The following is a 72,089-nucleotide window of genomic DNA, read 5'->3' on the forward strand; positions in this document are numbered from 1 at the left end:
TCAACCACAAATCTCGCGCTCAAATATTAAAAATGTTTCCTTTTTTTTATTTTAAAAATCTTCCTTAAACCAATAATTTTTTTTATGATAATCTATAAAAAGTTCGATACATACATAATACATAATTCGTTTATTTTCATCGTAATTTTTCATGATACATACAATCAATTCTAAATGCTAAAATAATGAGTTTAGTTTTCACCTTTCTTCATTCAGTTATTCTTGATAAGCCTTGGCAAATTTTGAGTTTGACGGTTCATATTGATAATAATTCAAGGAAAAACTTTAAAAAAAACCCTGTAATTTTACAAATTAAAGACTACTACTACTACTAACTAGACTTAAAAATTATCGCATTCACAAAAGTAGGGCCCTTATGAAAGGGAATGTAGAACTTGCACATCTCTGATTATAGTTTGATCTGAGTCTATCACAAAATTGGTCTAAAGTTTCCATATTACTGAGTCTGTGAAGATCGTTGGTTCCGTGCCAATGAGGTAGATTATAAATAATTTTGAGGCATTTATTCTGAAACACTTGTAATTTCTTTCGATGACATAAAGCACAATTTGACCACACAGGAGAGGCATACATCAAAGTTGATCGGAATGCAGCTTTATATAATAGTTTTTTATTATTGAGGTTCAATTTGGATTTACGATTAACGAAGGAATAGAGGATCTTGAAAAGTTTCTCAGACTTTTCTAATGTGTATTGTACATGTTTTTGAAATGTTAGTTTTTTATCCAGGATCATACCCAAATATTTTACATCATCTTGCCAGGGAATATCATTTCCATTAATTTTCAAATAGCTAGATGGCAACTTATTTTGACTCCTACATCTTGTGAAATAAATTGCTTCACACTTGTCCTCATTGATTTTAATTTTCCATCGTTTGCAATAATTTGCGTAGTCAACCAGGCTGTTATTTAAATTTGTGGTCACTTCAGTAGGGTCTGATGATGAGGAGCTAATAGCTACGTCATCTGCAAATTGATATCGGTTGCATCCACCTAAGCCTGGAATATCGTTGGTAAAAATATTGTACAACACTGGGGATAAAACGCTCCCTTGTGGGACACCAGCGTGTATCGTGTAGGAATCAGATAGACTACCGCCTACGGAAACAGAAAAATCTCTATTCTTGAGAAAGGACCTAATAAGATTAATGAGAAATGGAGGAAAACTACGAATGATCATTTTGTACAGAAGACCTTTATGCCAAACCGTGTCGAACGCTTTTTCGTTATCCAATAGTACTAATCCAGTAGATCTTTTAGAATCACGGTTGTTCTTGATAATATGAACCAATCGATCTAATTGATTTACAGTGGAATGTTCAGATCTAAAACCAAACTGAAAGTTTGGTATAATTTCATTATCTGAAATATGTTTATTTAACCGAGCAAGCAAAACCTTTTCGAAAATCTTGCTTATGCTACTCAGCAAACTGATAGGGCGATAGTTTTTAGAATTTGTGTGATCTTTATTTGGTTTCGGAATCGCTATCACCTTAGCATGTTTCCATGCTAAGGGAAAATAATTCAGACTAATACACGAGTTGAAGATGAAAGTTAGGAACACTAAGGCCTTCTTAGACAATCGTTTTAAACATCTATTGTTTATGTTGTCCATGCCAGGTGATTTACTGTTCTTCATCTTTTTAATCCAAGATGAAATCTCTTTTGGTTTAGTCAGAAAGCGTGGTTCCGGTCGTACAGCAACGTTATTTGCCAAAAAATTATCGACGGTTGAAACAACTTCTCGTTCAATGGAACTGACATCGCTGAAAGTTGTCAAATGTGCATTGGCAAAGTGACGTGCTATTTCTTCACATTTCTCTTGATCAGTTAGTAGAATTTTGTCATCTTTTTTAAGCGGTGGAATGGAAGTATGTTTGTTTTTGATAAGTTTTGTGAACTTCCATAATTTTGTACGGTTGTTGCTGTCCCTGTTCATATCTAAAAGATTCTTAGACCATGCGTCGTTCCTTAATTTCACGATACTCTGTTTTACCAAAGTGTTAGTATAATCATATTGAGCTTTAAGATACGCGTCTCTTCTGTTACGTTGCCATTGCCTTCTTCTGGTGTTTCTAAGTCTGATTAACATTAAAATGTTATCGGGTATAACTAGTTTGTATTTTCCTGGAACTACACGAGGAACGTAACGTGCATGAGCTTGTTCAATTAATTCTGTGAAATAATCAATCATGTTGTCTACCTCAAAGGACTCTGTAACGGAGCTTAAATCAAGTTGCTGTAGGTCAATTTTAGCATCTAAAAATCTCTTGAAACCTTGCCAATTTGCTTTTGAGTAATCGGGAATTGATCTAGGGTGGACCATTTCAACGTTCGAAGAATCTATTTGAAACTGGACCGGAAGATGATCAGATGATAAATCATTCGATATCTGTGGGCAAGACATGGAGTGATATCCATTTGTTAGGACTAAGTCAAGCGTAGAACATCTTCGATTGTGATCGCTAGGAATGTGGGTTGAGGAAGGTGGATGCTGGATTACGAAAGACCCTATCTGAAGCTCTTCAAAAAGCATTTTTCCTGCTTTATTGGCTCTACTACAGTTCCACAATCTGTGTCTGGCATTTAGATCACCGCAAATGAAAAAACTATTTCTGATTCTCGTGAGTATTTTTATATCGTCAATAAACGACCTATCATCTCGGTTTGCTCCTGGATTGTAAACAGATACTAGTGTTATTGGACCAGATGAAGTGATAACATTGACTCCTATGGCTTCTATAACTTTCAAATCAAAGGCAGGGAGAAGAGTGTGACGTATTCCAATTTTAACTATAATTGCTACTCCGCCTTTACGACGGCCCGTCCTGTCTAAGCGATAAATTTTATAATCAGAGTGCGTTAGTTTCAAATCAGGCTTAAGAAAAGATTCACATATGCATGAAACATCGATTTCATTAGAAGAAAGAAATCTGAAGAAGTCGTGACTTTTTTGAAGAATGCCGTTGGCATTCCAGTATGAAACTTTGATCGAGTTGATTGCATTATCCATAATTTGGAAAACAGTAGTGAGCAGTTATTTCTAAAATTACTTTTACTTGTTGTTGCTTAGTTTTGCAAGCACTAAGTTTTGAAAACACTTCGTTGACGATTTCCACTATTTGGTCAGCAGAAAAAAGGTCATCATCGGGCACGTACCTTGGTGTTGAACTTACTGGGGGGACACGGGGGGATACCTGGTAATCTCGTTGCAGGACGCTGGAGAATGAAGGACCACGATTCTCCGTGGAATCGTTAGCGAGACGACCACCACTTCCCCGTAACCGGGGGAAAGCCGAGTTTTGCATTTGGAATGGCACATGTCGGCTCCTCTGCGACTTGTGCTGATGTAACTGGCGATTTCTGGCTTCGATGTATTCCTTACGTTTCACACAGTCCTTGAAATTAGCTGTGTGATGTTGGTCACAATTAGCGCATTTCAGCTGATCGTCTGGCAATCTCACGTTTCTGTCCTCTCGATCCGCAGTCAAAGGGCAGTCGGATGTTTTGTGTGAGTTTCCACATTTCACACACCTCGGTTGTCGAAAGCATGTTGAAGAACCATGGCCAAACCACTGGCAGTTTCGGCATTGAGCTGGAGCTTTTGTCTTGTTCGAATAGTAATTCCATTGCACAATACAATGGAATACTGCCTTTATTTTTCGCAGATCGTTTAGCTGAACGTTCCCCTTGCGAAAATAGAGAAGGTAGAGAGCGTGGTCTTCGTTTTGCTGCTTTTTTAGTGTCATTTTCAGAATCTTGGATGGAGTCACTTCAACTTCTTTGAGTGCAACCATTACATCGGAAATTTTCATTTCCGGCAAACCAGACAATACGATCTTGGTGAGCTTGTCCTCTTCGAGCGTGAAGGTGAAGAAGTTTATTTTTTGTTCTTTCAAAAAAGAGATCATTTTTTTGTAGTCTTCAACTATGTACAGGTAGATGTTAACTCCGGTTGATGTTCTTTTGACGTTAAACATTGATACACCTGCTTTCGAAGCTATACCTTGAGCAGCAGGTATGTTGCTTTCGGTAAGAGTAACCAGGGGAATTTTCTCTTTCATTTTCCTGGAGTTTAGACTGTTGATAGTTGGTGGGTCATCATCGGGATTACTGTCGCTTAACGTTTCAAAGCGATTTGAGGTTATTACTCCATCGTCAATTTTGCGGTTATAAAACTTCGGTGAATGATCCGAATCCATGGTTTCGCTGTAGGAGTCGGAACTGTTCTTTCCAATCATGGAACGACGCAGCTTTTGAAAGGGGCCATTAGCCGCTTCGTTGGGAGTATTAGGATTGGACTTAGTCCGTTTTTGACCGGCTGCAACCACAACCGATTCGATCGCGCGAGAACAAAGATCTCCAAAAACAATAGATGTAACACACTATTTAGAAGTCGACTGTACACGACGAAACTCCGAAGCGTAATGATAAAAAGTTCGAAAAATGATTCGAAATAGCAGCTGTAAAGCTTAGTTTGAATGCTCAATGTTAACAAATTTGCATATGTTTCTATGCTTTCCATATTTAAAACAAAACTGGAAATTCCTGCTTTTCTTTTCTATCTGTTCCTTTTAGATCATTCATAAAATTACCCTTTACCCAACCTGAAAATTGTAAGATATTGAACACATAAAACATAACACCAGATAAAAAAATCTGTATTTTCAAATAAATGTCAGATTATGTAAAAAATCAACCATGATGAAAAATTGTTGGAAAAATTATAATGATTGTTATTTTTTATTCATCTTATTTTTCATTTCTTTTCTTCATTTGCAAAGGCAGGATCGATTTAAAAAAAAATTGGAATTTGGAAAACAATTATCACGATTAGAAATGTGAATTCTCGATTAAGAAAAACATTTTTAACTTCTAATATATTTATTACTAGCTGACCCGTTGTGCTTTGCTACACCTTCCGGAAATAAATGTAATTTGTAAAAATTTATTAAAATTTAGATTTTAGAGAGCATTGTTTTAAATCAAACCTCATCATACTTCAGAACCAACAACTTTGAAATGAGAGCTGCAGCTGCAGTTCTGAATAGCAATTTAAAGATGGTGTATATTATTTACTGATCTCTAAACTCGTTTTTCAAGATCTGAAATTTGTACTCTGTACCCAAAAAAAACCTTTTTAAATATCGTCCCTTCTTTGAAAAGCTCTTTATCTTAAATTTACATGGGAGCTCTCCCATCTTTTTCAATTTTGTCCCCCACTGCTTGAAGAAGGTAGGCAAATTTAACCGGCTCGATACCCAAACAGCACTTATCATGGTAATGAAAAATATATGAAATTAGTTATGTATTGAATACAGTGCAAATTTCTTTTTTTTAAATAAATTTACTACGGTAAACATATAAATATTTAAAAAAATATCAGTTGCATCACTAAATAAGTTCTCAGCGTTTTTTTATTTTTTCTTCGAAAGTCAAATTTTCAAAAATTTAGTTAAAAACAAATTTCTAAGTTTACATTTGTCCCGCATATTGGGGCAAGTGTCGATGCAAAGCTTATTTACAGATGCGTCAGAGTAATGGCTTTAAAATGGATTTAATACGAATTCCTGTTTTTTGTTTTATCAAGTTTCACTGATACCTTCGCAGTATTCCTGCAATAAAAATTTATGTTTGTTACTCCACTTTTAACGAATGCTGTTCAAAGGGAATGACCTTCATTTACAAAGACATTTAAGAATTTTCAATATCCGCTGCAGTTTCAACATTCGGAATACCCCTTCTGGTCTTTACAACATATTGAATCATTTTGAAGATGAATTTCTTAAAAGTTCGACGTTTGCCCTTGCCCCACCGTGTAAGTTGACAGAGAGGAATATTGTTTTTATCACTTTAAGGGTAAACTAACAATTTCTTTTAAAAATTTTGCGTCCAGTTGAATATCGGTTCTAAAGTCTCGCTTTTCAAAACGAAGCGGATTAAAAGTCTCTTTTATGCAGCCATGTAACACAAAAACACTTTTCATGTTAAGTACGTACTTGAATTGGTATTAAGCAAAAAGTACAATGGTTTTTTCAGAATTATTTAAAATAAAAAGCTCCCATTTTTATTTCTAAATTCGTTTCAGTTGTGTATTTGGGCCGAAGTAACAATTTCTAGAAGAAAACCTAATTTTTAATTTTTTTTTTAACAGAAAAAGTTGAACGTTTGAACATGTTCTAATGTTCCTTGAATGAAAAGTCGAATGCTACCTACATTAATACGAACTAAATATGGAAGTATTTTAGCAAATCTTTCAATTGGTTTTGATTCGATTAATAAAATACCAATCCGTGTCACATATAGGCGTCATTTATTACCACGTGCTGTGTACAAATCAAATAAGCAAGAAAAAAACACATCTAGGTTGCATATCGCCCCACGTGTTTGAGAAACAGGCGCCTTATTGTTAAATTTTCCAGCAATCAATGAACAGTGTGCTTTGGTTACCATCCTCTTGCGACGACGTTTGCTCGCCCATGGAGACGAAAAACACCCTTAAAGAAAATATGCTTGGTTGAGAAATACGCGCCAAAATATTCCTACTGATCAGTATGCTATGCCTGGGTTACTATCCTTTTGCGACGTTGGCCGCGACGACGCCTCGACCATAGAGACGAAAAACAAACCGCCCAAAGGAAAAAAAAATCTCAAGAAAATGGATGTCATGACTTTAATTTGTTTCGAAAAACTACAAATTTTGTATGGAAGCCTCTCCTTCCTTAAGTCGGATGGAGTTTTGACTATTACAGAAACCATCCCCGGCCTCAAAAACCCTCAGATGCCAGTTTTGACGATGATCAGTTCAGTAGTTTCCGAGTCTATAGGGAACAGACAGACAGACAAACATTCATTTTTATATATATAGATTTCACCTTCGACTATGTCGCACAGATGTGTACTTATTAACTAATCCTTAATCTAAATGAACACTTGCTTAAATTAAAGTCGAAAAGGTGGTAAACATTATTAAAATGGCGACATGAATTTTCCAGAGGGTTATTAAGGCCATATTGTGTACGATGAGTTGGTAGTCTTAGGAAATAGTAATGGCGTAATGTTCTAGATGGCGCACTGATCTGTAGTTTCTCGAGCAACTCCCTGCTATCTATGTTGCTCAACAGAAGATCATAAATGAACAAACGTTGTAGAAGAATTCTCCTTTCAGCGAGTGTCGGCAGTCCAATGAGCCTGCACCGCTGCTCGTATGGCGGTAAGTTGACTGGATCGTTCCAACGTAGCGTTCGAAGTGCGTAACGTAAAAAGCTTTTCTGGACTCGCTCGATGCGATTAGCATGGACGTCATGGTAGGGGGCCCAGACTTGAACACAGTATTCTAACACGGTCCGGACAAGAGAATTGTACAGCGTTTTCAAACAGTAGATATTCGTAAAATCTTTCGTATTACGACGTATCAATCCTAGAGTAGCGAACGCCTTTGCTGTGATCGCTCCAATGTGCGTTGTGAACTTCAGCTTACAGTCAAAAACGACTCCCAAATCCTTTATCTCGCTCTTCCGTTGAAGCGTAGTTTGATCCATTCTATAGTCGAATAAGATTGGATTCCGTGCTCTAGTAAATGACACAGTATTGCATTTCCCTGCATTTGCTTGCATACCGTTTGTGTTGCACCATTTCAACAAAGTGTCGATATCTTTTTGAAGAACATAACAGTCTAACGGACATGTTATCGTTCTGAATATTTTCAGGTCGTCAGCGTATAGCAGTCAAAGACTTCAATAGTTGATATTTGAATTTTATTTGATAAAAAGGTGAAAAAATTTGAAATTTTATTGAAGACTGCCAGTGATCAAAGTCAAAGATAAAACCCTTTTCTGTATCAAAATTCGTTCAGAAATTCTTATAAAAGGCCAAAAAAGATGTGAATTTTTAAAATAATAACTCTACACATATAATTATAACACAACGTGTTCAATTTTACTGACAAATTCCAGATTACGAAATGATCAATAAGAAACTGATAAAATGAAAATAATGAAATCCAAATTTTGTTGTAAATATTCAATGCACAAAGATAATACAAATTTAAGTAAAATTGTGTATTAAAATTTAACTTTAAAGTTGCTACTTCAAATCATGATCGATTTAAAACACATTATTTAATGTAGTGAAAATTAGAGAAACTTTTATAAATTTTCTATCTGAGGTTTTAAAGTAAAAAATATCAAGATCTGAATATTTTGTCTCTACCAATTGGAATATTGGATCGAATTGGAATATTGAGAAGAAGAAAAAGATTAGTTTGTAAAAAATTTAGAAGAATTTGTTTTATTAAACTCGTCCAATTATTTTAAAAAGATTTTTAAAAAGATTTGATTGAATGATATTATGGGGTATAGATTTAAGCGTCCATGACTCGAATCTTTTGTCAAATTTCGTCAATTACCTTGCGTTTTGGTGATATGAAGTTTATAAGTTTTAAAATCTATCAGTTTGAAGCGAAATCAATCATCGATAACTGATAAAGTAACAAATCTACGGTAACAGAAGAAAATCTAATTCTGAAATTGTTTATTATGCTCATTTCATTCAATTAAGGAATAATATTCCAAAGATGATGATGCATGATCTAAAAAGTCAAATTCTACAGTTTACAAAACTTTGGAAAGATTCATTACAAGTATTTCTGACATAACTGAATAAAGTTTGAAAAAAAAAAAATTTGATACATTTAACAAAATTTGTTCAAACCTGCGAAACATTTATATTTGTGCTTTCAAAATATTGTATATTAAATTTGGTTTAAAATTTCATTAAAGATGATGAAGAGTACACAAATTGAAAACCTTTATAACTTTTTCACAGAATTTAAAATTACTTGAAGTCTTGAAGAAAGTTGAAAATTGATATTAATTATTAATAATTAATGATTTTGTATTAAAATTTTGTCAAATTTTGTCATTTCTTAAATAATTTGGAAATATTTGCAAAAATTATTCAAAAAACAAAAGCTGATAGCAAAACTGCATCTTTAGATCCAGGGCACATAATTAAGTCAGAATTAGCTTTTAAATTCTTTGCAACTCGAAGGATATTAATTTCGTGGCATTGTGTAATTTTCTAAAACGTCATTGAATATGATGTTGAGCACTTAGAAGAACAAAAAACACAAAATAAAATTGATACTGAAATTAGTTTCTATTCCATAACAGCACAATTTTTTGCAAATCATAATTTTTAATAAATAAGTAGAGAACAATAAGAGAACACTACATGGCTTCCTTACTTGTGGATGCATAAAATTAATATTCGATGAATTAATTTTGAAGTTACAATGTTTCAAATTCTGAAGTTGTTTAGATACACTTCTGAATAAAAACCTGTTTTGAAGACGAGGCAGGGATTTTGTATGTCAAGTTTAGAGTTTCGATGCTAAAGGTTGATTGAATTGCAAATAGAAATTAACATTTAAAAAGTAGTTTCAATTCGTGAACAGCATATATGTATTAAATGTCTCAAGCCTAGGGTGATTCAAAATTAATTTCCGGCGAGGCGAGAAAATTTTCTGACTTCCTTGCTTACATTTTTTGAAAACCTTTTAAGATAACTTGGGAAAAGTCTTCATGGGGGAGGGGGTTGGGAGGGGGGTTAAACCCCTAAAATCCCCCCGTTCGCACGGCCGCGCTATCAAAGTTCTTGTTTAGATTTAGGAGCATCATTTTGAATAATTAATTCAAAACATTAATCAGAGTGAATAATACTAGTAAAACTTATAAGTTTTTTGAGTTTGTCTGATGAACATACAAGAATAAGAAAATGGTTTTATTTATGAATCGACTGTTCAGACTGATTTTTAAAAGTTTTTCACAGCTATCAGTATTGGAGTTTTGACATAAAAACGACAGTCGTTTTTTTTTTTTTAAATCTGGATTGGAGCCATTGACAATTCTTGAAAATAAATAGCTATCGAAATCAGTTTGCTTATTTGTTGTGCATTTTTGGTATTGTTATTATTTCCAGCTGTATTTAAATTTCAAAACCAATCCCCTCCCTTGACCGTATTCTTCGCATGAGTTTGCTAATTTTATGTGATTTTTTCTTAGGAATCTTATGCGTCAAAACAGATACTGTTTTCACTTCAATTCCCAAAAATATTAGATGATTGCAGAAAAGCTTGTTCGGACTTGAAAATTTTCATCCATATTAAACATAGGGTAAATATATCCGGCCTTAGCCCCTAGGGCATGCTGGACCAGATCTCCCATGATTGAAGCTTTCCTGTAATGTCTTTTGCTGTCCTTCGACAAATATGATTGCTTACTAGTCTGAAATGCAGTAAAATTGGTCCTAGATTTGAAACTGTAGATAATTTCAGATAAATACGATCAAACTGTTGATTAATATGCTCCTTATTATAGCCCCCACTCTGAATTGTGGCCTTTTCTGCGTTCTCTTAATTGGCCGTTTCAAGAAAAAACTAGCCTCAAAAACGCAACAACGGGTCTTTCTGTGTGGTTTTATTTTAAGAAATCGTTCAAAAGATACTTGAGCGACAGCACGTATTTAAAATAAAAGTTATGTCTTTTTCATCCATCATTCATCTACAGTTTTCAATTTTTTTTAGAAAATTGCATGTTCCGACCTGAAAATTTAACACTAATACGATTAATTTTGTGAAGTTTTCGCAGGAATCAAATAAAAGCTCTTTTAGCCATCGCAAGCTTCGGAAAATGATGTTACGTCTTGACTATTCAAAAAAAATGTAGGAAAACTAGAAAAAACAACCATTTATCCATTTCCCGATGCGCTCCTGCTTACAGCCTTTATTCGATTCCTTGGAAAAAATCGCACAAGATTCATTTCATTTGGTTGAAAATTTTCAAGTCCGAACATGCTATTTTCGGAATTAATTGAAACATGTAGAGAAATATAGGGTAAAATAGCAATAACTTCATTTTACGGTACGTGCGGTGACTTAAACAGCCTTCATTAGATTTCTTCCAAAAAAAAAAATACACAAAAGATCATTTTTCATTCTCACATTTTCAAATCCGAATACGCTTTTTTTTAAATATTTGAAAAAAAGGGGAACTGAGAGGAAGACAACCATCACTTTATTTTCGTACGGTGGCTCATATTGCCTTCAATCGATTCCTCGGAAAAAAAATCACACAAGAAAGGTCCAATTGGGTTCAAAATGTTCATCTCAGAACCTTCTTTTTTAATAATTGATTGATTAATATAGGGGAATCGAGGGTCATCACCCTTTTTTCCATATTCTGTCAAACGAACTTTATGAGCTTAAGAGTTCATTAGGCCAAAACAAATTTGAAATCCTTTTTTCATAAAGAGTTGAAAAGATGTAAAAATGATGAAAAAAATATAAATTGTTTTAAATTCGACAAACGCTTGCAAACAACCCACATTGGACGTATTCAAAAATGAAGTCATTTTGAATCAGAATTTAAAAAAAAAAACAATTTACAAAGCCCATTTTCCACAAATTGTTTTTCGCTCTGAATTATGTCAAATTTTATTCAATATCCCCTTTTCGTTTTTCGATTTGATTGATAGGGAGGGAGATGACAAAAGAAGAATTTATTATTTGTTTCGACCTAATAGATTTTAGAGTAAAACCAGAATTTTTACTTATCAATTATACCTTAAATGTTTAGTTTTGAATTCAGGGTATAGAAAATAAATTGATAAAATGAAATTAACAATGTTATTCAATAGAAATTAAAAACAACTAGAAAATAAAACATGGGACTAAAATTAAGGCAAACATAAATTTAATTTCAATTTCTTTTTTCCGTGGAACAAATGTGACGTTCGAATGAGTCAATTCTGGGTCATTTTTAAATTGCTCAAACTTAGGGGTCTACAACGCTTTGGTTTGATCCAAAGTTCATTCATAGTTTTATGCTGAATTTTTATTTTTATGTTACATGAGTAAATTTTCAATTTACTTGACATCACTGCTGATCCTTGACGAGGTATTGCTTGCATAGTACTCATGCTTATCTCGCTAGGCATCAGCAGTGATGCCAGTTGAATTGATTACTTTATGATGCCGAAAGACATACCCCTATTCTACTGCTTATTATTTTTTTTGCCTTATAAGATACGAAGTTGTTTAACTGCAAATTTTCAAATCTATTACCAGACACTGTTCAACAGAAGAGGCTAGTGATGTTTTTTTTGAATAAAAAATTTTTCAACTTCCCATAAAAACAAAAAAGTTCAAATTGACTCATGTAAATATAACTTAAAAATTCATGGCTGAGTTTTTAATTAAATCGAAGCTTTCTAGGCACCAGGGTTTAAGAAATTCAAAAATAACCTTAAATTGATTCAGTTTCATGTTACGTGTCCAATTTACCTTCCTCAAAAATAAACAAATCCATTGTGTTCAGATCAAAGCATTAAAATGTTTGAAATTTTGTGCTCTCTTAAAAAGATGCTTTTAATTTTTTTTTCTTTTGAATCGTTTATCTGCAAAAAAACAACATAAAAAAAATTTAAAGGTTGAAATTGAATGCCGAATATGAGATAAATTTTGATTTGTTGCTGGTTTCAGTAAAACAACCCAATTCTATCTTATCAAAATAACAAAAGCTGTTTGAAAACAAAATTAAGGTAAAAAGATCAAAGGATAATAAATGTGAATGTATACAAAATGAACTGATTCATAATCAACAGCTGAAAAAAAGTATATAAACACTCAGTTGAAAAAACTAAAAACTGATAAAACATTACAGTAGATACCTAACAAATATCCAAAGGTTTCTAGCTAGTTTTGAAACGAGTCAGTTTTAAGGTCACTGGGTGCCCAAAAAACAAACTAAGATCATCTTTTTTCATACGAAGTTTGGTAACCTTTTCTCATCTTCTCCAATTTTTTTTTTTGATTTTGGATTGTTTGCACATTTTTGTTTGTTTCTTTTTGTTTCACTTTTACGTCTTCTTGTGTTTGGTTGCGAGAGTTTTCAATGTACAATTTTCAACTGGTCTCTCCTACCAGTTGTCGGTTTTTGGATTCCTTATTTTAAGAGTTTGTTTTGTTTTTTTTTGTTGCTTTTGGTTTTTTCTCATTTGTTTTACTAGTTTGTTTGTTTGCTTGCTTGCTTGCTATAAAAATTCTACCATTGATTTTATTTTTCGTTTGTGTACCGACTTTTTGTTTGTTGTATAGCTAAAAACTACCGTTTCTACTTACTCAGATCCTCCGCTTGGCTTGACTGAATCAGGATGTGCTCATTTCCGATTTCGGGTTTTGGACTTGGGTAAGTATTTTTTTTACATTCCGGTGCTGCAGCGATAGTGTTCTTCTATTTACTTTTCTTTTCGTGTTTGACGATGAAATATTTACAGTTTTCGAACAAATAATTAAGTGTTTTAAAAAATATGGTGTGACGAATTGCCAATCAGTTACTTAGTATTGCATCATCGTTGTTGAAAAATAAAACCGAAGTAAATTGAGCATGTCATTAAAGTTTTGCTTACAGGTTTCTCTATTTTTTGGCACGGATATGATTTTTGGTATATCAAGGACGAAGTTGAGCAAATTTCAAGGTATCTAGCTGAGATTTAATTTAGGGGATGCATCCAAGGTTGAATTTATGTTTAACCGAAGCTAAAATAAATCAAAAAGGAATGAACTAATTGTATTAAAACACTTTTCTTTGCAATTATTGTTAAACGTGAAATTAGGATAAAATTGTGCATCAGGATTGAAAAATAATGATTTTTAAAAGCGTATAAAGTAAGTTTTATAAAAACTTAATAAATTGTAAACATTTTTAGGTTCATATACATTAGAGTGGTATGAAGATTTTTAAAAGCCAAAATTTCACTGCACCCACCACCTTATATTGATCTCTTTATCAAAATAACTAACTGTGCAAAATTTCAAGTTAATTGCACAAAACGGTGGAGACTCTAAACGCTTTGATATTGGAAAACTTTTGAAATAAAGGTAAAAAAAAATATTCAAAAATTAAAAATATTTCTGGCAACACTAAAAAAATTTTCACAGCTGTTTTAAGTGAAGACTTTAAACCTAGGATAAACTTTTTAGAAGACAACACGCCTAGTTTTGAACTAAACGAAAAAAGTAACAGAATTAATTAAAAAGGGTTGATCAATTACATTTTTTAGGCAGTCATTTTTATCTCCTTTCCGGAAACAAAATTTAAAACTCCTTAAATTTAATTCTCGTTTGAAAAAAAAATTCATTCAACCCCATGATGAACTTTATAGACAAATATGTAAATTTTTTCAAACAATCATCGTTTTAAAACGTTAATAAGTTCGTTGAGTTATTTTTTTTGTAAATATTTGAAATGTTTTAATGATATGGCCTCAAATCGTAGGTTGAAACTATCTTTTAAATTTTTGTTCGCTTCAATTGAGACTTAAACGTGAGCCTTTATCTTCAAGAATCAACTTGAAGCTGGAATTCTTTCATTTAAACATATTTAACATAAACATACATAATTCTTCAACATCAACTCAAACTTCTTGTTGACTTTGAAAGGAAAAATTGTATGAAATTCATTTAGTTAATCTTAAGCTCGAACAAAATTTCTAATTCATAATAAATTACATCTTTGAATATTATGATGGCAGCCAGATGGGTCATGTCGAATTTCGCAAACTGACCATTAATGTTTTTAGATTGGCCCAAAACCTAACCAGAACAATATTTTAGCTCAATCGTACTTGAGTAATGGTCCTTCGAAGCGCTCAAAGTTTTGGGTTTTTTTTACCCTCAGAACTCACCAAAGAGGAAACCTGAGGAAATCGGGAGAATCGAAAACTGGAATTGGATAGCAAATGACTTAAAATCCATAAATCGTCTAAATCTAGTGTGAACTTGTACAATTTTGTTGTTGAGAATTGTCTAGAATGTCAAAAATCTAGTGAGGGGGCTCCGAAAAATATCCGCAAAATTAAAAATTTTAATTTTGAAGCCAAATGACTTAGGAACGCATGAAAAGTTTAGGTTATGTTTAATCGCGAAAAAAAATTGGCCTAAAATCGAGTTTTAGGGACTATTTTTCTTCGTAAAAACAAAAAAGACTCAGACAGTCGATGTTTAGCTAATTTTTTTCGAGATAATACCAGATCTCGCTGCTCCATGAAATTCTTACTCATTTGGCATCAAAATTAAAATTTCGATTTTCCGGATTTTCTTTATTCCCCCCTTAAAATTTTTTTGAATTTTTGAACAAAACAAACTTCGAAATAACACCAGATTTCGACGTTTTTATGCAGTAATTTTCCACTAAAATTAAAATGTCGATTTCCTGATTTTATTTGGTCCCGCCTTTGGTGAATTTTGAAGTTCATAAAACCGAAACTTAGAGCGTTTTGAGAGAATCCTAAATAAAGTTCGATTGTGCTAAAAAAAATTTTTTTGGTCAGTGTTGTGTGCCAATCTACAAACGGTATTTGATCGGTTTTCAAAATTTTATCATGAAATTAGTCCCATACATCTATTGCCATACTAATGACAATATTTACTGTATTCTTCAAAGTTCAATATTTTTGGAGATTTCTCAAAAATAAAATTATTCTCAAAACATAAAAAAAGAAAATCAAAAAGTTAGAGTTAAAGTTAGAGTTAGCGCCTTAGTTCAACACGCTTTGATTGAAAATAATTATATTTAAATTATGGGTAGTAGCTTTAAATTTATCCTTAATTTAATTCTTCATATGAAAATTTTTCATTGAAAGGAATTTTGAAGCAAAAACAGTTTTCTGACGTTTAAAATTTGTACTCAATATTTACCTTTTAAATTAGGACCTACAGTTGAAACAAAATCAATCATTTTAAGAAGAACGTAAACAATTTTAAAATAATCTCTAAAAATTTTGAATCTTGAATTCAAAACCACTTAGATGTGAAGAAAACCTCTATTAATCCAAAACCAGAAATTGATTTTTCCTTTTAATATGGATGATTTGTAAAGATTTTTTTTTCAACTTGGCTTTTTTTTAATAAATAAAATATTCCATTAAGGTTTTAGTTTAAAAAAAATACTGTTTTATAAAAAGTGATTGGTTCATACCAAATTTCATAGGTTATGTGGTTTAAATTCGATTTGAGGAACTTTTTTTGCTGTTTTTTCCGTATATTATCGTGTATTATTAAATATTGAATTTTGACTGTTTTCGTTTAAGTTTAAGTTTAGTAAAAATAGGTTTTTTAAAATTTATATTCAAAAGGAAAAAAACTTTAAAAAATTAAGAACTTTGTTTTGCGGTAATGTTATCTTGTTTTATTTCTCATCACATTTTTTTTTATTTTATATTCAAGGGAAAAAAATCTTAAAAAATTGAGAACTTTGTTTTGTTGTTCTCATTAGTTCTCATAGTTTGAACAGATTTTTCATATCTTGTGTTAATTTTAAGAAAGTTTTCTACCTCCAAATCCAAGATGAATGATTGAACTGTCAATTAAAATCCCGTGAAACAAAAAACCAAAAATTTGAAAAATCTTTATTTATTCCAGAGGTGAGAAACCATTTAGTCAGGAGGCCAATTTGAACATAAAGATTCTTTGGAAGGCCTTACATAAGGTTTAAATTATTTATCACTCAAAAAACTGTCAGCCAGAATATAAAAACTGGCTGGGCTCTTGCAAAAAAAATCCTTTTGGCAAAGAGCAAATAGTTTATTTGTCGATGTTCATAGATAAATATTAATACTTACGTATACAAAAAAATGCCTCTTCCATTCCTTTTTTCTATCTCAGTCTAAGCTCAGAAAAAATATTTTTGATAAATCACAATCTTAGCATTAAATTGTGAATCAATTACCTCTGCTTAAAACCAAGAAAACAATATTACAGAACAACGAATTAAAATTTAAAATAAAAATTACATACCATAATAAATATAATATGAAATTAAAAATTCAACTTCACAATTGAATTGATACTTTAATTGAGAAAAGGAACTCCCATTAAAATGTTTTGATCTCCATTTTTCTCGAACGACCCATTAGCATGTATAATAAAAAAAAACTCAAAGTTAAAAGAAATTTGAAAAACAAATTCAGGACAAGAAAACAACATAATAATTTCAAATGTCGAGTAAGAATTCCGAAATTTTATCAAAATGCCAAAGCTTTTCATTGACTGATTACTGACAACAATTTAAAGTCTTGAAAATAAAAAAATGGTATGATTGGGGCTTCAAAACATAAATTAGGAAAATATCAAACCTAGTGTTGAATCTTTATATTTTTAATCGATTTTGATATTGATATTTGAGACATTTGAAGAAACCATGAATAGAAAAAAAAGAAAGTTAACATTCAACGTTTTTGTATTTTTTTTTCGAAAAGTTAGGATTTAAGAAGTATATTTCTACAGAAATGCATCACTTTATTCTGTGAATATTTTTTAGATGCATGAATGGAAATTGATGTTATTCTTAGTGAAACCACCTAGTAACGTGTTGTGTTCGTGTGCAAAGTTTAGTGACAATCTGTCAAGTGGTTTTCGAGAAAGTCCCTGTGGGAGATCCAAAAACAGCTTGAAATCAACTATTGGACCAAAGTTTATATGTTTAATAGCTTAAAAGTATAAGGACTCGTTTAGGATACAACAGGGAGCGAAAATTTGAATCAAAATGAAGATGATTAATTCCATGAAGTTAATGAATATTCGAGGCTTAATTCAGTGCAATCTAAAAATTTCAATGCAGTAAGAGTCAAAAAAGCTATTTTTTTGACTCGTTTATCAAGCTGACTAAAAAAGAGGCTTGACTTATTTTTTAAAAGGTAGAAAGGCTGCCCAACGGCAAAACAGCAAAAAATACGGCGGTCAAATCGTGCGCAAAATAGTTGGATCAAAAATGGGGAGATATTTTGTAAAATATTCGTTATGGACAATTTAAACAATTCTCTTGCGGCCACCTGGCCGGTTTCCAGCCAGAAATTTTTCATTGATAAGTCTAGACTAAATTTTCCGACAATAAACAAGGAGAAGAATTTAAAAAAAAAGATGTCTTGTACTTGAGGAGGCTGATGAACTGTGGAAACTGCACAGAATTTTATTGCTGCAGCCCGTGGCTCAGAGGATAGCCTTCAATTCTTCTTAGCCAACGGGCATGAGATCGAATCCCGGTCACGGCATACATAGTACATTTTCTGTGGGTTGGGGGTTTAAGCTTCTACATATTCTCGATAGATGTACGCTTAGAGTTAAGAAAAAGGAACAAGCCGCCGACCGTGGTCTAGAGAATAGCGTTTAAGTCTCCTAAGCCAGAAGTCATGAGATCGAATCTCAGTCATGGCATACATTGTACTCTTTCTGTGGTATGGTGGAGTTAGCATAAGTAAGATGATAGCCAATATTTTTTGTTCCGCCTGAGCAAAATACCTTAAAATCCTATTCACGTTTGAGACTCCAGCAACCCTTCCCCATGGTCAGATCTATCTGAAATTTAGCATGTGGCCTTCGGGTAAACTAAGAATTAATTTTGACTTAGAGTGAGTGAGATTTTTTATATTTAATTCTTCCTATACTATGATTAGTACAGCGCAATTCGTTAAATTATTCAAAAATGCGAAAATTACTGTTATGTTAAAGTTACCATAACTTCTTCAATTTTCAACGGATTTTTATAAATAACCACTTGAAATCTTCGTTTTGAATTGACATTTAAGGCCAAAAGAAAATCAGTTGTTTTAAATGTTTCCAAAGAGTCTTAAACATTCGCTGGAACAAAATTTTCTCTAAACAAGCTTTTTTATAATTTTTTTTATCATAAAGTCACTAATATCAACAATACTCTTGATTATACGTAAAAATGAAGTTCAGATGATCTATAGCAAATTTGTTCACTTTAAATGTTCAGAAAAAGATTTCAAATTTATGTTACGCAATCCGAGATATTTGAATCTGAAATCAAGTACTTTTTTATTTTTTTTTTTTTTTTCAAAATTTGATATTAAGAGCATAGCTCAAAAACTGTTCTGCTGAGATTTTTTTGAATTTCATTTTCGGATACAGCGCCCGATTTCACATTGAAAATATAGGTCAGTCAATGAAGTTCACGATTTTTTTTTTAGATTTTGTATACTAGTACATATGTGACACATATACGAATATTATTATTCTGCTAAACATGCTTTTTCCAAAATTTCAGATTAAGCCGAAAAACCTTAATTTAATCTTTCAGTTTGTGGAAAAATCGACAAATCCTAGAATCGTAGATACAATAATTATTTCCAAAATTAAAAAAAAAAACAGGCAAAACAGTATTTTACATATTTTAATGTCTTTAGGAGGAATCTTTTCTAATGACAAAACCGAATGAGTGTTAACAAACGTTAAACATCATTGTTTTTTCTTAGAAAATACTTTTTCTGGAAAACAGCACTCTTATTTAAAAAAATTGAGTTGAGTTAATCTATCATATATTGTATTAGAAAAACGCTCTAAGGCCATTTGCAAAGTTTGCTCATACCTGCTTTAAAAATTTTTGGAAATTTTATCGAAATCGGAATAAACTTTTAAAACCTGTTGAAAAAAAAAACAGAAATTACAGTGAATCCTGTTATTTTTTTGTTTCGACTGGCATTGGCAACTGATTCAAATTATCTTGTTTTAGATTGAGAATAAGTCTTCTGAAATTTGATAAATTCGGTTTTAAATGCTTGATCTCTCTGATTCATGTTTCTAAATCCTCTTTGCTATGTTAATTTCTCGTCTTGATTTAGTAAACGAATCCGCCATAATTTGCTTCCGAAATTTTGATCCACTTTGTACATCTTCCTAATGATGACGCTTATCCGAAACAGAAGCAGCAGATTCGTTAGCTGAAAACTGAAAACTGTGGAAGTCTATCTGTTGCAATATCAAACAAATTTATGAAGTTGAGCATCAGCAGCACAAAACAAGAGAAGGAAAAAAAATTTAAAAAATAGCTCTAAAAAATGATCCAGGAAAGAAACCAGAAACCACCCGAACAAATACCACTTGGATGCATCCGGGCACAATCCGAAACAGAACTTCGGAGGAGAAAAATAACAGCAATTTGAGGGAAGAATTGCTGCAAGACCAGCTTTTTTTCCTGGCAGCAGAAGCTGCCAGAATGCAACAACCTGGAAAGGAGCAGAGAAAAAAATTGTTTATTTCAGCTAAACTGAACTCAACTGGTACCGTTCTTTTTTGTGAGCGTGTGTGTCTTTTTTTTTGTATGTATGTACTTTAGGTCCGTCTTCTCCTTTTTATCTTTCTAGAGCTATACTATACAGGAACGTCGACTGGCTACTAACTAGTGAATAGTCCGGTGCCGCCAGTTGCCAAGCGTCCGTGGACCGAAGGAGACGCCGCCACCACCCCCACTTCCGGTCGTCTCGACGCCACCTCTTGTGACCATCTCACCGGAGGACAGATCTCCCAGAGCCAGACCTGCCCGACCCGGCCGAATCCGTCCCACTCACTCGATGTGCATGATCTTCTTGAACGCCTTCCGGAACTCCGGATTGAAGATGGTGTAGATGACCGGATTGACGAAGCTGTTCATGTACCCGAGCCAGGTCGTCAGGATGAAGGCCGTCACGCCCGGCTGGCAGGTCATGTCCAGCTTGGTGCACATCGCGTCCATGATGTTGCAGGTGAAGAATGGCACCCAGCAGATCAGGAAGACACCTGTTAGAGAAAGGAAGAAAAAATGGGGAGAAAAAATGGACACGGTTTATTGATGTACACTCGGTTGTTCATGAAACGAGAACACAGCTCAGTCAGTAGTGGAGAAGTTGTTTGCTGCAGGAATTTTTTGCTCCCATTTCAGGTGGCAGTTGGAAAACAAAAAATCACACACCTGTTGACAGGATACACAACACAGCGCTAACTGAGTACGGTTTCCCCACTGGGGGCAGCAGATTGCTGGGAGCTTAAGTTGAAGCTGTATTGGAAGCTATCCTTGGCCAGAGCAGAGCAGAGAGCCACAACCAGGAGCTGTTTGGTATTAAAATATAAGTGTGTCGGTTGTGTTATTTTTACAAAAAGGAAATGAATAGCTGATTTGATAAAAAATACAGTTTTCTCGAACATGTCAGGTTCATCTCTTTTAAAAAATAATCAAGTCAAGGAATGAAGTCGAAAAATGTAACTTTTTCTTTTATCAATAAACGTTGACTGTACTGATGAAAATTTGGAAATTTTCAACAAATAAGAAGGCACAAAAAACAAAACAAGGCGACAAATCTTTAATGTGGTTATCGAGATAGATTGCCCTCTTGATTCCTCTTTGAAGACAAAATAAAATATTGGCCAAGGATGTGGAAAATTGAGGAAAGTCCCACAATTAGGTTCCGAAAAAGCTGAAATCATCTCGAGTAAATGATCTTGAGCGGAACCAAATGGCTCAATACTACACAAAACGTAGCAGTTGATCAAGCGGTCTAGATATGGGTTAAATCCAAACGATTTTTTTAACTCAGCGGATAGCTTCTTGGTGTTGGCTTTGTAATGATGATTTGTTGAACTTTTTAGAGTAAATTTTAACAACTCTAGAGCTGTTTTACTGATAAAAGAATTCTGATCTTGAGGGGAACCATTTTGTACTATCAACATGTCTAAAAGCTCTCAATCCTTTTTTTTTTGTGTAGTTGTCAATACTTCAAATCAATGCCATCTTAAAATATTTTCAGGTTTAAAAAAATATGTTTTTACGTAACAAAAATTTCACCTTTCAAAGTTTTCGCAAAATGCCGTTAAAATATATTTCTTTAGTCAAGAAAGATAGCCAATTTGGACTTTGATTCGCTGTATCTTATTTTGAAAAATCAATTCTCGATTTTTGCTCGTGCACGTATCGTGCACGAATCATATTGCCCAGAACGACTTTTGAAGGTAATCGGAAAGTAGTAGTACAAAGTAGTAGTCAGTAGTAGTAGTAGTCAGTAGGAAGTCAGTAGTACAAAAAAATATGTTTTAAATTAAAGATATCAGGCTACCAATTGAATCGTTATTTAAAATAAAATAGCTGACCCGGTGTGCTTTGCTGCCCTTTATAGAATTGCAGAAAATTGTGGTGAAAATTATTCAAACTTTTGTTTATTTGTAGGTATGTTATCTTTTATTGAAGTTTCAACATCACGAACAACCTCCGTTTAATGAGATAATCTTTAAATTCGAATAGTGATGGCGATGAAGATTGATTCTTATTCTTAAATTATGACTTAACCTTTATTATGTCCACAAGTTCTTGAAAAAAATTATAACAAAGCTTTCCTTCTCTTCTCGTCTTCCATCAGAAAGAAAGAATCAAAAAACATTTCTTTCAGCAAAATTCAATTCACATCAATTTACTTTTGGTGCAAAAGTCAGATTTTTTATAATTTTTTTGAACACTTTTTTGATTGATTTGAAACTGCTTGAATTCGAAAAATATTTGAAAAATCGAGCACCTTCACAACTTTGAAGCGCGTTTTCTCGAAACTGTCATTTAGGCACTTGCACCCCTCTGATCCCAAGCGCCTCAATTCATCTAATAAATTTAAGCCAAAAATAACAAAGCTTGTACGAAAAGATTCTGTGAAAGTGTTTTTTCAACATTTCTACAAGATTTATATACATATAATCATTGACTAGATCTAAGAAAAATTAAATAGTTCCGCTCAAGATAAAATTTTGACTTGTTCCACTTAAGTTCATTAACTTTATATATTTGAATATGATCGGTGAATTAGTACAAGGAAACATAGCAGACTCATCGAAGAGTTAGAAGTGGAGTGAAATCGTAAGTAATCAGCTTCTTGATGGCATGTACTGTGAGGAATTCATTCTAATGAAAACCAATCGTTTGAACCCGAAAAGTGGCCCAGAATGTAATTTTATTTTGTCTGATTAATCCAGCAGATGCTCAAATTCCGATGGAAGGAAATCCTATCAACTTTTCAAAACTATATAGGTAGTTAAGATATTTATTTTGGAATATTTAGGAAAATAAGAAGTTACTAATTTTACTAAAACCCAAAAGTAAATCTTACAAAAAGAAAGTTCTGTTTTTTTGTTGAGAACAGATTCTAATTTAAATCACAATATAAAAATTGGGATTCCGGATTCTGAAAACGAAATAATATTTTGAGAAAGTTTCATCAATTTATTTAGTTAAATACATTATGATATAAGGAGTTCGTCCTCTGCCTCCGTCGATAGCAGATGTGTTTTCTATCTCGTTATTGTGACAAAAGGCACATGATTGATTTATTCTTCAAGTGGTGTTAAATTACCAAAGTGCTCGCGATGAGCCCATCGCCCGGGGATTTCCCCGATATAACTGTTCCGGAATGGTTAGACCGAGAGAACATATGTGGCCGTTTATACTATTTAACCCTGAAAGCTAAAGACGGATACGAGCTTCCAAAAAATCCCTTCGTGATATCGCGATTTATTGCGGACCATGTTGGGACTATCGAAGGAGGTTTTATAGAGCGCAAAAATAATTGGTACGTGTTAAAAATTAGAAACAAAGATCAAGTGAGGTTGCTCGCTAAGATAACTCAACTCAGTGGCATTCCTATTGTTGTTCCCCGTCATCCCCAACTAAACCAACGGAAGTTCGTCGTTACGTGTAGAGATGTGGACAGTATGTCGGATGAAGTACTTCTAACAGAGTTGAACCCGCAAAAAATTATAGATGTCAGGCATATCACGAAAAAAACGACTTCAGGAATTGTAGGCACATCGACTCTTGTGCTTACCATCAACAGCACTACTATTCCAGAGTTTATAAATTTTGTTTTTTTAAGAGTTCGCACCCGTCCGTACTATTCACAACCCCTTCTTTGTCGGCAATGTTTAAAGTACGGTCATCCCAAAATAAAATGCCAGCAGCAGACACGTACGTGTAAAAATTGCTCAAAATCACACGAAAGCGAAGAAGAAAATTGTACCTTACCTAGCTTTTGCCACAATTGCTCAGGAAAGCACGGACCCATCGATAGATGCTGCCCTTTGTGGATAGCTGAAACAGCGGCGATAAAAATCAGCACGGATCAAAATTTACCAATAGCCACAGCCCGAAGAATGGTTCAAGCAAACAACAGCAGCACGAGCTACGCGAACGTAGCTAAACAGAACGCAACACAGCCGACCGACCAAAAACGAAAAGAAATTCTACCGACGCACCATCTGAAACAACAGCAGCAGCAGCAACAACAAGAACAACAACAACACCAAGAAAACCAACAGCAGACTAGCCAACAAAAACGCACGAGATTGGAAAACATGACACCACCTCAACGACCTTCAGCTGAAGCTTCAAAGCCGAATCAAAATGTGGACCTCGAATCGCCCCCCAGGAAACGAAACCCCATCGCTCAGACCCCACCTCCCGCGCCTTCAAACCGTGAAGGAGCAAGTGATGTTGAGGTATTTACTGAGCCCAATTGTATTCCCCCAAGAGGAACTCGATCATCACGAAGTCGATCACGCATCGACACAAATAAGTGATCTTTTCTTCCTCCCCTTTCCCACTTCCTTTTTCCTTACTTTGTACCCTAATTTTAATTAATGTTAATTGGACTCCTCGGCACAAAAATACTTTAAGAAGTAACGGCCTTAATAAATAGTTTTACTAAATAAAAAAAAAATATTTTGATATGATATGATATGTTTCGTCTGTTTTCAAAGAATATTTTAGAATAATTTTTTTTGATGATCTTCAAAACCATGGAGCTATTTGAATGAGTTCAAGTGATTTCTGTAAATTTATTTTTCAACAAGAGAAGCACTATATAATTTTTTACTCTTGCATATTTATCTAAAGCTAGCAAATAAAGGATTAACAAGAATCTATTTTTATGGCAGTATTTTTTGACAGGTTCGTAAAATTGATACACTGAGGAACATCACTTTATTATTTCTTATATTACAAAATATATATTTAAAGGAAATTGAAATCCATTATTCGAATCTTGTGTAAGACTTTAAGACTTTTTGATCACCTCTTAGACTTTAATGAGATGTTTCCGTTCCAAAGATATAACGTAAAAAAATCATTACAAAATCAATAGCCCCCCAGAATTGTTTTAGGCACCACTGGAGACCATTGTTGAGTTCTCAATGTTCAAGGAATTGACTTACTCAACAACTTTGTTGTTGTTCCTAACATTAGCTTTCCAGATTGCCCGGTTTCATCCGGATATTTAACAGAAAATTTGAAAGAAGTCTGGTTTGGGCAGACATTTATAAGGTATCATTAGGCTTTTTTTTAATTTTAAATTAGTTATTTTCTCCAAATTCAGATTGTTTGAAAAAAAAAACAATATTTTTTTGATTTTGAAAAAATGGTGGGGAATCGTGGGCCACTCAATCCAAATTGACCAAATAACATGCCAAGTTTAATAAGTTAACCAAAAACTTTAATTTCATATTTCATTTCGTTATTTCAAAGCAATTTCATATGACAAAATAAAACAGAGAGTTGTGTATGATCGATAAGATTAAAAAATCTGATTAGCGAACGTTTTGACAAAATTCCTTGTAAAGGTTGGATAAAATATTTTTTTATGACCCTTCATTTCGCATAAGAAATTTTATTTTAAGTTCTAAATGTGTATAATAACATAAAAATATGGTTGGCCCAAGATATCCTACAAAATGTAGCCCACGATTCCCATCAAGCTATTATTTGCAAATTGGTTGCGTTTGTGTGACTCATTGATGTTTCATCAAAAATAGCTTTTCCACGTGTAAGAACATAACAAAACTGAGATCATAAGCGTATGAGCATATTTTTGTTATGAACTTTAGGTTCCCCATCGATGCAATAAGCGAGTGCTTGTTTAGTAACGTAAGTGAATTTTTTAAAACTTTTTTTAAGCTTGATAAATAAACGAAGCATATGATGCGTATTTAAGTTACCAACATATAGAAAAATATGCTTGAGCAAAGCGACGACGATGACATTTGGATTGAGATTTTCATCTCAACACACATCTGAGATATTCAGAGTGGCCCACGTTACCTCACTCTCCTCTAGGAAAATAGCAGAAATTTCTTGAAACTTGTTTCAGAACGACAATGAATTCCAAATGCATATTAATTGTGTTGTAAAGCCTCGAATTGATTATGCAATGATGTTTGTTAGTCCTTGAAAAATTGTTTTATTCATGTTTACCTAATTCATAATTGAACGCTGTGTCATCTTAAAACTCAAACGTGCAAAAATAAAAAAAAATCAGCTCTTGAAAGATCTAGCTGGTAGTAATTAAGTGTTCAACTGATTTTCATGATTTTTATCCCACCTGTTTATCATATAAAATTTTTTCGTAGAACAATTTACATCAATGAATGATTGTTAACTTTTTTTAATGTCTTTATTATAGATATTTAAAAAAAAGTGAACAATCTTTCATTTATGTTAATTGTTCTACGAATAAATTTTATATGGTTAACTTGATTTACTTCAGTTCTAGTGAATGATTGTGGTATGGTTTGAATAAATGTTTTAGATAACTATTTTTAAACTGTGACCCAAAAATCCAAAAAGCCGTGCCTAAAATATCCAAATTTGAGTCCAACTACCGTAAGATGAAAAGATGGGAATAGATATAGACCAAGAAAAATGATTATGATCACATGGGAGAACTATTCCCTTCATTCCGATAGACATCGACACTCAACCAGTATAATATTCATACGCCAGGTTGGTCTCCTGTAGTAGAATGTTAATACATGGGCCCCGGAGAGGCGCAAGATGTGGGTTCAAGTCTCACCGGGAGACAAGGCGAATTTTTTTCGCATGTTTTTCAACATCAATTTTCCCATATCTAGTCCCTGAAATTTCATCTAAGTTGGATTCATTTCTCTACAAAAAAAAGTTTTAGATAACTTTTTGTTATAAGAAGCTTAAACTGAACTGACTTGAAAATTTAATGGTAGGTTTTGAATTCATTCTATAGTTTGGGAAAATGCATCATTTTTGACGCTTCAATTGGATATATTATAAAGAAATATTTCTCAAAATGTTGTTTTTCAAGCGTTTCTTTTTTTTTTGTTTGAAAACTTTCATTTATGTCCAAACTTTTTTGCATATTGGCTGGATTCTTGGTTGAAAAATTTAATATTTATAATCAAATGCCCAGATTATGCAGGTTAAAGGTTGCCAGGATAAAGCCAGCAATCACTCGGTCCGGATACGTGTGGTAAAAATTCTAGAAACCTGTTTATTCCAGAGCTTGTTTCTTAAAGAAGCAGTTTAAAAATTTAAAGCACTTTTTTCCGTTGAACACTGTACCAAATTTTGTATTTTTGAGTAAAACAAGTTGTCTACATTGCGTATGTTTGGATTTTTTTATTTAAAGCTGTTCATTTTAAACATCCTCATCATCATTCCAATACACTGTAGAACTAGTATTTTAAAAGAGACCAAGTATGTTCTATGATAATCATAATCAAATTAACGATAAAAAAACTTAAATTGAAGTTTAAAGAATCGGTTCATTGAGAAATAAAACACAGCGAAGCAAAGCAAAAGTTTTATGTTTTATTTAAAATGAGATAGCGATCAAAACTTTTATTGGACTGAAACATATTTATATATAGTCGGATCGTGGAAATTTTGAAAATTAAAAAATCAATCAGACTCTTAAGATGTTAAAACTTATGAACAATTCAAAAATAAAATCTCGAAATAAATAAAATAAGAGCAAGGTTTGGCGTCATTTTATGATTTTATGAAAGTAATTCAACTACGATGGAATTTTCTGAATATAAAAAAACTGGTCTTTTTTCTTTCTTTCCATAACCGTCCTGTTTTCATCGGCTGTTTACAACTAAGGTCCTCAGAGTCGTAGCAATGCAAAAAATGATCGATTTTGAGTCAATAATGGCTAAAGTTCCGTTTTAGTTTTAAATGTTTGATAATGAGTTTTAATAATGCAATAATGAAGATTCGAATAAAGTTGCCTTTCAAGAGCCCGTCTTGTTTATTTCACCCTCATCCGTCCCAGAAATTTCTACCCGTTAAAGTTTCTGGAGTGTCACTTCGACACTCCTGTCTAAAATCGTTTTATCTCTCTTGTTTCTCAACCGATTTGAATAAATATAATAGATTAGGTAACCTCGTAATGTTACAGAAATATATTTTCCACACAATATTCAGCTACAATTATTTCATTCTAGTAAAAAGATTCCGAAAAATTATGCGTCGGAAAAGACTGTAGAGCTACGAAATGCTAAAAAAAATCACCTTACCTCCAAGAAAGCTGATGTTAGAAGCTGAACATTACGCATAAGGATTTTGTTTTTAGAAGTTTAGGAGTTTTTTAGAAGTAAAAATGTAAAAAGGTGATCTAAAAACGTACTTTTCAATAAAAGAACCGACAAAACTGTTGAAGTCATTCTTACCAGAATAACTGGAATAAAAGAAAAATTTGACTTAAATTGGCAAATTTTGGCATCTTTGCGAAATACAAAACAAAGATTTTTGACGAATTTTTAAACGAAGCTGTTTTAAGAGATTTTTGTCAATCTGCAATTTCTCAGATTTTCTTACACCTTTATTAAACTTTGTACTGGCTTCTGAAGCCTGTTAAAATGAAAGGCTTTTTATATTCACCTAAAAGTAAATTTTATACTGATTTTAACAGAAATATGATTTTCTTTTATATCCTCTTTTTGAAAATAAATGGTTAAACTAAAACAATTTTGACGGTTCATTGATTGAAAGTTTTTTACACCACCTATTTAAGTTTTTTGTGGACATGATCTTAAAAAAATTCAAAAAAATTTTTTGTGTACTTAAAATTTTAGCTTTCTTGGGCACTTAATGACATTTTTTAAGCATCTCATAACTGATCTACAGTTTTTTTTGGATTCTTTTTTAAGTCTTTGAATAACGGAAAACTGTAGTGATGTAGGTGTATGTTGTCTGAAAGACATATTTCAGTTATGGTACGAGGTTCTTTAAACTTTTGATGTACAAATCCATGGCGATTTTTTAGAAAGGAGTGTCCAATTGACACTTCTAAGGTATTAAAGATTTACAAAATATATTGAGGGTACATGAAAAAAATTGTATTCATGGTCATATAAACACTTCAGAGCGAATTAGGGTTAAAGTAACAAATTTATTCATAGGGAATCCTCTTGGCAGAGTGCGGAGACCAGTGTACAAAAGTCAAAAATATTACTTTTTAAAACCTAAAATCGAACTTTTCCAATCGATTGAAAAAAGGTTTAAATTTTATGAACCAACACGCTTTTGACATAATTGGGCTTCATACACGCACAGTTGATGCATGAAGAAGGCACGGAAATTTTTTTTTCTTTCGAAAACAAAAACTTATTTTTACATTTTTTTACCATTTACATGTTTTGCAGCAAATTCAAATTCTTCATTTTACGAATTGAAGATTGAAACTCAATGCGTGTCGTGTAGTATTTACTGAACGAGAAAAATAGATTTGGTCCTTTCTGCTACCTTTATTGTTACCATTTTTCTTGTAATTTGTTTCAACAAAAATTGCTCGACTTCAGCTAGTAAGAACAAATTTGCGTCACAAGACGAAATCACCATTTCATATTCAAACGCTGATGAATTTTATCCTGAGTACCCGCTATGCACGCTGAATTGCGTTTTTTTTTTTTGCGCTAACAGAGATATGAGCAATTAATTGATAATCATTTCAACACCACAAACATGAAACTTTTTCAAAAAAAGACCACTGTGGTGAAACGAAAGCCGAAATCAAAATTATTTTTCTTCTTGAACAAAAAGGATTTCAAATAAAGAAAGATTATTTTTATATGGTTGTGAATTTGAAATCTCATTGAAAGAGTTATATTAAGCTTTGTGATTTGAATTTTTAAATATTTTGATTTAGGATGAATTCCCCTTGAAAAGGAAACTGTTGTGTTCAGTTTTTTTTTTCTATGTGTGGCATTATCAGTAGCAAACGTATTCGTTCTTGTTAGTAAATTTTTGACAAATTTAATGGTCCATTCATAAAAATGCTTGAAAATCTTCAAAATTTGGGATTGGTTTTGGTATTGATGGTTTTAAATTTTAACTAAAAAAATTTCATCGTTAATCCAATTTCAATTTTTGAACTAGTTCATGTCCATATAAGCAAAAGAATTAATCTGTAAACATTGTTTTTTTGTGTGCTCAATTTTCTGGTAGATTCAATCCACTCAACATGTATCCCTAACTTGATGATTTTTTATTTCTGAATGGTTTCGCTGCAAACTGTTCAAGCAGTTTTGATTGTATCCCTCATAATCCGTTCACATATTTTAACTCTGCAAATGGCTAGCAAAACCGGACAAAAAATTGAACCAACCTTTCAACTGAAAATACCAACAACCCTCGAATGTAAAGCACGGAAAATAACATTCATCAGAAGCGGTGTGGTTAAAGTTTTTCGCTTTTTAACATTTGTTTCTCGACAAATTGGCAGTTTTTGCATTTCGAGAGTGGCAAAAGTGGTAATTTCATCAGCGAGCAGCAGCACCAAGCAACAAAACATCCAACTGCGCCGCCGGTTGCATTCATTCAATCTCCAATTCTCGACAGCAAACAGCAACCAACAAGAAGTGTATCGTGCAGAGTTTCAGTGCTCATTTTGCTGAAAACTACTCGTTCATTCATTCATAGTTGCTACATGGTTTGGTTCGTTTGGCTTCATTGGAATGCGGCAAGAGTAAGTTTTATGCTCGGGTAAATTTCGGAATTATTTCCCTTTTCTAAACCCTAGCTCTAGTATCGGTGTGTAAGCTCCGGAATGAGGTTTCAGGGCAGTCCGAATTAACAAATGGTGTAATTCTTGCAAATTCATGCACCGTTTTCACAAAAAAAAACCCTGAATTTGTTATGGATTGGGTTGTTATTTTTTCCATCCTTCTTCCTTCTGAATAGAGTCGTAGTGTGTGCATTGCCAAATGGTTGAATCCAAATGGTAGAATAATTTTGTACCACACGAGAGTATAAAACGACAGCAGCTGGGTTTTGGTTTTGTTTCCCAGCGACAGCAGCAGTGGTGGATTATATTCAACCAAAAGTTTGTGGTATGTCGATTTGGCAATCGAAGCTGAAGGGAAAAATATTGAAGCTGCAGAACTGCATACGGTTGACAAATTTCCATCGACAACCAACTGGAGCAGCCATTGTTTAGCGATTTAGAACAAGCTGACGTTTGAATGGGTGTAATCGCTCTATTCATCCGTTTGCAAATCGTTGAATAAGCAAAACCTGATTTTTGCTTAACTTCAAATAACTTTATATTTTGAACAAATTTTTAGTAAATCTATCGCTAAATGATGAAGTAAAGTATAAGATAGATTGTACTATGATGAAAACCAAAGAACTTTTTGTCTAATTTAATCGGTGGGTAGGTTTGGAATCAAATTTTGTTCAATATTGGCAGGGGTTACCGATAAATCGGCTTTAATTGTTTTGGTAGATTTTTTAAGTTATCCGATGTTTTTGGTAATTTTTCTTCCAAATGGTTTTGCACATGTTTTGATTATAGAAATGAAAACGATTCTCAAAAAACAACTTTCACCTTTAAATTATTTAACATAATTAAATTTTTCTTTGTTCGATTTTTATTTTGAATTTCCTTCTCAAGTTCTAACTCAAATGCCTTAAAGGGTTAACACAAAGCTGGCAAAACGTCTGTTTTTTCAAATGAATATTTTTATTCGATAGGTTTTTGTTTTTTATTTTGCCACAATTCAACAAAACGGATACTTAAGGGTTTAAATTTTATTTATTTTTTGTAAAAGCGTGGCCCTATATTTGTCGGTGAAGGACAAGGTTGTCGAAGAAGTACTGTGTTTTTTTGAAAAAATTCTTACTTCCTATGATTTTACCCAGAAATTCTGTAACGGTTCTCTGTATTGAAAAAACCATGGATTTCATTGAAAATTCATGAGAAATTGAGTCTTTTCTACATTTTACTAAAGAAATTTTTTTAATCAATAACAATCTCATCATGATTTTATAATACAAATTTAGAAATAAAAAATTAATGTCAACATAGAAGAAAAGAGTTTTTTTTTTAATTCGTTTATTTGAAACGGCTCAATCCTGTAGGTTTAAGGAGCCACGGCAAGGTTGCTGATCTTCGCTCAGAATGGTTTTTCACCCCGATCCTAGTCACCAACGAGTTTACTTCTCAATATAGAAAGTCTGTTTTCTTTAGAAACGACGCTTTTCAGCATCGAACGACGCAAACCTAGTTTGTTTTTCTTCCCCTCTTTAGTGATCCGTTATTTTTTGAGTTACTATCGGTAACCATCAAACGATCATCATTCGCTTCTAATGAAAACATTGCGTGTAGACGGCGTCGAATTCTTCGGCATCTACTCGACTCGCTGACGATCATGCTTCGCCGCGAACGCTTCATGAAGGAAAACGAGTTAATTCTTGGAACGCAAGAGATGCCCAAAAAACAAATTTATGCCAAAATTGCCTTATTTTCCTCTCAAGCTGTGTTAATTATTTTATTAAATGTCGGTCTTAGTCTTTATCCCAGGAATTGATCCCTAGTAGCATTCTCCCTTAAAGGTCTGATTTTGGGCATGAATCGACAGCATCGTCATCAACTCGCGCCGAATCAATTCGCAAATGAGTTCATTCAGTAGCAAAGCGAATGATTGCTGGAGTAAACAATGACTAAAAATCGAAAGGAGAAAATCAACAAGGAACGCTAGGCAACACAAACAGAACGAAAATTCATAGTACATGGTTCACTAAGACGGCGTTCTTATGTTGCATGTTTTGATTCGTTCGCGAGTCGATGCTTAACAGCGTCGTTACTGTGGTTGCGTCGTAACGATTGAAAATTTTGAAGCAAACGAAGCGATTATCAGTAACCCTGAGCCACGGGCATTTTTTTTTAATGTTTACATTTCTTTGTTTAAACTAGGGTTAGTAACAGATAAAGGGATAGATTAAAGAATAAGATCGATAGATTTAAAAAATGAGTAGAGTTCGTAAAAGTAAGTTAACCCAAGTAACAATTTAAGTTTTATTCCAACCTTAACAGTTCGCTTAAGACTATTTCCTAAAGCTACTTTATAAGCCAAAGCGCATTCTACGCTATTAGCACAACTACTTTAAAGTTAACATATGGCCAAAAGGGACCATTTTGTTAACGTTTTTAAAGCTAATTCTATACGCTATAATAAAACATCCAACAGAATAGTTTTATTCGACCTTATAGACATAGCTTTAAGAAACCTTTCAGAGCCCTCTTCAGACTATCCACAGCTCTTTTAAAACTGCGTCGTGGAATCTGATAGGAATTTTACTGTGGGATCTGTGAAATCTGATAGGAATTTTACTGTGGCAGCTGTGGAATCTAATAGAAATTTTACTGTGGGAGCTTTCTGTTCCGTTTTTTCTCGTTTTATCACTTACCCTCCCAAGCATTTGATGATAGGTAAAGATTCCATTTAAAATATTTTAAAAATATTCTCATTCTCATTTTCAATATATCTAAGCAAGAAACTTCCTGCAACCTCAGATTTCTGGTGAAGTATATACGAAATAGCATCAAAACTTAAGCGCGCCTCAAAGAAAATCAAGGTTGACCATATTTTAAGCATTTTTTAAATAAAAAAATTATAATTAATGGAAAATATAAATTGGCTGAAATGATGCAATTTTTGTTTTACATTGAAATTCATCACCTATACAAAAAATAGTACCGTCAACATTGTCAAATTGATGAAAATGTCTAGTTTTTAGTATTAAAGAATTATTTACAGCAACATGGCGTCAGTAATTTCGATTCAATTTCACAATCAACATGGCGTTCAGTAAATTAATATTGAAAATCTTAAGGCAGTTGTAAAACAGTGTTAAGATGGTTTTATGACGGTTAGAAAAATGTGGTAATAAAACAATTTCAATAAACAGTTTTTAAATGGTTTTAAGAGACCTTGAATCACAGCTTCGTTTGACGTTTCTCTAAATGGAATACACGCTCATGATGGATTTATCCATTTTTGAGAAAGAGAAGTTTTTCGCAATAAATGAAAACATTTCGATTTGTTGCTTGGCAAAAGGCATTCATGCAACTTTTTGTTTTGTTTCCTTTTGACTATGAGGATGGTCAATCATCTTTAAATAACAAATAGGTATTGCTATCAAATAATCTCATACTATTTTGGAATAGAACATTTTCTATCATCAAAACCCTGGCCTCAAAGCTAAATAATAACCCGCATAAATGAGGATTATAACCAAATGATTTTTGAAGCGTAACAAGCAAACGATTATTGAAATTGTAAAAACATTGCCTGAATCGTGAATTCCGAAATGATTGAATTTTGAATTTGTAGTTAGATTATGTAAAACAGTTAAAAACGGTTAAAACAGTTGTATGGGAAAACAATTGGAAGCGTTAAAACGATTCTTTAAAACGTCCTTCGGATGTTTTGCTTACTATTACCAGAACTGCCTTACGCTTTAAATAAATCGTTATTTTCAATGATCGGCCAATGCTAGTGGTCTTCATTCTGAATACATCATCTGAAACTTGTTGAGGCTGATTTAGAATGAGCATTTTCGATTGTGATGAAACTCAATTTCTCCGTCTTTGCTGAGTTGAAGCCGGTTTCTGCAGTCTTCCACAAATGTTCAAGGACGGTTTATCTGAAAATAATTTTGTTAGTTCTGGATTGGATGACGTAAATAAAGATCAACTTCGCATTGAGAGACAGAGATGGATAAATAAAACAAGTAGTTTAATAGGCGTACTTGTAAATGAATTTTCTAATACATTTATTCTTATCGAATCACAAAAACCGTTTATTCACAATGGGCTTTTATTCGAACCCTGAGAATTGAGCGAATAATGATGTGGACTGATTTGCGGTTGTTTTGAAATTTGAATGCGGATACAACAAAGTTGTTTTTATTTTTAAGATGAATTTAGCTGTGTTAATTTATATCATTTTGATAGCACGTTTTTCTCAATTTTGAGTGATAATCCTTTCAAAACAGGTTATGCTATCTCAAAAAAAGGTAAAAAAGTTTAAGCGTGTATACGTTCTTCTCGATTGTCAAATCATCTGTCACTTAGTTTTATCATGCCTACATCCAATGTTCCAATAAAACAGTTTTTCAACTTGGCTTGAACGCTAGTTTTAAAAGCGCATTGAGAGCATTATTAAAACCCTTACCAAAGCTCTAATAAAAACAGGAAAGTATGTGTTTTATTGAATCTTTAGCAATACTTTTGCAACTTTTTTACAACACTCTTAAGACAGTGTTTTATTCAAGTTTTAGCAAAACTTTCAGGGCTCTTTTAAAACACACGATAAATGAAGCATTTCCTATGTTACAATAAAACCGTTTTAAAAATGGGATGCCATCGAAAAGTCTTCATAAAACAATATTAAAACTCAAAAAAGCCTATTGGCTTGATCTGTGTTACTTGGGTAAGTCCAACGCAGCTAACACATCTCTTACGGGTACATAAGGTTGCCTTCCCAGGGCCCGGAGGGAATCTACTAATTGCGCTCTAGCGACTAAGTGGACCTCACACGACCAAACAACATGTTCAATGTCCTGGTAACCATGACCGCAGGTACAGAGATTGGTGCTAGACAGATTTACACGATACAGTAACGCGTTTAAGGAACAGTGATTGGACATGAGTCGGGAAAATGTTTTAATAAAATCCCGGCTCAAGTTCAAACCCTTGAACCATGGTTTAAGCTTCACCTTTGGGACAATCGAATGGAGCCACCGACCCATCTCATCTGCATCCCATTTGCGCTGCCAGTTGGCGAGAGAATTTCTACGAACCAAATAGAAAAATTCATTGAAGGAGATTTGGCGCTGATATATATCACCTTCAAGGGCACCTACCTTTGCGAGAGAGTCAGCCTTCTCATTGCCCAATACTGAACAATGTGAAGGGACCCATACAAAGGTGATATAAAAACAGCGATTAGATAAAGCACTCAGTGTTTCTCGTATCTTCTCGAGGAAGTACGGTGAGTACTTTACGTGCCTCATTGAACGGATAGCTTCAACAGAGCTAAGGCTATCCGTTACAATATAAAAGTGATCAGCAGTTTGTGAGGCTATGTTGTCTAAAGCCCAGTAGATAGCTGCTAACTCTGCTATAAATACTGAGCATGGAGATTGAAGACTGTAAAAAGCGCTAGATATTTCATTGAACACTCCAAATCCTGTTGACTCATTCAAAAGAGAACCATCAGTAAAGTACATTCGTTCAGCACTGACGTGCCCATATTTAGCATGGAAAATCCTAGGAACGATAAGCGGACGATGTTGATCTGGAATTCCTCGGATTTCGTGCTGCATGGACAAGTCAAACTGGACAGAAGAATTGGCGTAGCTAGGGTGAAGAACACGAATGGGGGAACATGATGAAGAATCAACCGGCATAGACATGAATTCATGATATATGGTCATATATCTTGCTTGAAAGTTTTGCTCAAGTAGCCTTTCGAAATTTGCAATCAACAATGGGTTCATGACCTCGCACCTGATGAGGAACCGAAGAGATAAAGAGAAAAAACGATCTTTAAGAGGGAGTACGCCTGCCAAAACCTCGAGACTCATGGTGTGAGTTGAAGGCATACAACCCATCGCTATTCGGAGACAACGATATTGAATACGTTCGAGTTTAATGAAGTGTGTTTTATCAGCTGATTGGAAACAGAAGCTACCATATTCCATCACTGAGAGAATAGTTGTTCGATACAACTTGATCAGGTCTTCCGGATGGGCTCCCCACCAGGTGCCGGTAATTGAACGGAGAAAATTAATTCTTTGCTGGCATTTTCCTTTCAGATACTCAATGTGTGCTCTCCAGGTGCACTTGGAATCAAACCAAACCCCGAGATACTTGAAACACCTCGATTGAGTGATCGTTCTGCCTAGGAGTTGAAACTTCGGTTGAGCAGGTCTACGTTTCTTAGAGAAAACCACCAGCTCTGTTTTCTCTGGAGAGAACTCGATCCCAAGCCCCAAAGCCCAGGATGACAATCTGTTTAAAGTATCTTGTAAAGGTCCGTGCAGATGCGACTCTGTAGATCCTGTTACAGATACAACGCCATCATCTGCAAGTTGTCTTAAAGTGCAGCCTTCGGAGATACAACTGTCGATGTCGCTTACGTAGAAGTTATACAAAAGAGGACTCAAACATGAACCCTGAGGGAGGCCCATGTAAGAGGTTCTTCTAACTGCAATATCTCCGTGAGCAAAGTTCAGATGTTTCTCACATAGCAAACTGTTGTTCAATAGAGGTGGCAGACCTCGGGAGTGCAATTTGTCTGACAAAACCTCTATTGAGACTGCATCAAAAGCTCCCTTTATGTCCAGAAACACTGAAGCCATTTGCTCACGTTTTGCATATGCCATTTGTATCTCTGAAGACAGCAAACCAAGACAATCGTTTGTTCCTTTGCCCCTGCGAAACCCAAATTGAGTATCTGAGAGGAGGCCATTTGTTTCCACCCATTTATCCAATCGGAACAAAATCATTTTCTCCATCAATTTCCGTATACAAGACAACATCGCTATTGGACGATAGAAATTGAAATGGGATGCAGGTTTTCCGGGCTTTTTGATAGCTATAACTTTCACTTGTCTCCAATCTTCGGGAACAATGTTATGCTCCAAGAGTTGATTAAATAAATTTAACAAGCGAATTTTTGCGGCATCCGGAAGGTTTTTCAGCAAGTTAAATTTTATTTTATCAACTCCCGGAGCTGAATTATTACAAGAAAGAAGAGCAAGTGAGAATTCAACCATCGAAAAGTTTGAATCCAATTCACTCCTACCTGGTGGCACAGCACGAATAATCTTCTGCACAGGTGCTGAATCAGGACAAATTTTTCGTGCAAAGTTAAAGATCCATCTATGAGAAAGCTCTTCACTTTCGTTCGTTTGAGATCGAATGCGCATATTACGTGCCACTTTCCACAATGTATTTAAGGATGTTTCGCGTGACAACCCCTCCACAAAGTTACGCCAATAAGCCTGATCAATTTTTTAAATTGGTTTTCTAGGACAAAATATTTTTGAAAATTATCTAGGGTTCCATTTTTTCGAAAAACTTTGAATGCATTTGACTTATCCCTGTAAAGTTTCGAGCACTGACTATCCCACCATGGGTTAGGAGGTTTTTGGCGAAAAGAATTCGGGATTGGTTTTGTTTGAGCGCGAACAGCACAATCGTAAATCAAACTTGACAGAAAGTTATATTCCTCTGAAGGAGGTAGGTCATTTACAGTATCGATGGCAGATATAATAGCATCCGCATATTTTTTCCAATCAATGTGTCTTGTGAGGTCATAAGCCATGTTAATTGGATTTGAAGAATTGACCCCATTGCTGATTGTAATTTCGATTGGCAAGTGATCACTACCATTGGGATCATGGATTACCTTCCACTGGCAATCCAATGATAGTGAATTTGAGCAGAGTGAGAGGTCAGTTGCACTTTGTCTTGCAGGTGGTTTAGGTACTCGTGTTTTTTCACCCGTGTTCAATATTGTTAGATTGAAACTGTCGCAAATGTCATAGATAAGAGTAGAAGGACTATCGTCAATTTGTTCTCCCCAGACAGTTCCATGTGAATTGAAGTCACCCAGGATCAACCTTGGCTCAGGAAGCACTGAGCACAGGTCCTCTAAGTGACTTCGATCCACTGCAACTCTCTGAGGCCAGTACAAACTGACAACACATAAGTCCTTACCTCTTATGGTTGTATGACAAGCAACAGCTTCAATCCCTCCTATTAATGGGAGGTGGATTCTATAAAAGGAGTGGCGCTTATTGATCCCCAAAAGCACCCCTCCATAAGAATCGTTGCGATCCAAACGGATAATGTTAAAATCGTGGAATGAGATGTTAGATTGAGAAGAAAGCCATGTTTCAGAAAGGGCAAAAATATCGCAACTAGTTTCATGAAGAAGAAATTTAAACGGATCCATTTTAGGGATTAGACTGCGACAATTCCACTGTAAAACAGTGATATCTCCTACCCCTCGGCTTAAATTAGCCATCGAGAGAGATAAACACTGAAAGAAGGGGCCAAGTTTGCATCAATTGCTGAAGGAGGGTCTTTACCATGGGAAGCATGACGGAAACAATGCCTCTGAGGGAGTCAGAAACATTAAAATATCCTAAAATACCATTAATGATATCAGTTAATTTAAAAAACCCTGATTGAGAAGCTGATGTTGATGAATATATATTGTAATTTGGAGTGTTCGATGGTCCTGCAACGGCTGGTTCTTCAGAATGGCAGTTTGTGCCAAAAAATCCAGGAGGCAGCTGCTTTTCCGCCGGCGGCGGTTTTTCACCACGTTTTGATGAAGGGCTTGCTACAGGAACTTTTTGGGGAATTTTGGGTGAAGTCACTTTTTTACGCTTCCTAGAGTTGTCGATAGTAATGTAATGGAGTCCTTCATCAGAAGCATCAGTATCAACTTCGTCAACTGGTAGCAAGGAAAAGACGTGTCCAGAGTGTTGTTGGGCCGGCGGAGAGGCGCTCTTCAAGATAGCGGCATAGGAACGTTTAGAACGTTCCTTCAAAGAACGCCTCTGTTGATCCCACCGGCTCTTAAATGCCCCGCATGTAGAAATCTCATGAGGGCTGCCTCCGCAATAAACGCATTTTCGCTCAACAGCCTGGCAGGAACCGTCCTCATGAGATTCTCCACAATGAACGCAACGCGGTTTATTGCAACAATAATTTGTGGTATGTCCAATTTTTTTTGCACTTGTCGCAGTTCATAGGGCGGGGCACGTAGAGCCGTACAGGAAGCCTCAACCTTCCATCTATCAAAAGGTAGTGAGGGAGGGCAGTACCTTCGAACGTGTCGCAAAATGAACCTGACGGGGAGTATTTTTTTTACCCCTTCTTCCATAAAAGAAGTCTTTAGTTGGCGGCAATCCAAGATCTTGACAAACGTCGAGTCTAGATTCTTGAATACCCCAACTCCGTGGTCCATAATATACTCCTCCGTCAAGTTCATCTCGTGGATAACGCCCTCGATTTCTACATTTCGACAGGGGATATATACACGATACTCTAAGGTGAAAAACTGGCTAGCAACGATCTCATTTGCAGCTTTTTGATTAGAAACAATGACGCGTAGTTTATTTGGTCGCACCTTGGTTATTTCTGATACGGAAGTCCACTTAGTCAGATCTTTACTGATCTGAACCACGTTCAATGCCTTTCCATTCGGCTTGGGACGGAAGAAGACAACCCATGGACCCTTAAAAGACGTGTCTTCTGGATAAACTTTTATACGGGGCGGTTTTTTAACAGGAGAAGCAACTTCAGAATCCATAGATTCCTGTGAAGAATGAGCGGGCTGATCTGACCCCCCATTCTCACCCATAATTTGAAGAAAAATATAAGGACGCCGTTTTATTTAAATTGTTTAAAATAGAAGAAACAAGAGATAGAAAAGAATAGGGTAATAAAGAAATGTTGGTTGAAAATTGAAAAATAAAAATTTACAAATGTTTGTTTTCGTTTGATTATTTTAAAAAAAAAATGCACTGATTAAACCCACTGCGTTCCAGTTCGTTCGACATCCAACGACGATGGCATCCAAAACTATTAACAATAGCTCTTGGTGTGGTCGTTCGGATACCTCGATGAGCGATGAAACAATGGCTCGATGATGGTTTTCTGTTGGGCTGATGATGCTGATGACACCTTCTGTGCTCAACCAACTACCAAGCTCCCGGTTGATGAAGATGACGTGGTGAACAGGCCAAGATGGTGACCTGGTTGTCCGATAACGGAAAACGATTTCTGGAAATCAAGCTTGTCCCAATCTGGCACGACGGCGATCAAAGACCGAATCTACTGGCCTGCTGCAAAACTACTTTCTTTCCGACACTTCTTCCAACTTTTCTACGCGTTTCTCGTGAAATAACACAGGACGGAAAAAACACGTGTTGTCTCTACAGCACAAACTTACTGAATGAAGAAAAGAGTTTTCGAAATACATACAAACATATGAAAATCTTTTTTTTTTTATTTTCTGTGACACAGATTCTGTGATGAAAGTTTGCTCAAAATTGTGTGAACTTTAAGATTTATGTGTAATATTGGCAACCTTAGAAAAGGATTAAATTTTTCTTTCCAATTTCCTTTCCAACATTTTTATCTGTATTATTGTTTGTTGATAAAAACTTAATTTTCAACGAAGTATGAGAATTCTTTGGGTAAGAATACCAAGACGGAGATTTTTCATCGGATGGGAAAATGAGAAAATGGGAATGGGAAAAACAAACAAAATTATCATCATTTCAAATTGTATCAGTCTTTAAAAATTTTTGGCTTTTTTTTGCAATTTTTGGAGAACCAAAGTAAATAGTGAGAGAATATCTGACATTGAATTGGAGAAATTGAAGAAAAACTTTAATTCAATTTATTTTGCAACAAACCTTTTTTCGACATTCAGAATAATTTAATAATTTGTATTAATTTATTCAGGCTGGAACCAATATCAATTTCTTCTTTTGTCACCCCCCTTTCGAAATTTCCAAAAAAACCCAAAGGGGAAAATAAATAAAATTTGAAGTAATTTATGTAAATTTTGAAAAAAGAAAATACTAATATCTGAAAGATTACAAGACCAAACAACAAGTTTTATAAAATGGGAGTTTGCATTCTTGATTTGATTGAATCATTCGATAAAAAAATTACTTGTTTTGTAGGTTTTGTGCAATGATTTAGAATGCAATTTGTTCCATACAAGCTTCCGTGCCTTTTATTCAAATTCATTTGTTTTTCGCATTATTTTTTTTTGTTTCACCTCCTCGCGATTTTCCAACTACAAGTGACAAAAGAAGGATTTTAAATTTGTTCTGGCCTTATTGAGTGTAAATTTTGAGTTGATCGTTCGTTTTTTTTTTCATGCTGAATTTTAAAGATAGAATCGAATTTGGAAAACTATACTTTGAAGAAATATGATTAAAATAAAAGTTTATCTGCTTTGATCGTTATTAGAAATAATAAATAATAATTGGATATTTTTTTGTTTTGTGATATTTTTTTCTTAGTTGAAGAAGATTTTTTTTCTAAACAATTCATTATTCAACGTACCAAATAAATCCGAATTCTGCGCTCTAGAAATAATCTGATTTGTTAGTTTTTCCCCTCATATACTGAGTACACCCCTTAAAAAGTTTGTAGTTGGATTTTTTTAATGTATTGTTTGGATGAATTTTAACTTCTTTAAGTCATTCATCCCTGAGGTGGTTTATGATATATGATGTATGATATATGATAGCTTTATGAATCAAAATGAAAGTTTTTTTTTTCAGTTTTCAATTGCTCAATCCTATAAGGCCATAACACAATGAGGTTGCTGAGGTAATGCTAAAATTGTTCTCAAACAAACGTTTATGAACTTGTGGGCATGCTCTCATTGTTCAATTTTGTTCTCCAAAAGTGGAAAAAAATGAAGCTAAAATTACTTTATGTTGTACTTTTGACAAAAAGCAACATGCCAGTGAAGTTATGTTATTTTTTAAAAGACGAATTAAATCAAAAAATTGATTTATTTGTTTTTTTCCCATTTAATATCGATAAAAAAATTCTGTATCTATCGATATTTTTACCTTCGTAATTGTCTCGAAAGGTTGAAGAAATGTGTTTCAATTGACAAACAATAATACAGAACGAAATTTTGAAAGACTTTCGTGCCTGTTCAAAAATGCCATTCGTACCATTTTGATGGAAATTGTAAAGAAAAATTCAATCTTTTACTGACAACTATATTAACAGAGCCACGTTTTCACAAAAAAAAACAAAAAAACTCAAACGCCAACGTACTTTTTTTTTTTGTAAAATATGAAACCAAGCACAGTGAATAAAATACATTTACTTGAAAATATACTTTTTGCCAGCATTTCAAGGATTTGGACCACCTTTCGCCGCCCGAGCAAACGAACCGAGGTATACTGAGTTTTAGCCCCTAATTCTTCTATGTTTAGTAAATAAATAAGAAAAACCTAATTAAGACTTGACAATTTTGAACAAAATACTCCAATCTTGTATGATTTAATCCGAAGGAATAAAGAATTGTTGTTTAAGGGGAGGGAGGCGGGGGGGGTCTAACGTAAGCTTGCCAGATTGCCCGGTTTTTTTCGGGTTTGCCCGGATATTTGAAGCAAAATATCGATAAAGTCCGGTCCGGCCTGGTTGCCCGGATATCGTGAAAAAAGTCCAGATATTGCCCGGATTTTTTCACAATTTTCACAAAGAAACCAAAAAAAAATCAAAGTTTTTGAGTAAGTTTCAGCAGAATCGATTAACGGTATGGAAATTTTCAACGGTTGTTTCAAATAATTTCGCTGATTTACTTTTATAAACCTTTGAATATTAAAGTGTTCCAAAAAGTTTTTGGAGGTCTACAATTACATTAATAAAATATTAATATCATTCTTTTTGCATTTTTTCTTTGCTTTTATGTATAATTACACTTCAATTTTGCCCGGTGTGTGCCCGGTTTTTGGATTTGAAAAATTGAAATACATGCCCGGATTTTGCCAGGTTTTTTTTGAAAAAATTCCCGGAATTGCTAGGCCCGGATGGGAGTGGAAAAAATTCTGGCAACCTTAGTCTAACGGGTAAAAAAACACCATTTTCACGATTTTTTTCTAGAGCTATCGTTCAATCAAATGGATTCAAATTTTTTGCATTATACAAAGCATTGTTAAAAGAACATTAAGTAATTTTTTCGTAGAAAAATATTGAAAAATGAGCTGGTGACGGAGCACTTTCGATGATGCCTTTTAGAAAACAGGATTTGCGGTGGACACTGTATCTCAGCACAGAATCATCTGAAGTCAAAAAATCAGAGCAAAATATTTGTAATAGATGTTTTTCTGGACCTCAACGTTTTCATTTAACTAAAAAAAAATTTTGTGGCTGTTTGAAGTAAAAACTACGATTTTTCACGAAAAAATCCGCCATTTTTTATCTGTAAAATCTCCCCAAAGTAAAAAAAAAGAAAAACGTTTAGGTCTGGTATTTTAAATGTAGAAAATATGTTCCAAATTTGAAAAGAATCAGATAAGTAGTTTTCAAATGACGATGTCCACGGACTTTAAAAATGTGCTTTCGAGAAAAACGCGTTTGAAGTTTCTGCTCTTGCCTTCTTGGAGTATTAGATAGGAGGATATAAAGGCCTATAATTTCTACAGTTTTGCTTCAATTGACTTGAAAATTTGACACAACATTCTTGAAACGTTTAACAATAAGGAAATAAAAAAATAAAACAATCGATTTTTTGATAGTGTAAGACCCTAACCAACCCCCCCCCCCATTTAGTCACACTTAGTAAAATTGGAGATAAAGCTGATTTTACCTTAATTCTCCTACATCTAATTAAATTTAATCAAAAAAATTGCATGTTTGGACTTGAAATGTTTAGAAAACCGAATGATGGCTGTTTTAGCCACTGCACGCTTTGAAAATGAAGTTATCCTAATTTACTCTTAATTCCCCTTGGTTTTTAAAGTTTTTCAGAAAATATTTCTTGATTTTATCCGATGAATCGAATGATGGCTGTTTGAGCCACTACACGATTTGAAAAAAGGAGTAATCCTGGATTCCTCGGAAAAGAAATTTCAGGTTTCATTTGATTCAAAATTTTCAAGTCCAAACCTGATTTTTTTTTCTAAGTTATTTGAAAATGTGGAGGAATTGAGGATAACATCAGCAATTCATCAGTTTTTGAAGCTTGCGGTGGCTCAAAGAGCCATAATTCGATTACTCGGGGAACAGCACAAAGGAAATGTCTATTTCTGTTCAAAACTTTTCAATTAAAACTAGCTTTTTCATGGATTATTTACAAAAGGTAGGTGAATTAGGTGTTGAAAAGGCATCATATCTTCGTTCAAATGCTCGTGCGGCATTTAAAACTAAGTCCAATCGATTCTCTGGTAATTTTCATCAAAGGAAAGTATTTGTTCATAGATTTGGTTCATGTAAGACTCCAGTAGGAGGGAAAATATTGAATTTATTCGCGATTTAAATACTTTTTTTTTGTCTTATGTGCAATGGTTTTTTATAGAAAATTTCATATTTAAAACGAATAACAATTATTTTTAAACAAGAAAATATTTTTTAATTAATGGTAAAAAAAATGTTTCGAAAAAAATCAAAACAAATTGTATTTAATACAAAACACTTTTTGAATGTGGTTTTATAAGATCGAATTTTAATTCTCTACAATTTCTGTATATGCAAATAGTCTATGAAAATATTGCATTTCCTCATATGTTTACTTCCATTATTTAATTTTAGCTGAAGAAAGCAATGAAAGCAATCGCAATCAAATTTCTTTGAATGTTACATAAAAACACGTGGCCTTTTTTTTTCTCAAATTGCTAAATCAAAAGCTGGGCACATGGCAAAAACCCGTTAAAATGAAATAATCATTAGATTCATTCTCAATGCATAAAACTTAAACCTTCTCTTTGACCATCATTAACGGCACTGGCCACTGGTAGTCAATAGATAGGTAGGCAAAACAGATAAAAGGATAAAAGAAAGAAATTTGTTTTATTTTGCATTTTTTTTCCACTTCTTTTAATCCGACTGGTTGATAATTTTCTTCCAACTATTTTAATATGATGCTGTTAAGGTAAGTTTTCGAGTAAGTGATGTATAAAAAAGTCATTTGGACCAATTAAACAATGAACTAATTTTAACTTTCAAAATACTATGAGGTTGAATGGAAAACTTATTAAAGCGTTTCGCACAATAGGAAATAGGATCAAATTTATTCTTTCATGCTTGAAATTTGAGGTTTTATAAAAGTATATTTCAAATTGAAAAAAAAAACAAGTTATACGAAAACGTTATATTGTGTCATTTTCGATGACTCTTTAGGTTGAACTTCGATTAAGAACTGATACAATTCAGTCAGAATTAGAAGATTAAAGAACAATATGTAAAAATGTCTTTCGATTTTCCATTCAACTATGGCTTAGCGATTGTTTGTAAAAATTTGTTCATCAGGTCCCTAAATAAGCTCAGTTTCATCTGAAAATGCATGACGCGGTAACACAGGTTCGTCAAGTTAAACTTTGAAGCGAAAAAAAATTACAAATTAAAATTGGCAATAATGTCAAGCTGGAAATACAATTTAAATTGGTTCGAATATAACGGATAATTCAATAATAAAGACAAAAACATGTTTGCAAATTTTACATTCAGGAAACCTTTCTATAAAAAAAAAAATATATTTAAAAGTGCACATAGAATGGTAAAAACTTACTCCTAGAGACAAAATGTGACGTGCAAAACAGACAGCTTATTAGTTGAGTTTGAGTTTCATTCATGATTTCTTTTACAGATAACAATGTAGCTATACTAAAAAAATTTAGAAATTTTTATTCGCCTGGTTGAACTATCGGGTGCTATCGGTACTTCTCTAAAATGACTATAAATCTTTCATTGGAAAATCCACTAAAAAATGCATAAGAAGGTCAGTACTTTTGAGATATATCTCTATCACCTTACCAATCATTTTTTTTTAAATTTTAAGGTTAATCACGTACCTCGCTGTTGTAGAAAGTGTTCAAAAATCGTCACATTTTCGCAACTTAGTTCCTCTTTCCAATGAAAAATATATTCTGACTTACCAAAAATACACAAAAATAACAGACTATATTTTATCATTTTTTCTTTAACATCAGATGAAAAATTATGACAACTCAAAGATACATGATATTCAAAAAGTATGAATTAACATGCTAATATATGACTTCATAATCAAACAATAGATATATTAAAATGAGAATATTTTGAAGGTATAAATATAAATAACAGAAAATGTTTAATTCATTTAACTTTTCAAATATGTTTCACTGAATAAAAATTGAACGCCTGTATCCAAAATAAGTCTTAAGAATTGTTATAATTTTCCAGACTACTCTCGATATTTGATCCCACATCGCTTGAAGGTTCTCAAGTTTATAAACATCTTACTCTATTTTAAATTTTTCTCTTTACATAATAATTTGAAGAAAAAAACAGTAATGCTGGACATTGCAATAAAAATAATTATAAAAAAGATGGAATGGCATTCTACTTACTACTTCGAACTTTTAAAGACTTAGCGTCTTTCACTCAACTAAACGGCAGCAGAGTTACCAGACCTACTCCGAATTAAGTTTTGCTTGAAAAATCGAAGGTATCACAAATGTTTAACTTGGAGCTGAAAAAAAAGCTTTGAAAAGTTTATGAAATATTAACTCTTACAGAAAATTTAGTCTCCTGAGTGATTCTTCGAGTGAGTGATTATCTAACAGGAAAATTGTTTTTTTTCGTTTTTCATTCTCTCTTTTCGATGGCGTAATCATGTGTGTGATGGTTTGCACGCTAAAATTTTTTCAGACAGTAAGGATTATTAATAAAGTTTGAACTAAAAACATCAACTAAAACGTCTCGAAACATTACGGATTTTAATCTTTATTCATGATTTAAGCTTTGGATTCAATTTGTACTTATTTGTAATCAATTCTATCTACTACAGAGTTAAAGAATGGTGGCAATTTCGTACAAAAACAAATTATTTAGTTTTCTTATTTCTCTTTAACTTTTAAGGATTGGACTTTCGCAAATATCGTTAAAAATTTTCATATTTTTCATGCAATTTTCTGTTATTGAACAGAATTTCAATTCTCCAAAAACTTAAACAAATGTTTTCTAGCAATCCACTTTATCTTGTAAATACAATCCTAGTTTCATCAATTTTTATCGATCTGATGCTTCACAACACCCTGGAAAAAGCAACCGTCAGTCGTATTGCACTCAGAGTATAAAATAGGCCTGGATTGCACATAGGAAATCCCGTAAAAATACAGTATATTGAGAATCACTCTGTTTCACAATTGAGCTTGGACCAAGGTTGCCGAAAAAAATTTTGTGTTTTGACGAAAAAAAAATTCCTACTTTCTCTGATTTTACTCAAAAATTCTGTGACGGTTTTCTGTGATACTTGTTCCATTTATTTCATTTGAAAATCTTGTCAATTTGCGTTTTTTAAACATTTTACTAAAGAAAATTAATTAAAACTACCAAAATTTATCATATTTTTCCCATTCAAAGATAATTACTGTTGACAAAAAAACTGAATTTTGAAAAATACGTCCAAAATTTCAAAATTCTGTGATATCTGTGAATATTTTTAGAATTCTGTTTTCTGTAACACAGATTCTGTGAAAAATATTAGATCAAAATTCTGTGAAATTATAGATTGGCTTGGTCTAGTTTTTTGGGCTTAACATCATTTTAAATGCTCAATACACAAAAATATGTACTGGCACAGCAATTTTAAAAAAACAACCTTCTTCACGTATTATTCGTTCGTATTCTTAAAATTTGAAAAAAGTTTTATTTATAAGATTTTTTATTACTCAATTAATTATGCCAATGATAAATATGATAGCAAACTACCTCAATGTCCCATCAACATGAAGATTTGCTTGAAAAATAATTATTGAATTTTCTAACTTTAGGATCTCCGTCATAATCAACTTTCCTCTACTGAAAATTAATTCTCCACCAGTTTTAAAGCTTTGATTTGTTGAAGTTAGTTTAAAAGTCATGATATTGAATATTTTTTTTTTTATAAACATATATCGATGTTTTTCTTAGAATTTGTATTCAATAGTTTGACCCTGTTCATCTGAGCTGCAAGGTAATGTAAGAAAAAAACATTTCTACAAACGAAATGTTGTATGAAATATTCAAATCACTTGAAATATTCCATAATTTTTGAATGTTTGAGATGATTAAATAAAATTTAGTCACATTAATTCTCAAGTTGTCTTCGTCATTTATTCTTCGTAATCAGCTAAGACGGTGGATGTCTTTTTTTGTTTATTGAAACTGAAAAAGATTATCCATTAAGTCCTATTTTTTTTTATCTCAAATACGCTCATCGATAAGTTTCAAAAGTGGTTTGCTGAAGTACTAGTAATTCAAGTTAAAAAACAAATGTAATTGAAACCTTAGTTTACCTTTAATGATGCTTCCCTCAATCAGAAGATATTTTACACAAAAAGTACAGATTTCCCAAACAAAAGGTTTTTATTGATCCTGATAACCTACCGGCTAATGGAATTGAAAGTGACAATGAATCGATCGATCATTTCTATAAAGGTTTTGCCAGCAATGGGGAAGATCTAAATTGCATTCCAATTGGCGGTTTGAAAAACAATAAAGGAGCTGTGAAATAAAAAAACAACCAGTTCCAGGACCATTTTTACATCTTCACATTGGCAGCCTGGAGTAGCAAGCAAGAATGCATCTCGAATTGGCAATCGTACCAGTAGTTGTTCGGGCGTTCGATTTAAAACCAATAAAATTCCCGGCATAAGCACTTTGCTTCCCGTCTCGTTGCTTGTTTGTGCTAAACTTGCTAGCTCGTCCAGTTTTGTGCTGAATTCTGGCACTAGCTACTGTCATGGTAAATTTGCTGATTCTTATCGATGAATGCCAGCACTTTTCTCCGGTGCTTGGTTTGCAATACTTTCCACGGGATATCTTACTTCGAGTTGTTTGACCGTAAAAAGTTCAACATTTTTGCGAGATAAAATTTGCTTAAAGTTTCTTGTATGAAAGGGATCGGATACTTCGTTACGTATTTTATAGAATATCCCTATTTTCCACTACTCTACGAAAAAAAAAAGATAAACTTCGAACTTACCCAACACGATGGCCAGCGTTTTGGTTGCCTTGCGTTCCTTTTTCGCTGACGATTTTTCCCGCTTCTTTTTGGACGCCTTGTGCACTTTGTAGATGGTGAATCTGTTGGCAGCAAACGGATGAGGACCAATTTTGGGGATTCCAGTGTTCCAGGACCGTCATTGGAAGATTGCCGCCGAAATGTTTCAACGATATGGTGCGAAGGTGTGTCGTGAAAATTTTGGGAAAAAAATAGAAGATAAAAGTAACGGTGGTTAGCAATTTTCATATTATCGGTAGTGAAAGAAAATTAAAGTTTGAACTCGATCACGCTGTGAATTAGCTTCCAGGAAAAATGAAGTTTCTTTTCAATCAACTATAAAAAAAACAACAACAATTCCAGGTATATCTCGATTATTTCAATCGAACGATTTTTAAGAACACTCTACAGTTTCGTAAGAAATAAAATAGTTTGCATTGTTAAATAAGAATTATCTCGAAATTTAAAATATTTTCTGTATATTACTTTTTAATACAAAGCCGAACAATAATGATACATATTCGATGTAATTTTTTATTACTATCATAAGCCTCCAAACGAAAATACTGAATATATCTTGCTGATCCATTTTTAAATAATTTTAATACTTTTTTACCATCTAAGTGGCATTCGAGTCGATTGCTGATACAAATGGTCTAAGTTAATTTGCATATTTAATAAACTGAGGAAATTTACACAATGTCAAGACTCGAATCTTTTGGAATTAGATATTTTAATTGTTTTCATCACTTACATCATACTTACTTACTTACGTTTTTTCTTTCAAGAATTCATAACCCCAGATTTGTAAATTTAAACTTGAGAAGATTCAAAACCATAAAACTTGTATCAGGGCCGTAGAAAGAATCGACTCCCGTGGAAGGGGGTATGTGATGACTGATTTTTTCTATGACATTTTTGCTCTAAGTCAATGTGAATGTCAATTTTTTATGTTTAAAATAATTGGCATCCTTGAAAATTTACCACATAAAAAAGGATACTCTACCTTACGCTCTATTGGCGAAAAATATCATTCGGAAGGCCAGAACAGATTTTTTTTTTAATTTGCGATCTAAATATTCTAAAAATATTCAAAAAATTTTTAATCAAAAATGTTGGCAAAAATGATGAATTTCGAAGAAATTTTTAAATTTTACATTGAAAGTCATCTACAATAAGCCTTTTAATTATCTGCCAACTAAAGCAAATTAATATTACACCGTACAAAATGGGGTATTTTCTATGATCATTTCTATCGAAGACAGAATGTAGTTTTAATTTGAGTGAAGAAAGCTAAACTTTATTGTTGCTTCCTTGAAAAAAACATAAAATTGACTTTTTTAGGTCACTTAAATAGGCTCCAGAGATTTAACGAGACTCCACGTAGTAGCAAAAAAAAAATTTAGAAAAGGAAAAAATATATTGTTGAATGATTGAAGGTGACTTTTTACACTCAACTCAAGGTTACATTCAGTATGATAAAAATGATCATAGTGAATAGACCTTCCTTACCATACTTCTGTTAATTTTGATACAGTTATGCCAGTTAAATTTAAGGCTAATTCTAGATAATTTTTATTTTAAACATTCAAATTCTCTTTCAAAGTTAACCATTTTTTGCCAAAATTTTAGATTAAAAATCATTTTTATCAAATCTCTAAGGTTATTATTATTTTTTTTCCTAAGATATCCATACACCTATAAGATTGAAAAAGAAAAATCGGAAGTTCTTGGGAAAAACTGTTAGCGAAAACTTGATAACTTTACTCATGTATTTTGTACTCAAATTTACAAAGGAAAAAGTTGTTCTGGAGACCCAAATCGATATTTTTCCTGAAAGAGGAGATTCTCTCTTTGACAGAGAAGATTCTCTTCTATAATGTGGCAAATTTTCAGAGACTTCGATTTTTTACTTTCTTAAAATTATTCTAAAAAGGGCACTGTGAATTTTTGAATAAAACAACATAACATTTATTTATTTTTAATTTTCAATTTTAATTTTAATTTTTTATGAAATTAATTTTTGAGTGACATTCAAATAAACTTACTCTCATTGTTGGGTAAAATCATTTAATTTGAACAAGAGTTTTGAAGATCAAACTTTTTTTTGATTTGAGCATAGAATAAATTTAAATAAAGAATGCCTTCAATTTACAAAAATTCACCAGAAAGATTTCAATTTTTTCAGATTTTTTAGATCAGTGATTTTCACAGTGGTTCCTATTGCCCCCTAGGGAGCGTTGAGAGCTTTCAAGGAGGCCATGAATTCATAAATAAAATTAAATAACGAAACAGCTTAGTATTGAAATCATTGGGCTAAATTTGAAAAAAGGTTTAAATGTAATCAAAGTTGAATAGCAAATTTACGTCATGTCCAAATTTCACATCTTTCGATTAATTTCACAATAAGCTTTCCGAAAAAATTTCAACGTCGAAAATATACAAAAATAAAACTAACTACACGAAGTTTTTAAAAAATTTGTCAAATTCCACATGATCACAATTTTTAACGGCGTCATAGTGATTAACTGTTGCACAAATAGGGGAGATGAGGGCATAACGAGCACCCGAGGCATAATGAGAACTACGCTTTTCTACGAAAGTGCGTATTTTCTTAAATAAATTTTCATGAGGATTTGTTTCGTACTTCCTATAGTCAGAGCAGGCAAACGGTAACCATCAAACATACCGTGTCACGTGATATTGATACACCAGTAAATATCCCTGTCATGCTACATATGTATCATATCACTGTTACATATCGTCGGATATCGCGACATTTTTAAATGACTGACATCCAAGCTAGCATGATGGTCATTTATTTACGTTGTCTGTCGACTTAACTTTTCATAACATTTTTTAATGGATCAAATGAATTTAGGCATTTAATATAGACAGTAATGTGATTTTGAATTAAACTGCGCATACCATCGATGAAAAATCTATATTTTTGAATCACAATAAATTTTAAAACGATCATCGGAGGGAATCTTTTTGTTGGTCAATCAACTAATTAAAGAACTGAAATTGGACTAATTGCATTTATTTTTTACAAAATTATTTTAAATGCTTCACCACACCCAGTGATAGTTATCTAGTGCCGATCCATATTGGATCTCTTCCGGAATAAACTGTGGCGGAAGACTTTCATTTTTGAAGACCTGGTGAATCAACGGAAGTGGTTGAAGCTTTGAATTGCTCAATGACAACCGGAACGGGATCAGCGAGCTCTTGATTATTCGAGTTGCTGGATAATACCTAAATCTGGATTAAAGTGGGTTTTCTATCTTCAGAAACAACTGAAAGCTTCTTGAATGAAAAAGAAAACTGACGATTCCTCAAAGTCAGAAAATCTGACGCGGTTCCGAAGAAAATTGTCCATGCTAGCAGGGCAACGATTAGTCCAACTTCCACGTTCCTGTTAAACCAGATTTCGTTTTCAGACTTTTATTGACAAAAAACGAACACTTCTTACCTAATCCGGTCTGTAGGAATTAGCCTGGTTTGATTCGTTCTTGATTTTCTTAGATGTCCCGAGAACAGCTCGAACTTTATTGCTTGCTGTCGATGCAAATACGAGGTTGTTTTTTGCAAATAAACAAACGCGACCAAACTGGGTTGGCGTTGGCATGATACAAAGGTCATGCAACATTAATTCCTGTCAGCAACATGATGACAGAAACATTCAACGCTCTGATCGCGTCGGTTTATGACAGGATTTCCAAAGAGATGATATTCATATAGACTACTTTGTTAAGGTTGGACGACCATGAGCGATATTTATCAGCACTGCCTGTAGTATTAATTTTTCACAAAAAAAGGAATCTCCTTATCATCTTTACAGAGATATTTAAAAAAAAAACTAGCTTTGTTCTCAAGTTACGAAAATATTATAATTTTTGAGCACCACGAAATAAGCTCTTATGATCTTAAAATAACCTTGATCTATAATGTACGCACTGCAACATGATGTACACATTGTTTCTCAATTTTTACCATCAAAAAATTTTTGATTTTTCACTTTTATCAATTTTAAAACACGTTTTTACTTAAATTTGTTGACTAGGGGCATATAGAGCACCATATTATCGAGGCATAATGAGCATTTTCTGCCGTAGAATCTAACAGCGAATTAAAATTGATTTATAGCGCCACACCTTGACTAGTTTTCATCCGACAATTTAGCCTATTGGTAAGGTGTCGGAGAGGTAATCAAAAGACTAGAGTTAGATTTCTGTTCGAGGTGATTTTTTTCCATTCACAATTCATGATCGATTTTTTTTATTGTTACATTATACGACTAGTAGCATCATCCTCCGAACAAAGCACTTAATGTATGAGCGTGCGTGAATTGTTTGTATTCTACAAACAGACCTAGATTATTTTGTTATTGCTTTGTTTGATGAATCTACGACTCACCTGACTTCATCGAATTGAATTCGCTGCTAGATTCCCCGGCAAAAACGCACATCTTGCTCTGATTAATGGTGCCCATACTGCCTCAGGGGGGGTTCTCATTATGCCTCCACAGTGACTGGTTTTCAGGTTTTGGCAAAATTTTTTAAAATGCATTTTTTTAATGTTTTCATCTAGTTTTTCACGTTTCAGCTTGTTAGGGAATAGGCTTTTCAATTGTCTGAACACGAAACAATAATGTAACCTCCATATTATAGCTATTTTCTATTGTTAAATAACCGTTTTCCTTAAGGTGGCCATTATGCCCCCATCTCCCCTAACCATAAACAAATTACAAATAGTTTTATTATTAACGGATTCAAATTCAGATAACAGGCATCTGTGAAATTTATACACATTTATGAAAAAATCGCTTCGAATATTTTTTCAGAAACATTGCACTGAGTATTAGACTTTCAACATTTTTTTCGCTTTTCTTCATCGCGGTATGACATTTTGTATGAATTTTATTTCAAATCAGTTAAACATTTCATAATTTTGGTACCTTAACCAAAAGATGCAATTGGATCCAATTTTTTGCTGTGCAGTACAATAAGGTTTATCACTACTATAATCAGTTTAATTTTTCATCAATTTATTATTGTCGAAAAAGCTTCCTCGAAACCTTGAAAATTTGGAAACTATTTCAAATCAGCAATTTTTTTTTACTATTTCAAAAAATCATATCTGTGAAGGACAATTTGTTTGCCAACTATTTAAAATCTTTTGAAATATGAAGCCAAATTTTGACAACAAAATATTAAATTTAATATTTTCGAATTGATGAATTGATGAATTGATAAAAGTTATCATTAAAATTGAAAAAAAATCATTATCACCATTTTCACCAACTTAATCATTCGTCCTCTTGACTTCCTTATCAATATTGCTAGTTTGAACTTTTGTTCAGATTTTAAAACTCAAATACCAAAAGCAATATATTTTAAAACTGAATTTTAATTTCAAGTTTTGATAAAAACATTATTTTATCATTAAGTGTTTTTTTCAAAAAATAAACTATGCGCTCAGTATTTTGTCCCATTCAAATTTTCATCCCTGAACTTAAATTGAATTGTAATTTAACCTTTTAAAAATATTGATTGAAAAGATTGATAAAATTTTCAAATATCTAATAATTTTTATTTCGAATATATTATTTGTTTCTTTGAAGTCACAATGAACGATTGAGGATTTGCAAATTCTTAAAATGAGATCATGGTTTGATTTGAAATTTAGAATGGAGAAACGTGAAAATTTGATCGGAGAGTTTCTTTTTTATTATTTTTCAAAATTTTATTTTTACACAATGCGAATGAAATTCCAAAACTTGGAGCTCATTGGAAAATTCCCATGCTACAATTTTACCGAAGATGGCAAAGTGGTTCAAGTAGAAAAAAATTTGGTTTCATGTTCATGAAAAGAAGTTGACAGCACTGACAGAACTTCTGTCCAATTTTCAGAAATATTACTTTTCCAAAAAAAGTTATTGATTGAAGAGCGTTGACTTGTTCAGATGAAATGATCTTCATTAAATTTTTTTGGATCTTCAAGAAAAAAAACCATAAGGCTTTCCAAAAATTTTAAGTCACTAGTTGCAATGATTTTGCCAAAATTAAATAAAAAGTGGGATGAATTTTTGAATAATGATAAGGCATTTCCAATAAAGCGACTTGTTTTTGGTTTCTTTCAATGAAAAAAAGAATTCCCTGTTTGGGGCGTTACAATTATTTTTCGCTACTCCTACCGCTTATCCATCTTTGGAAAAGTTGTAGACAGAGAAATTTCCAGTTAGCTCCAGTTAGCGCAAAGGATTTTTCCACATTTTTTTTTCAAATTTTCAGAACGAAGTACCTATTTGTATGTTAATTTTGTTTTATTTGCCCAGATAGCGTTCAGCTCAAAAATTAAGCAAATGGGGGTAATGGAAAAAGTTTGAAATTCACTGAATCAGACGAATAGCTGCTTTTAAGTCCTGGTTCAAATTTGGTTTTGCATTTTGAACCAAATTTTATTTAAGTTTGTCGAAAATGGTATTCATTTACATCGGTTAGATAAAAATTTTCCGAATACAAAATAAAATAAAAATTTTTGTCTTATATTCCGATTCGAATTCTTCAACTTCGATATCATCCAAAAAAAAGTAAGACAAAGCTACAAAATGGCGATCCAAAATTGTGAACTAAGAAAAAGATTCATCATTCGAAAATCATATTTTATGTTACTTTAAAACCACATATTATTCATTTAAAATCAATCCCATACTTGAAAACCTATGTATTATTAATTTTTAAATAAAAAAAAATCACAAGCAAACAACGAAATAGATATTTTGATACTTTTATCGTGATTTTTCATATTACGTTTTTTCGTGATTTATATGAATCTGAGTTTTGAATCTGCATTCTTAGTTTCTATTCTGTACCTAAATTCAAAATTATAATTTTGAATCTTTATCCAAATTTCAATACGATTGCTGAAATGTGCAAAAAAATACGAATTCCAAATCTTAATTCCGGATAAGAATTTGAAACATGAATCTATAAATTAATTTCTGTAGTTCTCAGTTCATTAATGAAATTGTTTATTTTTTATCCAAATTTTAAACCTGTATTGAAATATGATTTTCGAATGATAAATATTATTCTGAGTTGACAATTTTGGAACGCCATTTTGTAGCTTTGTTACACTTTTTTTTTTAGCATAATATCTTTGTTGAAGAATTCGAATTATTATTTATTATTTATTTTTTATTATTTATTATTATAATTATTTTTATTGTTTTTCATACTCAGACAATTGTTATCTAACCGATGTAAATGGATACGATTTTCGACAAACTTTAATAAAATTTGATTTAAAATGCATAACCAAATTTGAATCAGAGCTTCAAGGCAGCTTCTCATCTTTAAAATCTCATAAAGATTCGAACGCAAATCTAGAATCCTTAATAAGCTGGATACAACACAACACAAAAATTAAAACACAATTTTCGTGATGGTTATTTGGAACCAGAACCTCCGATGTGAGTTTTATCTCATTAAAGTTAAATATTCGGAACTGCAGTAGCAGTATTCTTAAAAAGAAATAGTTTTCGAGATTTTGGTATAAGTTTAGTGTCTAGATAAGTACCCTCTAGCGGAATTCTTCGCTTGTTTTTTTTTTCGTTTCTCATGGGAGGGCTCTGATTTGTATTACAAATCTTTATCTCAAAATGAAAAAAAAATCTTTTTGTTGAATCAAACCACCCCCCCCCCCCCCCCCCCATCAAATTTTGAAATCCATTATCAAATTATTATTATAGGGTAAGGTTCCTCTAGCGAAACAATTCAGACTTAAAACTAACGCCAAAACCTCAAAAACCCATCCCTTATTCAAAGTTCTGCTACAGGGTTTCTAAATTTTCTAATTTCTTCATAGAAATTCAAATCAAAATATTGAATTTTGAATTACATTAAACCAATTTCGGAGGTTCTGGTTCAATATTACCATAACCAAAGATGTATTTCTTTTTTCGTATTTCACATTCTGTATCCAGATTTTCCAGATACTCTAAATTTTCAGTTCGAATAATCATAAGAAATAAGAAATGAAAAGCTGCTTTGAATTCCTGGTTCATTTTTGGTTTCGCCTTTCACATCAAATTTTAATCATGTTTTTTCGAAAATTATATGCCTTTTCAATATTTTTATAATGGTTATCCGAATATGAAAAAAAGTAAAAAAATTGCTAAATGTTCGAATTCGAAGTTCTTTAACTTAATTGTTTTACAAAATTCAAACATTTAAAGCTTCTAAATAGCGATCCTAAGTTGAAAGCTCAGATTCAGTATTTAAAATTCATATTTGATTTCAGATTCACAATACAGATTTTAAAAAAATATGAATTAAGTTTGAACCAGATCTACAAAATTTGAATAAAAGATTCATGAATAAGTGTTCCACAACTTGCCTTTGAAAATTCTGATCGGGAATAAAGATTCGGAAACCGTTTTTTTTATGTAAATGTACGAAATTTCAGAACTGGTATAGAAATGCGAAAACAGATTCACAGTTCATTTCAGGTTCAGAATAGAGATTCAGAATGCAGATTCAATTTTGAAAAAAAAAGATTTAGCTTAAAAATGAGTTTCACAATCAACATAAATTGTAGAGGAACTCGACAGATCACATACTGAGTAACCTCAACATTATATGGAACTTTTATTGAATAAAGTTAATGTTTAACTTGTTAAAGTTTGCTTGCCAGATTGCCTGAATTTTCCGGGTTTGCCCGGATATTCTATACAAAATTTAAAAAATATGCTTGTCAATTCAATTTTCAGATTTCAAATTTTTAATTCATATCAATTTTCGGAAATAATTTAACTGAAAATCACAAATTTAAAATTGAGCTTGAGTTCCTTTTTTAAATTTTGTTTTAAAAAGAAAAAATCCAAATTTGAATAAAAAAAATCATCTACACGATTCATAACGGAATTGATTTTTTTTTTGGAAAATATATTCTGTTAAAAACTACCTGATATTCACATAAAAAATCTACACACAATTCTATATTTTTTCAGTGTTTTGCTTTACATTTTTAATATTGTGGTTTATTATTAAAGCCGGATGTCATACTAAATTCATAAATTTTGTTTAAGTTTGCATCAAGCATATTAGATAAGAAAAAAAAATAAATCTCTTACTTTTTTTTCTTTCGAAAATTTGATATATTTTCATCAAAGGTTAAAATTTTTGACTTTGCAAAACAATTTGTTAAATTGGGCTTGTTTGATTTAGGACAGAATAATTTTTTTTTATGAAATTGAAGGCTATCTTAAGAAAATTTATTTTATGCGCAAATAAAAAAAGTTGGATCAACAAGAATCATAAACGAGTTCAAATATTTTTGCCATCAATGAAAGCGAATTCCATTTTTGGTGACTGAAGGTTTCATTTATGATAATTTAGCTCTCCTTTTATTTTTAGAACCAATTTTCTAAAGTAACGATTTAATTCGAAAACTTTTAATTAAAAAGTTAATAAAATGATTAATCATATATTCACAAACATGATTTGTTTTGAATAAAAAAAAATCAAAAGATTCCCTTTAATTCAACCATGGTATAAGAAAAGTTCAGATATCAGTATTAAGACAGCAACTTACTATTTTCTTTACTGAGCGTTTTAGATTTATCAATGAAGATTCATGATTGAGTATGAAATCGTTTCAAAGAAATATTGAAACAAATAAATTTTTTGAGTATGCTTTCCTCGTTTAGTTTTTAGCTATCGAATCAAATACTTTAGACGAAATGCTTACCCAAATTCAAGTTTAAAAAAAAAGCAAGTAATTCCACCCAAAACAAAAAAAAAACATCCAGAACAAATGTCTCAAATAAAACACATAATAATCCGTAACGAACATGGAAATCATTTATGGATAAACTAAATTATTATCATTTATTTCATTCTTCATGTATAACATCAAAAATATTAATTTTTAAGGAAGATTTTTAAACCTGTTGGCTGAACGGAACTTTTATTGAATAAAGCTAATGGATTTTTTTTATTTCATTTGAGTTTTACCTGTTGAGGTAAGCTTGCCAGATTGCCTAAAGACTCCACACAAAATTTGGGAAAAAGTTCAGTTTGGTCCGGTAGCCCAGATTTCATTGAAAAAGTCCGGGTTTTGCATGAATTTATTCAACTTGTTTGCCAAATCGAGCAATTTTTGTCGATTTTTTTTTATTTAAACGATAATTTTTTTTATTGAGTTAAAATCAAGTTTCAAAAAAAATCGTGAAAATTTTAATAGAAGATTAAAAGACGATTTAAAATCTTCTGATAAACTTTGATGAAAAAAAATGTTTTCTAGTTTTTTTAAATTTTTGTTGAGTAATACCTGCTTGTTAATCAAATACGCCTGGATTTAAGATCGAAAATTTTAAAATCACTTGCCCGGATTTTCTAAGTTTTTAGATAAAATAGCCCGGATATGTTCTTAAAAATTTCGGCAACCTTACGTTAGGGTCATTTTTCCTTGTAGGTAATGAGTTTTTAACAATAATTCAGGTACAAAACTACCTTGACTGATTTGTGTAGGATCTGTCGATTTTTTTAACTCTCTTAAACTTTTCGGATTATTAGAACATTGTGTAACAACACAAGTATTTTTTTAAATAATCCATTGATGCGATTAACTTGTCTTGTTCTCGGGAAAGTCACATAAGCATCTGAATGAACCAGCTCGAATCCGTAAATTCTTAGTATCGAACAATTTCCGTATCCATCTTCCTTCGAAATTCGGTCGTTTCCCAAGATTTATGTCTTTTTTTGCACCACAGGATTCCGGGGCGCTCGGCTGCTACAATACGTAGGACCCATCATTGGGCCGCTGTGCATAATTTAATTTGAATTATACCGCTCATTAAACGGACCGATGATAATGATGCTGATGGTGCCAAAACACACGGACCGGTATTCTTTCCAGAAAAAGGTAAATTCTTCGGTTCTTTATTACCTACCCAAAGTAAAACGCCACGCCACGCTCCCGTCAATGGAGCAAGAAGGAAAATCAGTTGAATCAGGAGCGTGGGAGTAAGTATTAAGATGCTGGCACAGTTTGGCACTTTTTATTTATTGCGATGGTTATGGTTTACTTTCGTTTGCGTTGCGAGATGATGATGGTTTTGTGCTCATTGTTTGCGAATGGCTTTAATTACTAGCAGCTCGGAATATATTTATGTCCCTTTTTCACACCGAACACTTTTTCTTTTCTTGGAAAATGATAAGTTGTACTTTTTAAACGTGCGCACATTTTCAAGACAATGTTTAAATTTATTTGACAAGTTCATGTCGTACATCTTGTTCCTAGACAAAGGCTTAATTCAACTTTCTGGAGCCACTTTTTTTTTCTTCAAAAAAAGCACTTTATCAGATAAATTATATCCAGAATGATCAACGGCTCTTGTAAAACAGTGTCAATTGTTTTGAATAATTTTCTGCATTTAACTCATTGTTTTTTTTTCATCAAGCCTCAGGTAACTAGAAAATTTTCTCTGGAGCCACCAACCCAGTTCAATGTAGTTTATGGTATTGAACATGAAAAATTTCCATAACCACCACAATGCTGATAAATTATTTCAGATTCATCCCACAAGCTGTTCTCTTGACAAACACGTCGCACTTCACCAACATAAACGATCACCCGGGTTCAGTCCATAAGGAGGAATAAAATTTATCCAATTAACAATAAAAGTGCCCTTTTCCCTTTCGTGAAATTTCATTATTTTCGTTATGATTCTTTTCTTTTTTTTATTTCGGTTCAGAGCTTCAACCTTCTCAACAACACGACTCGACTCGAGTGAAAAAAAAACCGACGACTCCGCGCTAAAGTGCCCAATAACAACCAATGAAAAAATGACTTCATGTTTCCAAGTGAATGTTGTTGTCTGCTGCTGCCGTTTTGGGTGTTTACGATTATTTGCTACATTTTTTGCTCATTTTGGGTTTCGTTCGCTTTTTTTTCTTCTCTCTCTTCTGGTTGCCTAAAGCTTGCTCGCTGCCCAAACCCACTCCGTGTGGTCGTAATGGAAGAAAAGTGTCATGAAGTAATTTTGACCAACACAATATGACTTGGGGAATCGAAAACGCTGGAAAAAAATGCAGAAAGAGAGAGCGAACACCACATAATTCATTCGCAAAGGTCGTGGTGCAAAAATAAAACAAAACCAACAATATAAAAAAACCTGCAGCACCAGAGGAATGCAATAAAACTACCAGCCAACGAGAAAGCAACAGCAGCAGCTTAGTTAGGAATGACCTTAAGACAGGGGTTAAGATGGAAGAGACGTGAGGGGTTGAATGAAATATCATGTGTCGTTAAATGGCGACTCTGTCATCATTGTGGCAGAGAGATCATCGCATTGCAGTGAGTAAACACTGAACAGCTTAATGAACGGGATGTGTCAAGGCGAGTTTTGAACTTTTCAATTGTTTTCAATTGAAATGTAATGTAGTTTAAATAAAATTAATGGCAATAGGAAGACAACGAATTTCTATCAAAAATATTTGTTTGAAAGTAACATAAACCTTTAAGGATTGGATCTCGAACTTCAATTCTTATAAGAATGTTCAAATTTTCATTCAAACAGGGAATTTGGGAGCTTTATGCAAAATTTTTGAAATAAACTAAAACTTCTAAAAAATTTTTTTTATTAACATTAAGTATTACCTACAAGTAAAATTTTAATGGTGATTTCTTTTAAGCAAAGAACTGAATTCAAAGCATCGAATTAAAATATTCTAGAATAAATGTTTAATGTTTTTATTAATTTAATTAATTTGTTTTCAACAATTTGGTACATTAAAAATGAGACGCATTTAATATCCGGTCGAGAAAAGTTTAACATTAGACCCCATTGTCTTGTGCCCAACATATCTTCCGCGAAAAAAAATCGTAGAAAAAATTAAACGACATTAAAGGATTTGATAAAAGACCCGACCCTTTAATCAGGTGATCATAGTGTTAGTCAAATTTCAAATTTATCGATTGATTGATCGATCGATTGATACCCAAGCAACATTTTAAACACTGAATGGTTTTATAAAAAAAATAGTTGTTGTATAAGGGATTTATAAAGTATTGTTCGCTTTGTAACGTAATTTATCAAGATCTCTATATAAATGCCCTTTAAGATAGCTTAAAAGCCACTATAAAATCTTTTTGATAGAATTCCTGTCAAATTTTGTGTTGGTTTTATAACCATTAATTTTTTTGGTTTAGAAGAGCGCTAAAAAGCAATTATTAAACCTCTCTAGAAAACCAACCTTGAAGGAAACCACAACAAAGAATGTTTTATAACCTTAAATTTTTTTGGTTTAGTAGAGTACTACAAAGCAATTATTAAACCTCTCTATAAAACCAACAAAGAATGACAGTCCAAATCCGATCGAAATGTAAACAAAAATGTGTGTTTTGTGGCATCGTCTCAAACCTTTACCGCCTAATGGAGTATTTGAGCAATTATTTTTCCCACGATGAAGGAAGAAGTTGTTTCGGGAGACAACGGAGATCGAGTTTTTGTCATAAGGCACCACAGTTAGTTTCATCGAACTTTCTCCTGGAAGTCAATTTATTTTAAATCAGAATGGATGCGGTAATAAAGAAGGCGAAAATCATTTTTAAGGAGTTCATTGACAGCCGTGTTTCCTCAAGGACTTTCCTATCGATGAAGCTTTGAAAACATTCCTCAATTACTGTGCCAACACAACTCAGAAACATATAGACGATCAACAAACAGGTTTTAAAATACATTTTGTTTTATTTCACATCTTCATTATAAAAAAGATTCCATTTCACGATAATAACTATACACATTAAACACTCTTAACATTAAACATTAGAATATAAAATCTCATTGTATTTGGTTTTTATCGTGAAAATTCACCACGTCCTGATGACCATTCGGATTCGGAACGTTTAGAAAGGCTTCAATTTTCGAAAACTATACCAGCTTTTTAGCGATGTGCCACCGTCTAGAAATGAATTCATGGAACATTTCGAATGATTCCTTCTGTAGTTCGACGAAATCCTCTTATCGTTCCTTCTACCTAGGTCCACTTTCAGTTTCACGTCATTACCAGAGTTTCAAGCATCTCAATTAGTGGCTAAACATGCACATTTGCCACCTTTAATTTAATACTCCCAGCAATCTATGTTTTTTTTTTGTTCGTTCCGGTTTCGTCCCAGCCGATTAGGATTTCGGTTTTTTAGCTTTTAATTAGATGAACTATTACAGACGAATCTAGAAAATGAAGAAATTATGTTACGGATTTCTCTTAAATTTAATATTTGATAACATTTACCTGGATATTTATAATCGTTGATTCTCTTTTAGCAACTTAAATTCCCTAGTCCGGATCAACAGCAGGGCAAATAACCTTCCGCAAATAAAATACATTACCGTAGATTTATTCGAATGCTTAGCAGACGAGAAATTATGGCCAAGCTTAGCCTATTTCACGGAAAAACTTCAAATTGAAAGTTGAAATATGAGAGCGGGGCGACAGACAAGTAATTTTTTGTTCTGTGTTGTTGTGACGGAGCTGTCAGTTGTACTGAAATTAAAACTCTTATAATGATCCGTGACAAGATCGTTTAGTTTTAAAAGTAGCAAAACTGTTATTCTGAAGAATAGTTGTTCCTAAAATGGCTTTATTCCGGAATAGATGGGATTCAAATGAATCGCCATTTTCCAATGGAATTAATGTAAATTAAGAATTAATTTTCAATCGATTATTCTAGCATATTGAGTTATTTTCCATTGATTGTTACAAATAATGTTATTTCTACTGAATTCTATAGTTTATGCTGAAATAATGAACAAGAATATGAACGTTGACATCAATTGTATTATTTGTAGTTGAAAAAATACTTTATTAAACTCTTTTGTATCGAAAAATTGCATGGGGGCGTAGTTTATTTGCGAGTTTTTACAAAAAATAATCGGTAAAATTAAAAGCGCAATAACTTTATCCACGAAGTAAGCCCTAAAATCGATTATGATATTTGATAGATTTATGATATAATGCCATTCTTGAGTCTCGAATGAAAAAAAAAAGTTCAATTGATTCATAAACAAATCAGATTATTTTGTTTTACCAAAAGCAATTTCAAAACCTTTTTTCGGAAAAAAAAATTCACGTATATTTTTTTTGCGGCAAAAAATGATTATCTAGTACAAGCTCTAGGAAAAGCTCTTTTAAGTCCATATGGTTGTATAAAGTTCTTGTAAATTTTTCTTCAGAACCTCCTGTAGGTGGGCCTTTTTACACTTAAAGGAGGTTTATAGATGTTTTAATGGAGCTTATATAACTAAATGTTGTTTTATACCGCGGTTTTCTAGCGCCTTTCTAGTTTTTTATAAAACTAAAATTGTTACTTGGGTAAGGTTCATGGACTATTTTTAGCAATACTGCTTTTGATGGCATAGTTTATTGAATAAAGAATCCTCAAAGTTTGCATATAATCCTGTCCCCAATGGCACAAAGGCAAAAATTCAATTTTAAGACAAATGAACACTTTTAGTTTTTCATTCGTCTCAGATAGATTTAAGTCAGTCAAACCTTTTTCAGGGAACCTTCATCGGGGAAACCTTCTTCGGGAAAACCTTCTTCGAGGAAAATCTTCTTCGGAGAAACCTTCTTCGGGGAAAACCTTCTTTGAAGAAAACCTTCTTCGGTGAAAACCTTCTTCGGGGAAACCTTCTTCGGAGAAAACCTTCTTCGAAGAAAACCTTCTTTAGGGAAAACCTTCTTCGGGGAAAACCTTCTTCGGAGAAAACCTTCTTCGGAGAAAACCTTCTTCGGGAAAACCTTCTTCGGAGAAAACCTTCTTGGAAGAAAACCTTCTGTATGTATGTTGGTAATCCAACATGGGTGCACGGATTCCCCGCAGTTTCTGCCAAAGTATGGGTTCACATGCATTCCTTAGATTATACCTTCTTGGAAGAAAACCTTCTTCGAAGAAAACCTTCTTCAGATAAAACCTTCTTCAGGGAAAACCTTCTTCGGGGAAAATCTTCTTCGGGGAAACCTTCTTCATGGAAAACTTTCTTCGGGGAAAACCTTATTCGGGGAAAATATTTTTCGGAAAAACTTTCTTCGGGGAAAACCTTCTTTGGGGAAAACCTTCTTCGAGGCAAACCTTCTTTGGAGAAAACCGTCTTTGGGGAAAACTTTCTCCGGGGAAAACTTTTTTCGGGGAAACCTTTTCCGGAGAAAACCTTTTTCGGGGAAACCTCAGTCAATCACGAAGAAGTAACCATTGACGATGTGGAAAACGTTCTACTGAGTCACGCCTGAGATCAAGGAGTTCGAAATGTATCGGTTCAGATTTCATGTAAAATTACTGATTTGTCTTGCTACATTGTAAAAATTCTTCCAGTAACATGATTTTATAGAAAACAGTTCATACAGCATTTCGGGCTCAATGATTGATGGTGGATGTAAGAAGTCAATCAAGTAAGGCTTAGCTAAAGCCTTCTTCGAGGAAAACATCCTTGGGGGAAACTTTTCTCGGGAAACCTTTGCTCAAAAGCGGGTGATGTTACTTATACAAGTTCCAAATTCAGACTCAATTGAAATTTTTTTATAGAACGTTTTATCATTTTAATTGGGACCAAAAGGGTATAAGTGCAAAAATTATCGAGTTTAAGTTGATATTATCAAACAGTTTTTGTGAACTGTGCAAATTTTCTCAACTCTGTAGATTTGGAGAACTTTATCAAAATTGTCATGCTTGATATTTTATTTTCATTTCAGCTTATATTGTCAATTTTATCAATTTTGTCCATTTGGTCGATTTTGTCAATTTTGTCAATTTTGTAAATTTTGTCAATTTTGTCAATTTTGTCAATTTTTTCAATTTTGTCAATTTTGTCAATTTTGTCAAATTTGTCGATTTTGTCAATTTTGTCAATTTTGTCAATTTTGTCAATTTTGTCAATTTTGTCAATTTTGTCAATTTTGCCAATTTTGTCAATTTTGTCAACTTTGTCAATTTTGTCAATTTTGTCAATTTTGTCAATTTTGTCAATTTTGTCAATTTTGTCAATTTTGTCAATTTTGTCAATTTTGTCAATTTTGTCAATTTTGTCAATTTTGTCAATTTTGTCAATTTTGTCAATTTTGTCAATTTTGTCAATTTTGTCAATTTTGTCAATTTTGTCAATTTTGTCAATTTTGTCAATTTTGTCAATTTTGTCAATTTTGTCAATTTTGTCAATTTTGTCAATTTTGTCAATTTTGTCAATTTTGTCAATTTTGTCAATTTTGTCAATTTTGTCAATTTTGTCTAATTTGTCAATTTTGTCAATTTTGTCAATTTTGTCAATTTTGTCAATTTTGTCAAATTTGTCGATTTTGTCAATTTTGTCAATTTTGTCAATTTTGTCAATTTTGTCAATTTTGTCAATTTTGTCAATTTTGTCAATTTTGTCAATTTTGTCAATTTTGTCAATTTTGTCAATTTTGTCAATTTTGTCAATTTTGTCAATTTTGTCAATTTTGTCAATTTTGTCAATTTTGTCAATTTTGTCAATTTTGTCAATTTTGTCAATTTTGTCAATTTTGTCTAATTTGTCAATTTTGTCAATTTTGTCAATTTTGTCAATTTTGTCAATTTTGTCAATTTTGTCAATTTTGTCAATTTTGTCAATTTTGTCAATTTTGTCAATTTTGTCAATTTTGTCAATTTTGTCAATTTTGTCAATTTTGTCAATTTTGTCAATTTTGTCAATTTTGTCAATTTTGTCAATTTTGTCAATTTTGTCAATTTTGTCAATTTTGTCAATTTTGTCAATTTTGTCAATTTTGTCAATTTTGTCAATTTTGTCAATTTTGTCAATTTTGTCAATTTTGTCAATTTTGTCAATTTTGTCAATTTTGTCAATTTTGTCAAGTTTGTCAATTTTGTCAATTTTGTCAATTTTGTCAAATTTGTCAATTTTGTCAATTTTGTCAATTTTGTCAATTTTGTCAATTTTGTCAATTTTGTCAATTTTGTCAATTTTGTCAATTTTGTCAATTTTGTCAATTTTGTCAATTTTGTCAAATTTGTCGATTTTGTCAATTTTGTCAATTTTGTCAATTTTTTCAATTTTTTTTTTTTTTTTTTTTTTTTTTTTTTTTTTTTTTTTTTTTTTTTTTTTTTTTATTTATTTATTTATACATGACGTAAGATAACATCTTTTTAATTGTCATTTTCAGAATTCTCTACAAATTTCATCTATTCTCATCTGTTCTAGCAACCTTTTACTTATTTTCGCAAAAAATACACTATTCAATATGTCCTGTTCAAATGGAATCTTTAACTATCATTAAAATGCGTTTTGCAACCTATTTTAAACATTGCTTCCGACGTTTCATGCTTCAAAGAATTTGGCAGATTGTTCCACAACACCACTCCTTTAACAAATAAAGTACCGCCGAATGCCGCTGTTCCATGTACCGGTACTGTTAGGTTCCCTGTCCGCTGTCCTTGTAATCGAGTTAAATGCGCATGCAGATATTGCGGTTCACGCCGTCGAATAAGTCTATGGAGAAAAATGCAACAACGCATTTCGTAGAAATTCCTGAAAGGGCAGCCCAATAGCTCTTTTTGCAGATGACGTACCGTTGTAAGGCGATTTAGGTCATACACGTAACGAACACAGCTATTTAGTGCGACTTCAAGTTTGGATTTTTCTTCGTTGCGCATGCCTAGTTGGAAAACATCACCAAAAATGAAGTGAGGCAAAATCAACGTTTTGAACAATTTTAATTTGGTGTTCCGCGGCAAATCTCTGGCTATTCCATTCAAAGTACGAAGGCAAGCATAGATTTTTCCGACTTGAGAAGAAATCAGTTTGTCCCACCTAAGATTGTTCTGAAACACGACTCCAAGGTTGTTTGCTGAGTTTACTGGAAAAACAATCTGATTTCCAATGTAGATGTCTGGCAATCCAGTTGTAAATTGGTTCCTTCCAAAAATCAGGACTTTTGTTTTGGTGTGATTGATTCGAAGAAAGTTTTGTGCTGCCCAAGTATTCACTTTGTCCAAATCATTATTCACGAATGTCAGTAGCTCTTCCAAGGATTTCCTAGGAGCGACAAAAATAAGCTGAACATCGTCGGCGAACATTTGCACTTGGGAATACTGCAGAACATCAGGGAGATCATTAATGTACATCGAAAATAGCAGAGGTCCCAGAACAGAACCTTGGGGTACTCCCGATGAGATAAAAGCCGGTTGAGAAATTTGATCACCACAAGAGACCCACTGCCATCTTTCTGATAGGTATGAATTGATAAACTCAATTTTGTCAATTTTGTCAATTTTGTCAATTTTGTCAATTTTGTCAATTTTGTCAATTTTGTCAATTTTGTCAATTTTGTCAATATTGTCAATTTTGTCAATTTTGTCAATTTTGTCAATTTTGTCAATTTTGTCAATTTTGTCACTTTTGTCAATTTTGTCAATTTTGTCAATTTTGTCAATTTAGTCAATTTTGTCAATTTTGTCAATTTTGTCAATTTTGTCAATTTTGTCAATTTTGTCAATTTTGTCAATTTTGTCAATTTTGTCAATTTTGTCAATTTTGTCAATTTTGTCAATTTTGTCAATTTTGTCAATTTTGTCAATTTTGTCAATTTTGTCAATTTTGTCAATTTTGTCAATTTTGTCAATTTTGTCAATTTTGTCAATTTTGTCAATTTTGTCAATTTTGTCAATTTTGTCAATTTTGTCAATTTTGTCAATTTTGTCAATTTTGTCAATTTTGTCAATTTTGTCAATTTTGTCAATTTTGTCAATTTTGTCAATTTTGTCAATTTTGTCAATTTTGTCAATTTTGTCAATTTTGTCAATTTCGTCAATTTTGTCAATTTTGTCAATTTTCTCAATTTTGTCAATTTTGTCCATTTGTCAATTTTGTCAATTTTGTCAATTTTGTCAATTTTCTCAATTTTGTCAATTTTGTCAATTTTGTCAATTTTGTCAATTTTGTCAATTTTGTCAATTTTGTCAATTTTGTCAATTTTGTCAATTTTGTCAATTTCGTCAATTTTGTCAATTTTGTCAATTTTGTCAATTTTGTCAATTTTATCAATTTTGTCAATTTTGTTAAACTTTGTGGCTTCAGTCATTTTTGTCATTCTGTCAGTTTTTATCGTCTTTGTCAGACTACAGGAAAAATTAAAACTGGCTTGAAAAAAATTAATTAAATAGATTTTTGACTATTTCTAGAATGCTTTTTATTGTTTGGTTCAATCTCTTTAATATTTGCTGCGTAGATATGAGAAAGAATAATCACTTTTTTCTGAGATATTCGAATTTTTGTTAGTATTTTTTGTTTAAACAACTTTTTGCCTTCAAGAGTCAGCAATAACTAATTAATTGTTCCCGTGAAGTTGTCTTCATGCTTTTAATTAAAAACAACCAACTCATGATTTTTTTTGGAAATTTATTCTTATCAACGTAAAATCAGCCTCGTTCACTCCCTCAAACTGAGCGGGATGTCGGGTATTGTAAAGAGGTATGACTTGATAAAAAATTTTGTTTTAAAAAATCATCATTTTCTTTTAAGTGGGTGCAAAATTTCAAAAAAAGGATGACATTTATGAACTCTTAAAATCATGACTGGGGATTGGGATAAGTTTTTGTGGTTTTTAAAGTTTCAGAGCTGATTCAAAGATTCGCTCTTTATTTAAAAAATATTAGCAAATAAAATGTTTGGTATGCTTAAAAATTGTGACCACACCAAATGCCATGTTCAATTGAAAATTAAAGTCTGCTTCATTTAATATTGGAACAAATTCTTTTGCTCATTGTGGCGCTCCTAGTGGACGGATTTGGAAACTTTTTTCACCCACGTGTCGGGAAATTCATTATCTTTCACCATGTATTTATGTCATAACACCAAACGATAGCATTTTGTAAACAACCGCCATGGAAGCCGAACGGAGAGATCAAATTGTGCACAGTTTTCTTGAAAATCCATTGTTGTCGGCATCGAAGCTAGCTAAACAGCTTAAAATGCCCAGAAATACCGTATGGCGTGTTATCAAGCAGTACAAGGAAACATTGACGACGGCTCGGAAGCCGCATTCGAAGCGTCGGAGTGGAACTGTCGACCGGAAACTGCGTGGGAAAGTCATCAAGGCCGTCAAGAGGAATCCCAATCTTTCAGACCGCGATTTGGCCAATAAGTTCCAGGCCGCTCACAGTACGGTGCGACGAATTCGTCTCCGGGAAGGAATAAGGTCATTCCGAGCCAGCAAACAGCCAAATCGGACGCTGAAGCAGAACAATGTGGCCAGAATCCGTGCTCGAAAGCTGTACGACCAAGTGCTGACCAAGTTCGACGGATGTAAAGTCTGCTTCATTTAATATTGGAACACAAACAATTGCGTGTAGTTCAGTCATTTATTAACGAATTCATAATTTGTTTTTCATACAAATGTAGCATTTTCTTTACTCTTTCATAAAAAAAAATTAAAAAAATTATTCATTGCTGTTTCGAAGAAATTCTCGTACTCGTACTCGTAACAAAACTGTGCACAATTTGATCTCTCCGTTCGGCTTCCATGGCGGTTGTTTACAAAATGCTATCGTTTGGTGTTATGACATAAATACATGGTGAAAGGTAATGAATTTCCCGACACGTGGGTGAAAAAAGTTTCCAAATCCGTCCACTAGGAGCGCCACAATGAGCAAAATAATTTGTTCCAATATTAAATGAAGCAGACTTTATCAATAAAACCATGATTGAATAAAAAATTATTGCAAAAAAATACAAGTAATTTCAAGAAATATTGAGGATTTGTTCATTGAAAAGTATTATAAATAGAAAAAAGACTCACTTTTTCTGAATCGGCAAGTCTCGCATTTCCAGCGTTTTTAAGGTAAGTTTCTGACCACCAAAAGGCCTCTAAAACCGAGGGCCACGCAGTCAAATAAGCCATTATACTTTGGCCCGGCTGCTGAGAAGAATGCCATAAGTCTGGGCAGAAGCACTGCCCAAATGTTTAAGAGATTGCTCGAAATGACTGTCATGGGCGGCATTATTTTGTCTGATTTTTTCAACTCTCACGATTTCTCAAGAGATCTACCATCGTTTGCAATGTTTGTTCATTTGGTGGCCAACAAAATTATGACAACCATAAAGCTTGAATGGGGAGAAGGCAAGGATAAGTTCTCATCCTTTATTGAGGATTACTTTTAGGTGTTAATAAATCTGGTTCTGTCTCTGTATTTGAGTTCTTCTTTTTCAAGCTGTAAAACAAATCTCAGTAGAGAGATTTTAAGGATGGAAGAATTTTCTGAAATGACAAATATTTATTGAAATTTTAATGAAATTATTTTGTCGACTATACCGATGAAAT

The 72,089-nt window shown here is 32.8% G+C and overlaps 1 protein-coding gene across 1 annotated transcript; it reads right to left on the bottom strand.

Moving 5' to 3' along the window:
• Window positions 1-19,348: 19,348 nt before the first annotated feature.
• LOC129753672 (dopamine D2-like receptor) lies at window positions 19,349-50,487 on the bottom strand. Its single transcript, XM_055749515.1, has 3 exons — window positions 50,483-50,487; window positions 49,711-49,811; window positions 19,349-20,655 (listed from the first exon to the last, which is right to left on the bottom strand). The coding sequence occupies exons 1-3, from the start codon at window positions 50,485-50,487 to the stop codon at window positions 20,444-20,446; spliced, it is 318 nt and encodes a 105-aa protein (XP_055605490.1). The 3' UTR covers window positions 19,349-20,443.
• Window positions 50,488-72,089: the final 21,602 nt, after the last annotated feature.

Source organism: Uranotaenia lowii, chromosome 3 (assembly GCF_029784155.1).
Source record: "Uranotaenia lowii strain MFRU-FL chromosome 3, ASM2978415v1, whole genome shotgun sequence".
NCBI lineage: Eukaryota > Metazoa > Arthropoda > Insecta > Diptera > Culicidae > Uranotaenia > Uranotaenia lowii.

What these genes read in the sequence shown, in the direction of transcription:
- LOC129753672 (XM_055749515.1), bottom strand. An exon ending in AACGCTGGCCATCGTGTTGG is followed by an intron (nt 20,656 to 49,710) that starts GTAAGTTCGAAG and finishes TTTCTCTAACAG; the next exon opens with GTGTCTTCCTGATCTGCTGG.